Genomic DNA, 61,783 nt, shown 5'->3' on the forward strand with positions numbered 1-61,783 from the left:
ACTTGTATTTTTGCTGAAACAGCATCAAACATGCAAGCACCCGACACCACACACACAGACAGCCTAAGAGCCGCACAGAGTCCGTTGAAGTAAGTTGAGTCATCCGAGATGATGCCAGCAACCCTCAAGATTTTTTTTTGTTAGCCCTGGGATTCAAAATCATCTACCCTTCAGTTACTGGCCCACCGCTATAAGCCCAAAGCTTCTTTCAGTAATATGCTACTCAATACAACTGTGACACAGCAAAAGAAAAAAGGAGCACCCCTTCTATCTATCACTCTTGATCAATGTTCCCTCTAAGCTAAGCAGAAGAAATATCAGCCAGTGCAGAGAAGCACAAAATTGAACTTTTCCCCTTTAGTTAACATTGTCAACGTTTCGCTCTACTGTGGCAACGGTGCTCGAATCAATGCAATATTAACCACTTTCAATGTAACATACAAAAACAAAATGAACTATGCAAGAATTAATATGCAAAACTACCAGTGCAAGAGATTTGCTTGTAGGCATAGCGCATCAGAGTAAGATTCTATTGCATTGACAGGCATGACTCACGCCAGTCGTCGACACAGACCGGTGCGCCATAAGCAATCAGAGCTGCAGTAGGCCTATATGCAAATAGACATGGCCATATATGGATCTGTGCCATTCACTTTGAACTGGACTGTGTTTACAGCATGAGTGGTCACAAGTAGATGCGCTTGTTTTCAGATCAAAGCGAGAGCTACGTGTAGCCACCTGTGCACATTTGTTCATATTCTTTGCTAGTTAGTGAGTAATTATCCCAGTTATAGCTAACTTCTAGTTAACAATGGGGGATTGGTTGCTTCATATAAGAGCACAAAATGTGCATTTCTAGCCATCTGAAGAGCTAGTCAGTTAAAGAGCTTTTTTAAATTTCTTAAAAGGGCCCGTGTTCTATTTTAAGACGGTCTTGAATAAGTTAAGTAGCCTATAGGCAGAGGGTAGCATTATTTGTCTGATTCTCTGTAATAAGGGTATTGGAATAATAATGCATTTTATTTTGTAAAGTGGTTTCTTGCATCAAACGACAACATTTTCAGTCACCTTGTCTGAAGGACATGTGGATAAACAGGTTAATGTCACTCCCTGCATGTTATTTTCTCATGGAATGTAGGCCTACATTGAACCCCACACATTTGCTGCTGCTGAATGATAGAATAGCTTTTTCCATGTTAAAATATTATGGGATGCATTTTATCCACTGTTTTTGATGGTAGGCCTACGTTATCAAATAGCCACAGTAGCCAACTTGACCATTTCAAACTGTAACTTATAGCGGGTACAGCCTCAGTGTTCACAGTAAAAGCGCACTAGAAGTTGCACCGAATTTTCACAACTAAAGTTTGTGCTCAGCAGACCTGAAATTTGCTCATTACTGAAAAAGATTAGAGGGAACATTGCTCGATGTTCAGAAACATGACAGCCAAGTAGCTAAGACTAAAGCACAATGACCTCTAACCTGTTTGAAGAGAGCATAGATTTTCAGCTTGGCCTCATTGCCAGGGTCTTCCTTCAGCGTGCCCATCTGACTCTTGGCATGATTGAATTGCTCCACCGTCGCCCCCATCATAGAACCAGTCATGTGCAGCTTCAGAGTGGGAAAGTGTGTGACTTGGACTGCCCTGAAGAGATGATTTCAGGTCAAATTAGTGACATAAGTGGTACGGTTTCAAAAACAATTACTGACTGCCACAAAGACTAAATAATATTATAAGCCAAAATTGTTCAATTAAATAGCCAAGCACGAATGAACTGAACTTGGCTGAGGGCATTAAACTAGATCCAAACACCTACAGTGGCCTTTATAAATAATTAGTGGTATTACAGTGCCTTGCGAAAGTATTTCGGCCCCCTTGAACTTTGCGACCTTTTGCCACATTTCAGGCTTCAAACATAAAGATATAAAACTGTATTTTTTTGTGAAGAATCAACAACAAGTGGGACACAATCATGAAGTGGAACGATATTTCAAACTTTTTTAACAAATCAAAAACTGAAAAATTGGGCGTGCAAAATTATTCAGCCCCTTTACTTTCAGTGCAGCAAACTCTCTCGAGAAGTTCAGTGAGGATCTCTGAATGATCCAATGTTGACCTAAATGACTAATGATGATAAATACAATCCACCTGTGTGTAATCAAGTCTCCGTATAAATGCACCTGCACTGTGATAGTCTCAGAGGTCCGTTAAAAGCGCAGAGAGCATCATGAAGAACAAGGAACACACCAGGCAGGTCCGAGATACTGTTGTGAAGAAGTTTAAAGCCGGATTTGGATACAAAAAGATTTCCCAAGCTTTAAACATCACAAGGAGCACTGTGCAAGCGATAATATTGAAATGGAAGGCGTATCAGACCACTGCAAATCTACCAAGACCTGGCCGTCCCTCTAAACTTTCAGCTCATACAAGTAGAAGACTGATCACAGATGCAGCCAAGAGGCCCATGATCACTCTGGATGAACTGCAGAGAACTACAGCTGAGGTGGGAGACTCTGTCCATAGGACAACAATCAGTCGTATATTGCACAAATCTGGCCTTTATGGAAGAGTGGCAAGAAGAAAGCCATTTCTTAAAGATATCCATAAAAAGTGTTGTTTAAAGTTTGCCACAAGCCACCTGGGAGACACACCAAACATGTGGAAGAAGGTGCTCTGGTCAGATGAAACCAAAATTGAACTTTTTGGCAACAATGCAAAACGTTATGTTTGGCGTAAAAGCAACACAGCGCATCACCCTGAACACACCATCCCCACTGTCAAACACGGTGGTGGCAGCATCATGGTTTGGGCCTGCTTTTCTTCAGCAGGGACAGGGAAGATGGTTAAAATTGATGGGAAGATGGATGGAGCCAAATACAGGACCATTCTGGAAGAAAACCTGATGGAGTCTGCAAAAGACCTGAGACTGGGATGGAGATTTGTCTTCCAACAAGACAATGATCCAAAACATAAAGCAAAATCTACAATGGAATGGTTCAAAAATAAACATATCCAGGTGTTAGAATGTCAAAGTCCAGACCTGAATCCAATCGAGAATTTGTGGAAAGAACTGAAAACTGCTGTTCACAAATGCCCTCCATCCAACCTCACTGAGCTCGAGCTGTTTTGCAAGGAGGAATGGGAAAAAATGTCAGTCTCTCGATGTGCAAAACTGATAGAGACATACCCCAAGCGACTTACAGCTGTAATCTCAGCAAAAGGTGGCGCTACAAAGTATTAACTTAAGGGGGCTGAATAATTTTGCACGCCCAATTTTTCAGTTTTTGATTTGTTAAAAAAGTTTGAAATATCCAATAAATGTCGTTCCACTTCATGATTGTGTCCCACTTGTTGTTGATTCTTCACAAAAAAATACAGTTTTATATCTTTATGTTTGAAGCCTGAAATGTGGCAAAAGGTCGCAAAGTTCAAGGGGGCCGAATACTTTCGCAAGGCACTGTACATATGAGCAGGATCAGGACGAAAGATAATGTACTGGGAGTTACAGTACAGTTTGTGATACAATGTAGTGACAGCATTGGATGGGTCATCAAGAATGAGTTGTGACCTTTCCTCTGTTTTTTATTCATGGTAGCTAGTTAGACCTTAGAGTGAGTCTTTGGATAGACACGGAACCTAGCTCCGTCTGGATGTGGGGCCAAGGGCATAGCTAGCTGTTGAACGGCTAACTGAGTAACTAGCCTTTCAACAACCAGCTATGCCCTTTGCCCCACATCCTAGCAACAGGTCATCGTGTAAGTGTTTTTCGTGGTAGCTGATACGTTGGAATGTTAGGTCATGAACATCCTGTTTTTATATTGTCATTTGCTGCTGTAACTGAAGTCGACTGTCGTATTTTGGACGTAAAAACGGCAGAATTGCAGAATAACTGCAGTTATTCTGCACTCTGACTGCAATCTTTTTTTCGTCAGGGATACGGAAGCACTCCAGAACAGCTGAGCGATAGCTAACTTGAGCTAACCTAGCAAGCTAAACTTAATTCCAAGCAAGACAGACAGCCCTAGCTCGTTCAGAACATGACACCCTTTAAATACAGGCAGAGTTTTAACAGACTCTCGTGCCAACCAGCCAAAACTGCATGGTGAAGATACAATAATAACTATTCGCAATGACGATTCGGCTACTGTTATAACGGTAGCTAAACTAACTAGCTCCCGTCATACAGGACAGCTAAACTAAAAATCTACTTAAATTAGCCGGGCTAATTTACTGTTACTAGGTGTATGGTTTGACCTCAAATCCGTGCAACATAGGCTACATTGCAAGTGAGGGGATTCTTTATAGGTAATCTTACCTGACAAATCGCCACGGAGAAATTTTGCGTAAAGCCACAGCCATGACAGTTTGGTAATTTCAGTCCAAAATACAATAACTTGGATGTTCAAGACAATCCAGCGAAATGAATTAGCTGTTTACAATATTGAACCCTCCCCTTGACCTTCGTTGTCCTTCACCATTGGCTAAGGCATTTGCACCACCCTTTCCATGAAGGGTGCGTTCCAGGCTGTTGTCGTGTTGCTCAGGTGATGACCGTGGGGACTGGGGAGCCTTGCGCAAATCGTTCCCCACGGAGTTATATACAGTACCAGTCAAAGGTTTGGACACAACTACTCATTCAAGGGTTTTTCTTTATTTGTACTATTTTATACATTTTAGAATAATAGTGATGACATCAAAACAATGAAATAACACATATGGAATCACGTAGTACCCAAAAAACCATTAAACAAATTCTTCAAAGTAGCCACCCTTCGCCTTGATGACAGCTTTGCACACTCTTGGCATTCTCTCAACCAGCTTCACCTGGAATGCTTTTCCAACAGTCTTGAAGGAGTTCCCACATATGCTGAGATCTTGTTGGCTGCTTGTCCTTCACTCTGCGGTCCAACTCACCCAAACCATCTCAATTGGGTTGAGGTTGGGTGATTGTGGAGGCCAGGTCACCTGATGCAGCACTCCATCACTCTCCTTCTTGGTCAAATAGCCCTTACACAGCCTGGAGGTGTGTGGTTCATTGTCTTGTTGAAAAACAAATGATAGTCCCACTAAGCGCAAACCATTGCTGTGGTAACATGCTGGTTAAGAGTTCCTTGAATTCAAAATAAATCCCTGACAGTGTTAACAGCAATGCAACCCCACATCATCACACATCCTACTCCATGCTTCATGTTGGGAACCACACATGCAGACTTATCAGACCAAAGGACAAATTTCCACCAGTCTAATGTCCATTGCTCATATTTCTTGGCCCAACCAAGTCTCTTCTTATTATTGGTGTCATTTAGCAATGGTTTCTTTGCAGCAGTTCGACTATGAAGGCTTGATTCACGCAGTCTACCCTGAACAGTTGATGTTAAAATGGGTCTGTTACTTGAACTCTGTGAAGCATTTATTTGGGCAGCAATTTCTATAAGGCTAATATAGCCTTTTGCCTATGTCCCACCAGACTTCGCATTGGCTCCCCCTCCGGTCCAGCTCAGGCGTTCGGCATCGCCGGCCTTCTGGCTGCTGCCGAACCTACTGCTGGCAAACGTCCTTGACTCATCAACCCTGGACGTGTCTCGTCATCATTACACACACCTGGTTCCAATCCCCACTCTATCACTGTGTATATACTCCCTCTGCCATTTGTCTTTGTCGGTAATTGTAAATGTTACTTGTTTTCCTGAGAGGAATATCACCTACTATTGACTGAGTACTTTATATTTGTCACTTTGGGTTCGCCCTGTGCCCTTTTGTTTATGAAGATATAAACTCAGCAATAATAGAAACGTCCTCTCACTGTCAACTGCGTACATTTTCAGAAAACTTAACATGTTTAAATATTGGCATGAACATACAAGATTCAACAACTGAGACATGAACTGGACAAGGTCCACAAACATGTGACTAACAGAAATGGAAAAATGTGTCCCTGAACAAAGGGGGTGGTCAAAATCAAAATTAACAGTCAGTATCTGGTGTGGCCACCAGCTGCATTAAGTACTGCAGTGCATCTCCTCCTCATGGACTGCACCAGATTTGCCAGTTCTTGCTGTCAAATGTTACCCCACTCTTCCACCAAGGTACCTGCAAGTTCCCAGACATTTCTGGGGGGAATGGGCCTAGCCCTCACCCTCCGATCCAACAGGTCCCAGACGTGCTCAATGGGATTGCGATCCAGGCTCTCCGCTGGCCATGGCAGAACACTGACATTACTGTCTAGCAGGAAATCACGCACAGAATGAGCAGTATGGCTGGTGGCATTGTCATGTCAGGATGAGCCTACAGGAAGGGTACCACATGAGGGAGGAGGATGTCTTCCCTGTAACGCACACTGGCCTGTCATGCCAGGGTAGCCTCCGAGACGGGCAAGGTGGCCTTGGTGATCTCAGTGCTGACAGGCCGGGCTCTGGAGTGGGCGCACGCCATCTGGGAGAGGAATGGACCAGAAGTGCAGTCCTATGAGCGCTTCACCCAACTCTTCCGTGCCGTCTTCGACCACCCTACAGAGGGCCGAGAGGGAGGTGAGCGTCTCCTGCGTCTATGCCAGGGGTCCAGGACAGCGTCGGAGTACTCTCTGTATTTCCGGAAGGTGACTGTGTCAAATGGCTGGAACGACCAGTCCCTGTTGACGGTTTTCTGCAGCGGGCTACAGGCTAATGTCCAGACCGAGCTGGCCTGTCGCGATGAGAACCTCATGCTGGACAAGCTATTCGCCATGGCCATCAGCCTGGAAATCTCCTGCCTGCCTGTCATCCCAGGAATTCGGGTCTCTCCCAGGAACCTCCGCGATACTGAGCCCATGGAGGAAGGCACGATGCACCTTCCCCCTGAGGAACTTAAACGCTGCCGTCAACAGGGTCTCTGCTCCTACTGTGGGGAGTCGGACCACCCCACACCTGGCCCAGGAGGAAAACCAAGCAAGGAAGCGAAAGGCAGAGGAGTCCTCCTGCACCTTCCCAGGTAGGCGTGGATGTGCATTGCTCCTCTCTGTCCACCCAGCCCGTCCTCCTCCCTATCACCTTCCCTGACTATCCTGGCCACCCACTGAGTCCTGCCCTAGTGCACTCAGGTGCTGCAGGCAACTTCCTAGACTGGTCAGTGGCCTTATCATTACGCATTCCTCTAGTCCCTTTATAACCCCCTATCCCAGTCCTTGCCCTAGACAACCGTCCCCTAGGAACAGGACTGGTGCGCCAGACCACAATTCTCATTTCCCTCAGTTACTCACAACAACCATGAACACATAAATTTCCTCATCTTAGACTCTCCTGCACACCCCGTAGTTGTAGGTTTCCCCTGGCTACAGTTGCATAGCCCCAGCATATTGTGGACAGAGAGGAGGTCGTTGGGTTGGTCGCAGGAGTATGAAGGGAGGCGTCTCTCGGTGTCATGGAGACCTACATCCAGGAGGTGGCTGGCCCAAGGATTCATCCATCCGTCCACCTCTCTGGCCACCTCCAGCTTCTTTTTTGTGAAGGAGGGAGGTCTTCGCCCCTGTATCGATTACCAGACTCGGAATAAGGCTACTGTTAAATTCAGTTATCCCCTGTCTCTCATACCCACTGTGATCAAACAAATACACGGTGCTAAGTACTTTACTAAATTGGATTTACGCAGTCCCTACAACCTGGTGCGCATCAGAGAGGGGGCTGAATGGAATATCGCCTTCAGCACCGGGCACTACGAATACAGGGTAATGCCCTACGGCCTGACAAATGCACCCTCTGTTTTTCAATCATTCATTAATGAGGTGTTGAGAGACATGTTGGGTCACTATGTAGTGGTGTGCACAGACAACATCTTGGTGTACTCCACTACACACAAGCAACATGTCTCTCATGTCAGGTTCGTTTTGAGAGGCTGATAGGGAATCAACTGTACGCCAATGCGGAGAAGTGCCTTTTCTTTCAGCAGGCTGTCTCCTTCCTGGGCTATTGGATATCCACTGCTGGTGTTGGAGAGCAGGGTCTATGTAGTACGGTCGTGTTCTATTTCATCCAACATCAAGGCGGTGCAGGGCTTCCTTGGTTTTGCCAACTATTTCTGTCATTTCATTAGGGGTTTCAGCACAGTGGTGGCTCCTCTCACCTCCCTCCTGAAGGAAGGTCCTCAACAGCTGCGCTGGACTGGGAAGGCCAACAAAGCATTCTGTGCACTCAAGGAATGTTTTACTAACAAACCTGTTTTGGCTCGCCCTGACCCGTCTCTGCCCTTCATCGTGGAGGTGGACGCCTCTGGGGTTGGAGTAGGGGCTGTTCTCCCCCAATGCACTGGATCGCCGCCTAAACTCCATCCATGGGCCTTCTATTTATGGAAGCTGTCTCCCACGGAACGGAATTACGACGTGGGGGTTCGTGAGTTGTGGACCGTCAAGAAGGCTCTGAAAGCATGGGGACACTGGCTGGAGGGTGCTAAACACCAATTCATTGTCTGGACGGACCACAGGAACTTGGAGGGGGCACCCCTTGGAGGGGCACACCACCATCCTTGTCATTGTGGACTGGTTTAACAAAGCCTGCCGTTTGATTCCACTGCCTGGTCTCCCTACGGCCCTGTAGACCATGGAGGTTCTCTTCTCTCACATCCTCCGGCACTACGGGATCCTGGAGGACATTGTGTCTGACCGTGGTCCTCAGTTCACCTCCCGTGTCTGGAAGACCTTTCATTGAACGACTGGGGGTCGCTGTCAGCCTCACCTCTGAGTACTGTCCCCAATCAAATGGGCAGGTGGAAAGGGTAAATCAGGAACTGCGGAGGTACCTTTGTAGTTACTGTCAGAACCGGTCTGGGGAGTGGGCTACATTTCTGCCTTGGGCAGAATACCCACAAAACTTCCTTCATCACTCCTCCACTAACCTCACACCCTTTCATCCATCGTGTTCTTCGCAATCAGCTGGCACTGGCACCCTGGCACCGGAGTCAGATCGAGACTCCTGCTGTGGACAGTTGGTTCGGGCACGCCCAGGAGGAATGGAACACTGTGCACACCCATCTCCAGTGCGTCGTCCTCCGACAGAAGGCGCAGGATGATTGTCACCGCAGTGTGGCCCCGGTCTTTCACAGGGTTTGGCTTTGTTTGAAGGACCTGACCCTCCGCCAGCACTGCCAAAAGCTGAGTCCACGATTTGTGGGGCAGTTCAAAGTCCTGAGGAGAGTCAATGAGGTGATGTACAGATTATAGTTCCCCGTCAATTACCGTATCTCACCCTCATTTCATGTATATCTCACCCTCATTTCATGTATATCTCCTCAGGCCGGTGGCAGCTGGTCCCTTGGCTAGTGCTGGACCCCACAACGCACCTCCCCCTCCCTTGGATGTCAAGGGGGCGTCTTTTAGACTCACTGCGTCGTGGGGGACTTCTCCAGTACCTGGTCGACTGGGAGGCGTGCGGTCCCGAAGAGCTGTGCTGGGTTCCGGTGCGGGACATCCTGGATCATTCTCTCATTCGGGACTTCCACAGGCATCGACCCGTATCGCGTTGCCGGGGCGGTCCCCAAGGTTGGCGGCTCCCCGCTGCTGGAGCATCGCCCCAGGGGGGGGTACTGTCCCACCAGCCTTCGCTTTTGTTCCCCCTCCGGTCCAGCTCAGGCGTTCGCCGTTGCCGGCCTTCTAGCTACTGGCAAACGCCCTTCACTCATCTACCCCGGAATTGTCTCATTATTACACACACCTGGTTCCAATCCCCACTCTCACTGTATATAACAGCTAGTTTTCCCTTTTGCCTTCCCCATGCAGACCCTGCCAGACAGTCCTAGCAATGTTCCTGCTTGAGAAATTGATATTTGCTAAGACGTTTACCATTTTAATTAAACAATCACAGTAAGGCTAATTGTTACCTAGACATTTTTAAATATTGAGATAAACATCTGTTCTGCCAACCACATTCTGTTAAAGGTCCCCAAAGCACACACATCCCTGGGTCACTCCTCTTTTCAGTTTGCTTCAGCTAACGACTGGAACGAGCTGCAACAAACACTCAAACTGGACAGTTTTATCTCTTCATTCAAAGACTCAATCATGGATACTCTTACTGACAGTTGTGGCTGCTTTGCTTGATGTATTGTTGTCTTTACCTTCTTGCCCTTTGTGTTGTTGTCTGTGCCCAATAATGTTTGTACCATGTTTTGTGCTGCTTCCATGTTGTTGACATGTTGTGTTGCTACCATGCTGTGTTGTCCTGTGTTGCTATGTTGTCATCTTAGGTCTATCTTTATGTAGTGTTGTGTTGTCTCTCTTGTTGTGATGTGTATTTTGTCCTATATTTTTAATCCCAGCTCCCTTCCCCGAAGGAGGCCATTTGCCTTTTGGTAGGCCGTCATTGTAAATAAGAATGTGTTCTTAACTGAGTTGCCTAGTTAAATAAAGGTTAAATAAATCAAAATGACAGTGCTCTACAGTAAAGCCATTCTACTGCCAGTGTTTGGCTATGGAGATTGCATGGCTGTGTGCTCGATGTTATATACTTGTCAGCAACTGGTGTGGCAGAAATAGCCGAATCCACTAATTTGAAGAGGTGTCCACATACTTTTGTGTATATAAAGTGTAGTTTCAGCCACTTGCGAATTTAACTAAAATAGGCCTGCAAACGATATTGGTGTGTCTGAGCCCTTACAGGCACTACATGGTCAATCTGCTGTCTGTATTGGCTGTGCAGCATTTACGGTGTTACTGCCTCTGCAGAGCAGTACAGAGCCTTTGTCAAGGCGGTGAGTTTTTGTTTATACAGGACCTCCCGCCCCCACCTAAGGTGAACAAATCATGTCAATGAGGAGCCCTCTGCATTGTTACAACATTTGAGAGTCACACAGCAATGAGGTATGGCGCTAAATGTGGCCCCTGGAGACTTTGAAATTGTGTTACATTTTCCATATGGCGCCTCTGACCACATTTTTCAGATGAACCATACATTGTCTCTTAGCCTTGGTAAGACAACGGGTAATGCATTAAGCGCAAGCTGGGTGCCAGCTTTTTATTGATTCTAGGACAAGGTCTACCTGTATTTTTTTTGGGGGGGGGGGGTCATTTATTATTACGATGATGGGACAACTTCTGGCACATGGTGTTGCTTTTGTCACTAACAAGCGACCAATCGCGTGAGGGGCAACCTTCTAAAAAGGCATCACTATTATTGTTGATCACCTGACGTAGTAGGCGTAAAGTGAACCCTCGGTTATTCGCTTCCGTTGGCAGGGCCAGTGACCACCGGTCGGACACAGGCGGGCAAGAGCCGGGAATAGCGCGACAACTTTCTTTTCTCATCTAGCCCAATTGATTTTCGATAGTCTTGCGAAAACAAGGATTGCACTTGATTTTAAACAATGGCTTCACTGTCTATCCATTCAAGTGTGGATTACGCTAAAACCCTTCTCCCGGACTTTTGGGTGAGGTAAGGATAAACTACCCAGGTGTTATTTAATTTTCCAGCATTATAGGTAGCCTATTTAGAGCTCCACCTACTAGCAGGGGAGAACCGGGACGAAAGTAACTTTTTTTTTTGTCTCCTAATTACCCTGATCGATAGAAGTAGCGACTCCATATTTTATGAAAAACGGCTCAGTCTATGTGTCCTCTACATTAGCAACTGTAATTTCATTTTCTAGGGTAAATTAAATATACATTGAACAGACCTATGCGAAGTTACTTCTAACTGCCGGCGGGCGAGAATAACACAGCATTGTTACAGAAGTAAAAGCTGTCGAAGTGCATGCTGTTTTATATCAATATCGGTCTTATGTCCGGTTTGTAATGCCCGTTAGTTCATACACTTGTTTAAAGTATCAGCCATAATTTCATGTTTCAATTGGTATGATTTTGCTATAGGTTTGACATCAACATTTTTAAGCAGTGAAAAAGAATCAACGTCAATGTTTAGCAAACAATATTGCATTGCAATATTAATGACAATTGGAACACCGCTATATTAACCATTTTCTCATCTCACTTTAATGGGAATGTAGTAGGATTTGTTTTTCACAATTTTCAATGCAGTGACTTACATTTTTTGTGTACTTGCGTTGCTCAAAACCACTTAACTTGGTGTAACATGGTCAGACTGGGCTGTTTTATTTTGGGGGGTCGCAGGGAGTTCATCCTCCTATAGGAATGTGCTGATTTCAGTGCTTAATTTTAGCTTCTGTGTTATCTGAAAAAAATGTTTTACTTTCGTCCCAGCTCTTCCCCCATATCCTACTGCATTTAAGCCACCAAACATTTGAAAATACTATTCTGAATCATCTGAAGACGCACCTGTGAAGCGTAGCCTACATAATTAGGATTTGCCAATTAGTTATGTCCCCGTGCGAGACAGACCAGCCTTCTTCCAGACAGCATAATAAATTTTTTAATAGACACGACTGAACTGCAACTATCGTTTAAGAGCAAAACCGAACTCCACATTGTTGCAAACCAGTTTACTCAAAACAATCGGCGTAATGAATATACCCCTGTTGAACGCGCAACAGGGTCATGACTAATTGTCAAATCCTAATTATATAGCCTACGCTTCACAGGTGCTTCTTTAGATCATGCAGAATAGTATTTTCAAAGTTGAAAGTTCAGATGTGTTATGTAGAGCAAACATGCCTATCGGACATGTAGAACAAGGAATCATGTCCACCCTAGTCATGGCATTTCCACAGCTGAGTGTGGCCCTGCTCCAAATTAGTAAGACTTTTTTTTAAATGGCCATTTTAAAACTCTTAAACTCAAACATCTGAACTTGAATAAAATGATGGTAATATAGGCTGAAAGCAAAATATGTCAAGTAGTGTTAATACTTCTGTGATTTCACTAATGCCTGTGGGTGTGCCCTTTGTCATACATTTCCACAGAGGTCTACCTCCCCTCTCCCCTCATTGGCAGTGTAATGATGTTACAATATGATAGGACTGAAGTTTTTTTAAATTAACGGATATTGTCAATAGTTATGTGATTAGGCATGAAACTCAATTCTTGATCAGCTGACACTGGGAGAACAACCTGTTCAGACTTAACAGCTCTAAAGCCTTGTTCACACTGGCAGTTTGAAGTGACAAAAAATCTGTTTCTTTGCATGTTTGAATCTGTTCTTTTTTTCCTACTTTCTGAACATCCAAAAAGCACACGGGATTGGATATTACAAGCCACATTTCAAACCACGTTTTGTAGGTGCTTTGAAATCCGATGCAAATCTGGTTGCTGGCCATATGATTTATTTGCCCTCAAGTGGTTTTTAGACTTATTTGGCATATCTTACTTGCTAGCGACTATGTGGAAGCTCCTTAGGGGAGGACCATCCTCAGGGAATTTCATACATTTGAATTGTATGTTTAAAGTTATGCTTTTTAGATAAAACTATACTAAATATAATCACGTCACCAAATAACTGATTAAAACACTATTTTGCAAAGGTCTATAGTAGCTTCAACAGCCCTCAGTAGGGTAGCACCATGGTGTAGCTGGAGGACAGCTAGCTGCTGTCCTCCTCTGGGTACATTGACTTCAATACAAAACCTAGAAGGCTCATGGTTCTCACCACTTTCCATAGACTTGCACAGTAATTATGACAGGTTAGAGAACATCCTCTGAAGTTCAGAGCTCTTGCAGCATGAACTGACATTTTGTCCCTCCATTTGAAGGATCAGAGAATGAATCTAGTACTGAAAGCATAAGCTACAGCTAGCTAGCACTGCAGTGCATAATGTGGTGAGTAGTTGACTCAAAGAGAAATAAAATAGTTAAACAGTTGTATTTCTTCTGAAATTAAGGAGAAACAATATTTTTTTTAAATTTATTTGTTTCACTTACTTAGTGAAAGCAAGTTTAGCTTACTGAAACAACATGCAATAGTTGGCTATGACTTTCCAAGTTAAATTGGTAATACCAAACTCTTTGTCACTGTGCCTGCCGGTGTAACAGCAGTGACTGACTACACTGACTGTACCCCTGATGACGCGTGCAGTAACAGTGTATCTTAATTCCAATGATTCTGTTAAAACATTTCTCAAATGGAAAAAACAGGGATAAACATACCTGAATTTGGCCAATAGAAACTAATTTGCAACTGTTGAACTAATGATTACGCCCTACATCAGCTAGCTGCAGGCAAGAGTGTGCAAGGCGGTGTTGAATGTCACTGTCTGTCCATGTGTCACTCAAATTTGTCTCTCGACCTGTGCACCTACTTTGTAAACTTTCATTCATAGGGTTGGTTGTAGAAACCTCATGATGGGTATAGGGGAAAGTTTGAGTGTCTTGTAGCCTAACTATCGCTGTTACATTGAACTGGATGAATGTAATACAAATGAGTCATCCAATATGCTGTAATAGAAATAAGGCCATACTCATGAGAGAAATTGTCCTCCCTCATATTAAACGTCACTGACCGCCACTGGTTGACATTTTGACAAGAACATATGATAGGATACCTAACTTGTTAATTGTTTACAAACAAATTAGTGAATGTGCTAGAAATTGAGACACCTGAGAAACCTAACTAGCTAGTTGACTGCTGTGGCTAGCCAAAAAGGACTTGTATTGAAAGTTGGATCATTTTATCTTTAAAAAATATTATAAAAAAAATGTAAAGCCTCAAAAAGGATACATTTTAAAAGTTTTTCTTACACTATAATTTTGAACATTCAAAGCGACTGGGAAATGTCCATGGCAGCCATTGTCACCTTAGCTTGCTACATAACTTCTTTGGTGGTGCTCCTGCTTCCTATCACTAATCAGCCTACACCACTGCACACACACCTGTCATTATTATGAGAAATAGCATGGACATGTCAGCAAATGATTGTTCTCTGAACACACACACACACACACACAATTTTGTCACTTGTAACTTGCTGTTTGGACAGTCATTATTCCAAAACAGATTTGATCAACTAGGCCTGCAGTGTGAACAAGGCTTAAATAAATTAGAAGTTAAATCATATTCATATAAACTAGTTTTCTTTTAAAGTTCAATTTCAGTTCTGCACAACTGTCTGTCAATTTGTTGACCAGCAATGAGGCTAAGTCGAGTTGCAATGTGACTCGAGTCCACACCTCTGATATTTAGACTTAGGGTTGCCACCTGTTAGTTAAAATACAGCACAGTTCCGTATTTTACTGAAATAATAAATGTTTTTGAAATGATAGTTTCCGGATTTGACCATATTAATGACCAAAGGCTCACGTGTGTTTTTATTATAATTAAGTCTGATTTGATAGAGCAGTCTGACTGAGTGGTGGTAGGCAGCAGCAGGCTCATAAGCATTCATTCAAACTGCACTTTCCTGCGTTTGCCACCAGCTCTTCACTGTGCTGCAAGTATTGCATTGTTTATGACTTCAGCCTAATCTCAGGAGTTGATAGGCTTGGCAATACTATAGTGTCTATAAGAACATCCAATAGTCAAAGGTGTAGGAAATACAAATGGTAGAGAGAAACAACCAAAAACTTCTTAACTGGGAATATTGAAGACTCATGTTAAAAGGAACCACCAGCTTTCATATTTTCTGAGCAAGGAACTCAAATGTTAGTTTTCTTACATGACACTTTTTTTTGCTTCTCCGAAAGTGTTTTTGCATTATTTAAACCAAATTGAACATGTGTCATTATTTATTTGAGACTAAATTGATTTGATGTATTAGTGTTCATTCAGTATTGTTGTAATTGTTTAATATATATATCGGTATTGGCTTTTTTTGGTCCTCCTATAATCGGTATCGGCGTTGAAAAATCATAAATCTGTCGACCTCTAATACTTATTCTGCTAAAACCTGATGATCCTAATGCAACATTTGAGATGCTGTCTCCTCGTTGCGGAGATGTGGTAAAACAAGAAGGTAGACAGTACGTCTCTAAGAAGTCCAGCAGGTAGTATCACTCCACACTAAGAAGCGAGGCACAAAACGGTCAGTCTTAACTGAAGACATTACCTGTCCTGAACACAAATTGTGCTCTACTGAACACGACCTTGAACTAAGCTAGTTTTCCTTTTTTTTGTCATTTTTGCTTCTATACTGACAGGTCAGTGTCAACTATCCAAACAACAATCTCACGCCGGATCCTTCCCCCACCCCAGCCCCGTCCCTTCAGGCTCTGTACCCAGAGCCGAAGGCAGAGGAAAGGGTTAATGGCCGCCTCCCTGGATGACCTCCTAGACCAGGTAAATGCATACTCCTGGGCTACGTTCAGCAGGACAACGTTGTGGAGCGTTCAGATACAAATATATTTCGCAGAACAAACATACCTCTGACAAGTAAAATAAGAAATCACTTAGCTCTCAAGATGACTGCACCAACAGGAAGTCACCCTGGATAGGAGTGTGTGCTAAAGTGTCTAACTAAAATAGAAATGACATCCAGAGCTGAATACATTCATATCTACAACGTTTGCATACTGTTTGTGCCGCTGCGGTATTCACAATGGTTTCATTCAACATGTCAGTCTTTAAAGTATTCAGAGAGCCATTCCATGGGGACAGAAAATCAGTCTCTCCAACACTTACATCAACCTCACCAAATAATTGGTGTAAGATTTTTTAATTATTTTTTAAGTAATGTCTAATTAGAGGAGGAATGTGAGGTAGAACTTCCTGCTAATGAGATGTCATCAAGGATCGGTTACATTACCTTGTGAAGTTAATATACACAAAATTGCAAGCACTGCTACTAGACAGGCAACTCTGTAACCAAATGTTAAATAAAATATGACCATTTCAACACATTTAATACACTCCTGGTTTACTGACCCTGTTAAGGTGACGCTGCTTGTTGCAATTGTTGAGTAACTTCACCCGAGAGACTTGGGGTCCGGAGTGCAGTGGAGTGAAATGTTCAGGGAATCATATGCAAGACATTTCTATCGGCAGAATGTTTTGCCCTCCTGAACGCAACCCAGTCTCATGTTGTGCAAATGACCTACAGTATGTGATTCACAAATGGATATATAAACTCAGCAACAACAAAAAAAACGTTCTGTCAACTGCTTTTATTTTAAGCAAACTATTAAAATATTTGAATGACAATAAGATTCAACAACTGAGACATAAACTGAACAGGTTCCACAGACATGATTCCCTGCAATGATGACGAGCTCAGTCTGATGATGCTGTGGCACACTGCCCCAGACCATGATGGACCCTCCACCTCCAAACTGCTCCCGCTCCAGAGTACAGGCCTCGGTGTACCGCTCATTCCTCCGACGATAAATGCAAATCCGACCATCACCCCTGGTGAGACAAAACTGTGACTCGTCAGTGAAGAGCACTTTTTGCCAATCCTGTCTGGTCCAGCGACGGTGGGTTTGTGCCCATGGGTGATGTTGTTGCCGGTGATGTCTGGTCAGGACCTGCCTTACAACAGGCCTACAAGCCCTCTTAGCCTATTGCGGACAGTCTGAGCACTGATGGAGGGATTGTGCGTTCCTGGTGTACCTCGGGCAGCTGTTGCCATCCTGTACCTGTCCTGCAGATGTGATGTTCGGATGTACCGATCCTGTGCATGTGGTGTTACACGTGGTCTGCCACAGCGAGGAAGATCAGCTTTCTGTTTTGTATCCCTGTAGCGCTGTATAAAGCGTCTCGCAGTACGGATATTGCAATTTAATGCCCTGGCCACATCTGCGGTCCTCATTTCTCCTTGCCTAAGGCACGTTCACGCAGATGAGCAGGGACCTTGGGCATCTTTCTTTTGTGTTTTTCAGTGTCAGTAGGAAGGCTTTTTTAGTGTCGTAAGTTTTCATAACTGTGACCTTAATTGCCTACAGTCTGTAAGCTGTTATTGTTTTAACGACTTCCACAGGTGCATGTTCATTAATTGTTTATGGTTTATTGTTTCCCACGCTTGTTCAGGGTTTAAACCCTTCACAATGAAGATCTGTGAGGTTATTTAGATTTTTTTTTTATGCATTCCCTTTTGAAAGACTGGGTGCTGAAAAAGGTACATTACTTTTTTTTTTTGTATGGTTGATCTTCCAAGGATGGTCACCTGGCATGTCATCTGTGAAAGTGAAGTTCTCCACAAACACAATATTAAAATTGTTGATTGAACAAAATCGTTGTTGCCTACTTTTAGCATAATTTTTTGGGGGGGAAAATGAAAAATAAAACCATTTGAAAATCTCATAAGTGTGTGCTATGACACTGGTCCTACCCAGACAGCAAGTGCCTTCCTGTTGACATGCCAGTTCCTCATCCTGGTGCTAGAGGAAGATGGGACAGTGGTGGACTCTGAGGCCTTCTTCCAGTCACTGCCAGCCAATACTCCAGTCATGGTCCTGCAGAAGGGAGAGATGTGGACTCGGGTACGTATACATACATATACATACATACATACATGCATGCATACATGCATGCATGCATACATACATACATACATACATACATACAGTTGAAGTCAGAAGTTTACATACACCTTAGCCAAATGCATTAACTGAGTTAAAAAAAAATCCAAGTTAGGATCTCCACTTTATTTTACGAATGTGAAATTCCAGAATAATAGTATAGTGATTTATTTAGGCTTTTCTTTCATCACATTCCCACTGGGTCAGAAGTTTACATATACTCAATTAGTATTTGGTAGCATTGCTTTTACATTTTTTTCACTTGGTTCAAATGTTTCCGGTAGCTTTCTAAAAGCTTCCCACAATAAATTGGGTACATTTTGGCCCATTCCTCCTGACAGAGATTTTGCAACTGAGTCAGGTTTGTAGGCCTCCTTGCTTGCACATGCTTTTCCAGTTCTGCCCACAAGTTTTCTATGGGATTGAGGTCAGGGCTTTCTTGTCCTTAAGCCATTTTGCGACAACTTTGGAAGTATGCTTGGGGTCATTGTCCATTTGGAAGACCCATTTGCGACCAAGCTTTAACTTCCTGACTGATGTCTTGAGATGTTGCTTCAATATATCCACATTTTCCTTCCTCACAAAGCCATCTAGTTTGAAGTGCACCAGTCCCTCCTGCAGCAAAGCACCTCCACAACATGCTGTCACCCCTGTGCTTCACATTTGGGATGTTGTTCTTTGGCTTGCAAGCCTCCCTTTTTCCTCCAAACATAACGATGGGCGTTATGGCCAAACGGTTCTATTTTTGTTTCATCAGACTGGAGAACATTTATCCGAAAGTACAATATTTGTCCCCATGTGCAGTTGCAAACGACGGTCTGACTTTTGTATGTCGGTTTTGGAGCAGAGGCTTCTTCCTTGCTGAGTGGCTTATGTCGATATAGGACTCGTTTTACTGTGGATATAGATACTTTTGTACCTGTTTCCTCCAGCATCTTCATAAGGTCCTTTGCTGTTCTGGGATTGATCTGCACTTTTCTCATCAAAGTACATTAATCTCTAGGAGACAGAACGCGTCTCCTTCCTGAGCGGTGTGACGGCTGTGTGGTCCCATTGTGTTTATACTTGCATACTATTGTTTGTACAGATGAATGTGGTACCGTCAGGCGTTTGGAAATTGCTCCTAAAGGTGAACCAGACTTGTGGAGGTCTACAACTTTCTTTGAGGTCTTGGCTGATTTCTTTTGTTTTTTCCCATGATGTCAAGCAAAGAGGCACTGAGTTTGTACCTGTGTACATCCACAGGTACACCTCAGGCTAATTGAGATCATTTATCAGAAGCTTCTAAAGCATGACATTTTCTGGAATTTAAGGTATTTAAAGGCATTCAATTTGGTGTATGTTAACTTCTGACCCACTGGCATTGTGATACAGTGAATTATAATTGAATTAATGTCTGTAAACAATTGTTGGAAAAATGACTTGTTATGCACAAAGTAGATTTGCCAAAACTATAGTTTGTTAACAAGAAGTGTGCGGAGTGGTTAAACTAGTTTTAATGACTCCAACCTAAGTGTATGTAAACTTCTGACTTCAACTGTACATGCGTACATTCAGGTCCATAAGTATTTGGACAGTGACACAATTTGCATAATTTTGTCTCTATACGCCAGAGCAATGGATTTGAAAAGAAACAATCAAGATGTGCTTTAAGTGACTCATCTTTAGTTTAAGGGGTTTGTCAATTACTGTATTAACCATGTAGGAATTACAACCACATTTATACATAGCCCCTGAAATTTAGGGGCTCAAAATGTAATTGGACAAACTAACAATCATACATTTAAATTGAGTTTTAATACTTGGTTCTAAATCCTTTGACGTCAATGACTACCTGAACTCTGGAACCTATAGACATCACCAGATGCTGGGTTTCTTCCCCGGTGATGCTATGCCAGGCCTTTATTGCAGCGGTCTTCAGTTCCTGTTTGTTCTTGGGGCGATTTGCCTTCAGCAAGTGAAATTCATGCTCAATTGGATTCACGTCAGGTAATTGACTTGGCCATTGCAGAACATTGCACTTCTTTGCCTTAAAGTTTTGGGTTGCTTTCGCAGTATGCTTCGGGTCATTGTGCAGCTGCACTGTGATGAGCCGTCCAATGAGTTGTGAAGCATTCTCTGAATCTGAGCAGATATAGCCATGAACACTTCAGAATTCACCCTGCTGCTTTTGTCAACAGTCACATCAATAAATACAGGGAACCAGCTCCATTGGTAGCCATACATGCCCACGCCATAACACTGCCTCCACCATGCTTCACAGATAAGGTGGGAAGCTTCGGATCATGAGCAGTTCCTACCCTTCTCTTCCATTCATTTATCTTTGTCTCATCTGTCCATAGGATTTTCCAGAACTGTACAGGCTTTGCCAAAAAAACATCTTAATCTCTAATCTGGCCATCCTGTTTTTTTGAGGATAACCAATGGTTTACAGCTTGTGGTAAACTCCCTGTATTTATTCTGGTGAAGTCTTCTCTGGTTGTTGACTTTGACACAGATACACCTACGTCCTTGAGGGTGTTCTCGATCTGGCCAACTGTTGTGACGGTTTTTCTTCAACCATCCACCACAGTTGTTTTCTGTGGTCTTCTGAGCCGTTTGGTTTTCCTGAGCTCACCAATGTGGTCTTTCTTTTTAAGAATGTACCAAATAGTTAATTTGGCCACACCTAATGTTTTTGCTATTTCTGATTGGTTTGTTTTAATTATTTTTTTTGCCTAATGATGGCTTGCTTCACTGACAGTGACCGTTCTTTGGACTTCATATTGAGGGTTGACAGCAACAGATTCCAAATGCCACACTTGAAATCAACTCTTGACCTTTTATCTGCTCAGTTGTAAATTAACTAATGAGGGAATAACACACACCTGGCCATGGAACAGCTGAGCAGCCAATTGTCCAATTACTTTTGGTCTGTTAAAAAGGCAATAATTCCTACACTGTTCACCTGATTTGGATGTAAATACCCTCAAATTAAACCTGAGTCATGTTCATTATTTCATGTCGACTACAATATGCTGTTGTAGACTGCTAAAATAACAATGTCCAAATATTTATCGACCTGACTGTACATGCACACTGAAGTTAACTTTTGTGCTAGGCATACTGTTTCCTTGGGAAAGCATTTAAAGATCACTATCTGCTGCAAGTTCATATCACATGAGGGCTGGCCGTGTCGTACTTCTGTTGTAGGACTGACTTTAACCATTTTTGGATGTCACATTTTCCCAATTGTGGAAACTTGCTGTATTATCACACACCACAAGAGGGCCACACTTTCACATCAAACCAGGGATCTCCAAGTAGCTGTCTGGAACCAGAGTTCCCTGGTTTGATGTGAAAGTGTGGCCCTCTTGTTTTTAGAAATGTTTACAAATGAAAAGCTGAAATGTCTTGATTTAATAAGTATTCAACCCTTTTGTTATGGCAAGCCTAAATAAATTCAGGAGTGAATGAATGTGCTTAATAAGTTGCATGGACTCAGTGTGCAATAATGGTGTTTAACATGTACTCCACACACAATTATCTGTAAGGTCCCTCAGTTGAGCAGTCAATCTCAAGCACAGATGCAACTACAAAGACCAGGAAGGTTTTCCAATGGTTCACAAAAGTGCAGCTATTGGTAGATGAAGAGGGGGGAAATAATTTTTAAAAAATGAGACATTGAATATCCGTTTGAGGATGGTGCAGTTGTTAATTACACTTTGGATGGTGCCTCAGTACACCGTCACTACAAAGATACAGGCGTTCTTCCAAACGCAGTTGCTGGATTTCACCATGAGGCCAATGGTGACTTTAAAACAGTTGCAAAGTTTAAAGGCTGTAATAGGGGAGAACTGAGGATGGCTCAACGTCGTAGTTAATCCACAATACTAACCTAATTGAGAGTGAAAAGGAAGCCTGTACAGAATAAAATATTCCAAAACATGCATGCTGTTTGCAATAAGGCACTAAAATAATACTGCAAACAAATTAACTTTTTGTCCTGAATACAAAGGTGTTTTGTTTGGGGCAAATACAATCACTGAGTTCCACTCCATTTTTTTTTTCTAGCATGGTGGTGGCTGCATCATGTTATGGATATGCTTGTCATTGACAAGACTAGGTCTGAATTAGAGCTAAGTACAGTCAAAATCCTAGAGAAACTTGGTTCGGTCTTTCCAACAGACACTAGGAGACAAATTCACCGTTCAGCAAGACCATTACCTAAAACGCAAGGCTAAATATACACTGAACAAAAAATATAAACGCAACATGTGAAGTGTTGGTCACAAGTTTCATGAGCTGAAAAAAAAGATTCTGGAAATGTAAAATTCTCTACCCTAAGCTGACTCCAATGTTTTAGAACTTCAGTATCTTCAACCGGCCTCGCAACCGCATAACGTGTGTGTGGACGAGTGGTTTGCTGATGTTAACGTTGTGAACACGTTGTAACCCATGGTGGGGTTATGGTATGGGCGGAGTTACAGTTTTGACTTAAATTGTCTTAAATCTATGGCAATTGAAAATGGCTGTCTAGAAATGATCAACAACCAACATGAACAAGCTTTATTCTAAAAGAATAATTGGCAAATATTGTACAATCCAGGTGTGCAAAGCTCTGAGACTTACCCAGAAAGACTCACAGCTGTAATCTCTGGCTAAAGTGATCTCTTAACTCTGGGGGTTGAGTAATTTATCTAATTTTTATTTTTGGATCTTTCAGTGTATTTTGTGTGATTGTTGACACAATTACACCTTCTTAATCCCACTTTGTAAAATAACCAATTTTGGAAAAAGTCGGTGTGAATACTTTCTGAAATCACTGTCTAAATCATGCCTTGATTAGAGGGAAGAATGAACCAGAAGTGTAACTCAGCTAGCTTGCCAGATTTTAATAGTCCTGTCTTAGACTGACCTTTGTCCATTCTTGTACAGGTCCTCCCAAGTTCCAGCCAGCCCGATAGAAATGGAATCGGTAAATTGAGTTTTGACCTGTACAAGTTGAACCCCAAGGACTTCATCGGGTGTCTAACCATCAAAGCGACTCTTTATGAAATCTACACACTGTCGTACGACGTTCAATGCACCAGGGCCAAGGGTATCTTGAAGTGAGTACACTACTACCACACCATCTCTCAAGGGGACATTATTGGGGGCTGTGTGGGGGGTTTAAAATGTCAGGTGAAGTACACTGATTTACAGTACCAGTCAAAAGTTTGGACATCTACTCATTCAATGATTTTTTCTTTAAAAAAAAAAAAGATGAAAGACCACATGGAATCATGTCGTTGCCAAAAGTGTTAAAAAAATGGCACTCAACCAGCTGCACCTGGAATGCTTTTCCAACAGTCTTGAAGGAGATCCCACATGCTGAGCACTTGTTAGCTCCTTTTCCTTCACTCTGCGGTCCAAACCATCTCAATTGGGTTGAGGTCGGGTGATTGCAGAGGCCAGATCATCTGTCATTTCTCTGCTTATTTGAGCTGTTTTTGCCATAATATGGACTTGGTCTTTTACCAAATAAGACTATATTCTGTACACCACCCCTACCTTGTCACAACACAACTGATTGAATCAAATGCATTAAGAAGGAAAGAAATTAAACAAATTAACTTTCTGGAATTAACACGCACACCTGTTTATTGAAATGCATTCCAGGTGACTACCTCATGAAGCTGGTTGAGAAAATGTCAGTGCAAAGCTGTCAAGGCAAAGAATGGCTACTTTGAAGAATCTGAAATATAAAATTGTTTTGATTTAACACTTAGTTACTACATGATTCCATGTGTTTCATAGTTTTGATGTCATCACTATTGTTCTACAATGTAGAAAATGGCAAAAATAAAAACATTGAATGAGGTTTCAAATCTTTTGACTGGTACTATACATTTTTATAGGCACTAGTCAAAATGTCAAATATTTTGGCAGAGAAATATTCAGTCGGCAGGTCATTGTGTTTTTGTTCATTCCTTCCCACTGGGCACAGACGTCAGTTAAACATCTAGTTCTGATTTACATTTAATGGCGTTGGGAACTAATGGGAATTCAAAGTGAAACCAACAAGAAATTGATCCATGTCATTGGACTAAAGTAAAAAAATATTTAAATTCCTTTGCCAGTTTTCCATGTTGATTCAACGTCATCAGATGGTACAATTGTTTAAATGACAGAATAAACATTGTTTCTATATCAGTTTGTGTCCAGTGGGTTGGCTGCAAGGATATCTGAAGATTCCAGTTGTTTTTTTAACATGAACAAGTTGGGGCTTACAAATGGGTCTTCACTGAACAAGTTCTGAGACAACAGAATATGTGCTTTGACTGTTTTTAGGAAGTTTTCAGCTCTGCCTTTTCGCATTCTCTTTAGAGCTCTTCTGCGTTGTCTGACGTCTGTGGCGAGAGTGGCGGGGCAGCTGCTTCTGTGTGGTTCCTCGTACATACTGCAGTACATTGGGGACGATGACTACTAGGACGTGACCAAAGTTCCAAAGCCCCGTTGGAGCTCTTTAAAGTGAACCAGGTGAAATGTGTCCAGGGCCTCCTGAATGCCATTTGTCTCACTAAGTAACTGGGAAAATTCCTTCGTGAGATGCGTGTAGGCCTTGTTACCGGCTGGTTTCGTTGAGCCATTGCAAATGTATGTAAAACAATGTTGATGCACATCAAATAAAAGCACTGCCCTGCTGGAGGAGGACATAAATACAATATTCACATTTTTACTATGGGCAACACATACTGACTTGCATGCATCTCTAGTTGGGATGATGTGATTTTTAAAGTCATTAAAAAAACAATCTGGTTGGCCACTGTAGCAAAATATCAATGTTCTTAAACTATCCCTTAATCTGGATTGCCCCATTTGTGTCGTATGTTTTTAAAGAGAAATGAATGCCTGAAAAGTCGCTTGAATTGACGTGGTGACTGTTTTGAGTGATTGCTATTCTGATGGGGAAATGGAATCTACTAGCATGAATCTCAAGTATTTCCTCTCCATGCATCTTCTCAAATTGCATTGGAGATCACCTCAGATCTTGTCCTCCAATGAGTTTAAGTTGTGAGGAATCAGGTAAAGACTTTCTGGCCCAACGCTAGGTAGCCTAGGTTCGAATAGCTGACTCTGGAAAAATATGTTATTGTGCCCTTGAGCAAGGCCCCAATTGTGCCTGTAAGTCACTCTGGATAAGAGCATCTGCTAAATGACTAAAATGGGGTTTACTCCAGGACCAATTGAAAGCCCAACTGTCTGGGACTGTGCATTGTCTAAGTACAAAAACACTCGATTTGGAAGCACTCAAACTAAAATGTCACTGAATATTTGCCCTGTCTGTCAATCTATAAATAAAGGTTTTTGTAAAAAGTCTCATCTGACTTGATGCAAGCTATTAGTTTGTCAATGATTGTATATTCTGTGGGTGATGTCAAATACATGGACATTGGGGCCCCTACGCTTCAGTCAGAGCCTGGCTGCAGTCATTTTGCAGACTGCCATGATTTCCTTTGTCGGCCATAAGCTATTTAAATCCATTTGAGCTGTGTGATGGGTGGTCAGAAATGGTACAGTACATTATCACTAATTCTGCTGGGTAACCACAGTGAATTTTACATATCCTTCACCAGAGCAATAGACACATTTCTGTGAACAGGCATTTAAAATCTTTCAGACTACTTGTGGACACTTCCCAATACATGACTGATCAATCCTGTTTGTTCTACATGGTACTATTCTATCTGTATATTGTTGCACCCTCCTGAACCAAGGGCCTTAGTTCCTAAATGGGCAGTCCAAAGTTAGCAGTGTGAAAGCCACACTTCTGATATCCTCAATTGGGTAATTTGATCCTTTTAGTCTTGACACTTGCAGTAATGTCATCTATTCATGGTCAGCAGTCAGGGGAATTAAGGGTAGTAGGCTACATTCTGGGTTGTGTTTATAAGGGGACACCGTACCAAATGGCATAAAATGGACAGACTACAAATACCTGTCAAAGACTAGCTTGTTGAGTCCTATGAATACAACCCATCTAGTCCCCCTGTTTCAGTCTGGTGTGCGTGACTCCCCACCTGGATTTAGTGTTACAAAATTTGAAAATGTGGTTTTTTATATAACATTTGGATAAAAGTTTATTCAGAGCTATAAAAATGTATATCATTCACTGCATTTGAGGAACAGTGGGAATGTAACTCTGCTTTGAAAGTTGATAAACCTGTAAACTCATTGAGAAAATGGCCTTTTGAATCTTTTGGTATCTAGAGAAGAGCTCTGTCTACACCCATAATGGCATTGTTCACACCCTCTTAAGCTTTAGCCCCACCATCTCATTTCACTCTCTGCACGTTCAGAGCGCACACTTGGCGCGATTTGTTTAACTCTGGATAACAAACAGCCTACCAGCTCTGCTGGAAATTTCATTATGCTTTTTTGTTGACGTTTACTAACACTAACATATTCAACGGGTGTTGTACACTTTAGCTTAAGACCAAGGTAAACAATGTGTAAGATCCACACGTAATGTTAGCTAACGAGCTGGCCAGCTAAAGTTAGTTAAACCACAATGAACATAACGACCTGATTTGGCACTACTACCCTGCATGAATCTGCTGGGAGCATACCAACCAGGTTAGATGTTAGCTTGCTAGGCTCTACAGTGCCTTGCGAAAGTATTCGGCCCCCTTGAACTTTGCGACCTTTTGCCACATTTCAGGCTTCAAACATAAAGATATAAAACTGTATTTTTTTTGAAGAATCAACAAGTGGGACACAATCATGAAGTGGAACGACATTTATTGGATATTTCAAACTTTTTTAACAAATCAAAAACTGAAAAATTGGGCGTGCAAAATTATTCAGCCCCCTGAAGTTAATACTTTGTAGCGCCACCTTTTGCTGCGATTACAGCTGTAAGTCGCTTGGGGTATGTCTCTCTCAGTTTTGCACAACGAGAGACTGAACATTTTTCCCATTCCTCCTTGCAAAACAGCTCGAGCTCAGTGAGGTTGGATGGAGAGCATTTGTGAACAGCAGTTTTCAGTTCTTTCCACAGATTCTTGATTGGATTCAGGTCTGGACTTTGACTTGGCCATTCAAACACCTGGATATGTTTATTTTTGAACCATTCCATTGTAGATTTTGCTTTGTTTTGGATCATTGTCTTGTTGGAAGAGAAATCTCCGTCCCAGTCTCAGGTCTTTTGCAGACTCCATCAGGTTTTCTTCCAGAATGGTCCTGTATTTGGCTCCATCCATCTTCCCATCAATTTTAACCATCTTCCCTGTCCCTGCTGAAGAAAAGCAGGCCCAAACCATGATTCTGCCACCACCATGTTTGACAGTGGGGATGGTGTTCAGGGTGATGAACTGTGTTGCTTTTACGCCAAACATAACGTTTTGCATTGTTGCCAAAAAGTTCAATTTTGGTTTCATCTGACCAGAGCACCTTCTTCCACATGTTTGGTGTGTCTCCCAGGTGGCTTGTGGCAAACTTTAAACAACACTTTTTATGGATATCTTTAAGAAATGGCTTTCTTCTCGCCACTCTTCCATAAATGCCAGATTTGTGCAATATACGACTGATTGTTGTCCTATGGACAGAGTCTCCCACCTCGGCTGTAGAGCTCTGCAGTTCATCCAGAATGATCATGGGCCTCTTGGCTGCATCTCTGATCAGTCTTCTTGTATGAGCTGAAAGTTTAGAGGGACGGCCAGGTCTTGGTAGATTTGCAGTGGTCTGATACTCCTTCCATTTCAATATTATCGCTTGCACAGTGCTCCTTGGGATGTTTAAAGCTTGGGAAATCTTTTTGTATCCAAATCCGGCTTTAAACTTCTTCACAACAGTATCTCGGACCTGCCTGGTGTGTTACTTGTTCTTCATGACGTATTCATCTCTGCGCTTTTAACGGACCTCTGAGACTATCACAGTGTAGGTGCATTTATATGGAGACTTGATTACACACAGGTGGATTGTATTTATCATCATTAGTCATTTAGGTCAACATTGGATCATTCAGAGATCCTCACTGAACTTCTGGAGAGAGTTTGCTGCACTGAAAGTAAAGGGGCTGAATAATTTTGCACACCCAATTTTTCAGTTTTTGATTTGTTAAAGTTTGAAATATCCAATAAATGTCATTCCACTTCATGATTGTGTCGCACTTGACGTTGATTCTTCACAAAAAAATACAGTTTTATATCTTTATGTTTGAAGCCTGAAATGTGGCAAAAGGTCGCAAAGTTCAAGGGGGCCGAATACTTTCGCAAGGCACTGTAACTAGCAAAGCAAATGGCTCTGGGATAAGAATAATAATGTCATACACGTTAGCTAACAGTACACTTTAGCTTGAAATGAAACTACTTTCTGTCAATTAGAATGTGTATCTGAAAATGTAGCTAGCTCTACTATCTTACCCGTATACAACATCATGCATGATGGACACGTTTCCCTGTCACAGATGCCCTTAGTTTGAAGATGTAATCCATAGACGGGTGTTTTCAAATCAGTTTGTCACGTGCGCTGAATACAACAGGTGAGTGAAATGCTTACTTACAGGCTCAAACCAATGGTGTGGGGGGAAAAAAAGTGTGTGTGTAGGTAAGTAAAGAAATAAAACCGTAAAAAGACATTTGAAAAAAAGAGTAGCAAGGCTATATACAGACAGACACCTGTTAGTCAGTCTTATTGAGGTGGGGGGGTGGCACACAATGCAAATAGTCCGGGTAACCATTTAATTTTTTCCTTCCTCCGTCTCAAAATGCAGCTTCACTACACATCAAAAAAAGCTGTGTTTGACAGGATTACCAACGCAAACTGACCACCTATTTGGCAGACCAATCCACACTCCTCTCTCGACATGTCCAGACCACTCATTATCTCAGCCAATCATGGCTAGTGGGATGGAAGCAACCTTTTTCTGTGGCTTAACCAACAAGGATCGTAATTTAACCATTTTATTCGTATTTACAGATGGCATCCAAGTTTGTTATTAAGGCACATGAAAGTTCCAGAGTTGTGACTTGCGACATACACCTAGTTTCCTGAAACGCTTCACATGTGCAACATGTACTTCCTTTGTGTGATGGGTTTCTTGTCACACCCTGTAAGGTACATCCATTGTACCTTTTTGCAGTTTGTACCTTTTTAGGTGGCAAATATTAACTTAACTCCCTTACACTTCACCATCCCACTTCTGACAACAACGTAGCAAATTCAGAGGGTAGCCCCAACTGGGATTTGAACCTGGCTCCAGCAACTGTCAAGCCAACACCTTAACCATTACACCAAGAGGTCTGTACTTGACTAAGTTGCTCAGTGTTGGGTTAAGCTCGCTACAAAATTACATAAGTCTATATAAAGATTTCAGAACTGTCAGCAGACATGCTCAAACTTGCAATATAACAGTAGACCACTTAAACTGGTACAACACTTCAATTCACGGGTGGCCAAAAATAACTGAACCATGCCCTCAATAATTATACCTTTTATATTCAAAATATTGGGTACAAAAATGTACAATTACTAGATTAGCCGCACATGTACCCTAAAATGTACCAAACAGTACCATGTTAGATCATATGTGTACCTCCTGAAGGTATATTATGTGTATTTTGATATTTTTGTACCCAAGTGAACTCATAATGAATGAGTGTAGTGAGCTCAACTTTAACTTTAACACTTGAAATGGTGCAACACCTAAAGCAAATACAGCCTCGGCTACTCTAATTATCACAATTGAATTGATACATTATTTCAACAAACTAAGCCTGATAATATACTTCTCTTGTGAGAAGGGAGATGGGATGGAAGATAACGGTTTACTATTTTATTGCACAGCTGGGGTGTCATTCACTTGTCCAGCCTTCTGGGCGTGGAAGTTCGGCAGAGGTGAACAGGAATTTAGCCCGCCTGCTAATCAGTTGAGTTTACCAGGCTGCATACACACTCCAGCCGCCAAGACACCTTTGCACACAGACAGAATGAGAGAAATAGTTCACATACAAGCCGGACAATGTGGGAATCAGATTGGCACCAAGGCAAGTAGAGACCATTGAACTGAATTACTTTTTCATTAAGAATTACTTTTTTATTTGAATTAACACCTTGCATGTTTTGTGTAGAAAAACAATTTCTTAACTTTATTATGCCACGGATTTTGTACAATATTTTTTGTTACTGCCGCCAATGTTTTTTCAATGGGAATCATCCGTTGCCAGATGAATGACAACGGATGACGAATGATCGGAATGTCTTTTAAATCCGAAAATACCGTGTGTGGCATTAGCCCGACTTTTTAGAAGCTGATGTGACAAATTGTAGGCCAGTGTTGTATAGCATATGACCCCATGCTTTGGGTCATAGGCTGCGACTTTGCCTTTTGAAAATGTAAATTGCCATCGCTTAATTACAAATCTATTTAGCCTATAATAAACTTCATAACGGTCCCTAGCGTTCAGCCATGGAGTGCTATGAAATTCGCGCTGTGCGAGTCTATCAATTTCAGCAGCTGAGTGTGCTTCAGTCATCAAATGAGACCGAAGGATGCACAATGTCCAATCGTTTTTTCATGATGCCTTGTTAACTTTAGGATATTTAACTGTAACCTATTCCTCACGTTGATATCTCGACAGTTTTGGGAAGTTATCAGCGATGAACACGGCATCGATCCGGCAGGAAACTATGTGGGTAACTCATCGCTTCAAATCGACAGGATTAATGTGTACTACAACGAAGCGTCCGGTAAGTGTGTCTGTGGTAGAATGAGTCATCATGCTTCCAAGTTGTTCTCAATTGTTAAAGGCATAGAACATGTAACATAAGCGCACTCATGGCCTGCTACAGGGTCCTTACTTCTGGTGCTTTGATAAATTGCCATAACCCTTTTGCCACCTTTTGCTGCAACCTGAACTCAGTGGTAGACGTAACAGTAAATTAAATCCGGAACACTCCAATTAAACTGAACAAAAATAAACGCAGCATGCATCAATTTCAAAAATGCTATGAGTTACAGTTAATATAATGAAATTAGTAAATGGAAATGAATTCATTATGTCATAATCCATGTATTTCACATGACTGGGAATACAGATATGCATCTGGTCAAAGATACCTTTAACAAAAAGGTAGGGCTGTGGATCGGAAAACCAGTCCACATCTGGTGTGACCACCATTTTCCTCGTGCAGCGTGACACATCTCTTTCGCATAGAGTTGATTAGGCTGTTGATTGTGGCCTGTGGAATGTTGTCCCACTCTTCAATGGCAGTGCGAAGTTTCTGGATATTGGCGGGAACTGGAACACTCTGTCGTACACGTCGATCTAGAGCATCCCAAACATGCTCAATGGGTGACATATCGGGTGAGAATGCAGGCCATGGAAGAACTGTGACATTTTCAGCTTCCAGGAATTGTGTACAGATCCTTGAAACATGGGGCCGTGCATTATCACGCTGAAACTTAAGGGTGACGAGGAGGAATAGCACGACAATGGGGGGATTCTAACAATGAAATTATTTTAAGATGGTCATACTATGGATCATTTAGCTATTGAATTAAGGACTTCTTTAGGTACCAAAAAATATATATGAACAAATGATTTGATATAATATTGAATTTAGCCTTTTACTACTATAGCCCAGAGAAATGCATTGAATAACACATTAATGAATGGCAAAAACAAAAATCATAAGAAACAAGCTTGAAGTGTCTGTCCTATATCTAGGAGATATAAGAAAGCTCTGGAAATATACTGTGCATTCAAAAGTGTTCAGACCCTTTGACTTTTCCACATTTTCTTACATTACAGTCTTATTCTAAAATTGATTAAATAAATGTTTCCCCTGGGTCAAACGTTTCGGGTAGCCTTCCACAAGCTTCCCACAGTAAGTTGGGTGAATTTTGGCCCTTCTTCCTGACAGGGCTGGTGTAACTGAGTCAGGTTTGTAGGCCTTCTTGCTCACACACACTTTTTCTATAGGATTGATGTCAGGATTTTGAGGGCCACTCCAATACCTTGACTTTGTTGTCCTTAAGCCATTTTGCCACAACTTTGGAAGTATGCTTGGGGTCAGTGTCCATTTGGAAGACCCATTTGCAACCAAGCTTTAACTTCCTGACTGATGTCTTGAGATGTTGCTTAAATATATCCACATAATTGTCCACCTCATGATGACATCTATTTTGTGAAGTGCACCAGTCCCTCCTACAGCAAAGCACCCCCACAACATGATGCTGCCACCCCTGCGCTTCACGGTTGGGATCGTGTTCTTCGGCTTCCAAGCCTCCCCCTTATTCCTCCAAACGTAACGATGGTCATTATGGCCAAACAGTTCTATTTTTTTAATCGGACCAGAGGACATTCCAAAAAGTACAATATTTGTCCCCGTGTGCAGTTGCAAACGGTAGTCTGTCTTTTTTTATGGTGGTTTTGGAGCAGTGGCTTCTTAATTGCTGAGCAGCTTTTCAGGTTATGTCGATATAGGACTCATTTTACTGTGGATATAGATACTTTTGTACCTGTTTCCTCCATCTTTACAAGGTCCTTTACTGTTGTTCTGAGATTGATTTGCACTTTTCGCACCAAAGTACGTTCATCTCTAGGAGACAGAACGCGTCTCCTTCCTGAGCGTTATGACTGCTGTGTGATCCCATGGTGTTTATACTTGGGTGCTATTGTTTGTACAGATGAACTTGGTACCTTCAGGTGTGTGGAAATTGCTCCCAAGGATGATCCAGACTTGTGGAGGTCTACAATTTTTTCCTGAGGTCTTGGCTGATTTCTTTTGATTTTCCCATGATGTCAAGCAAAGAGGCACTGGGTTTGAAGGTAGGCCTTGAAATACATCCACAGGTACACCTCCAATTGACTCAATTGAGTCATCGGAAGCTTCTAAAGCCATGACATAATTTTCTGGAATTTTACAAGCTGTTTAAAGGAACAGTCAACTTAGTGTATGTAAACTTCTGACCCACAGGAATTGTGATACAGTGAGTTATAAGTGAAATAATCTGTCTGTAAACAATTGTTGGAAAATTACTTGTGTCATGCACAAAGTAGATGTCCTAACTGACTTGCCAAAACTATAGTTTGTATTAAGGTCACGGTTATGAAAACTTAGGACACTAAAGAGGCCTTTCTACTAACTCGGAAAAACACCAAAAGAAAGATGCCCAGGGTCCCTGCTCATCTGTGTGAAGGCAGGGATGAAGACTGCAGATACGGCCAGGGCAATAAATTGTAATGTCCGTACTGTGAGACGCCTTAGACAGCGCTACAGGGAGACAGGACGGACAGCAGATCATCCTCGCAGTGGCAGACCACGTGTAACAACACCTGCATAGGATCGGTACATCCGAACATCACACCTGCGGCACAGGTACAGGATGGCAACAACCACTGCCCGAGTTACACCAGGAACGCACAATCCCTTCATCAGTACCCATACTGTCCACAATAGGCTGAGAGAGGCTGGACTGAGAGCTTGTAGGCCTGTTGTAGGGCAGATCCTCACCAGACATCGCCTATGGGCACAAACCCACCGTCGCTGGCCCAGACATGACTGGCAAAAAGTGCTCTTCACTGACGAGTCGCAGTTTTGTCTCACCAGGGGTGATGATCGGATTCGCATTTATCGTCGAAGGAATGAGCGTTACACCGAGGCCTGTACTCTGGAGCGGGATCGATTTGGAGGTGGAGGGTCCGTCATGGTCTGGGGCTGTGTGTCACAGCATCATCGAACTGAGCTTGTTGTCATTGCAGGCAATCTTGTCATTGCAATCCGATAGCCTGACAAACACCACTCTAGCTCTACTACAGCGAAGACATCCTCCTCCCTCGTGGTACCCATCCTCCAGGTTCATCCTGACATTACCCTCCAGCATGACAATGCCACCAGCCATACTGCTCGTTCTGTGGGTGATTTCCTGCAAGACAGGAATGTCTGTGTTCTGCATGGCCAGCGAAGAGTCCGGATCTCAATCCCATTGAGCATGTCTGGGACCTGTTTGATCGGAGGGTGAGGGCTAGGGACATTCCCCCCCCCCCCAAAAAAAAATGTCCGGGAACTTGCAGGTGACTTGGTGGAAGAGTGGGGTAACATCTCACAGCAAGAACTGGCAAATCTGGTACAGTCCATGAGGAGGAGATGCACTGCAGTACTTAATGCAGCGGGTGACCACACCAGATACTAACTGTTATTTTGAACCCCCCCCCCCCCCTTTGTTCATGGACACATTATTCAATTTCTGTTAGTCACATGTCAGTGGAGCTTGTCCAGTTTATCTCAGTTGTTGAATCTTATGTTCATACAAATATTTACACATGTTAAGTTTGCTGAAAATTAACGCAGTTGACAGTGAGTTGCTTCTTTTTTTGCTGGGATATTTATTTAACCCATTTTTTGGGTAGTTCCAAAACGACCTTCATTCTTCCATATTTTTTGGGGGACCTTTCGACAACTCACGTGACACTTATGGGGGTCGTAAAGCGTAACTGAGAACACCATCGTGTTTGTGAGAATCTCCCTTTGACATTAGGGGAGATTAGTGTGCAGCCCAAACTTTTCGGACGTTACAAACAGAAGTTGGCACATCGTCAGACGAGTCAACTGACGCCTGTGGGGGTCGTTGAGCAAAACCGTTCGGACGCTACAGAGGTTTTCGTGAGAAGTCCGATTTTTGGGACGGCCGATAGCCTGACAAACACCACTCTAGCTCTACTACCTTTCACCGCAGATGCGGAAGTGCGATATAGGCGGATGCGGTGGATTGAGATGCATCCAATGCAAAAATCTATCGCTTTTTTTTTAATGTTGCTTAGATAGTAACAATGTTAAGTATAGTCTATGAGACCAGGCTGTTGTATATAGCATGATGTGAATACATTATTTCTGACGCATCTATGTACACCTTTTGTATTCATTCAGCCTTTAAAGTTAGTGTTAGTTAGGACTGAAATATTCAGTGTGAGGGAAAGATGGCAGGCCGCATTGAAAAGGGAAATGTTATCAGGTTGTTGGCAATTCCTTAAGGCCTAAAATAAGGAATGTGTTTTAGGTAATAGGTTATAGGCATACCTGACAAAGTCTTGCTTGTGAAACAGACTACAGTAGAATACCATGCATTCAGATACATTTGAAATGTATTCCAATCTGTATAGGTGTTTGGTTGTCTTTTTTCTAGCACACAAGTATGTCCCCAGAGCAATCCTTGTGGACCTGGAACCGGGGACCATGGACAGTGTCCGGTCGGGGTCTTTTGGACAGCTATTCAGACCTGACAACTTTATCTTCGGTAAGTGGACACTGTAACACTTTACTTAAAGTCAACAGCTAAATAATGCATTGTTATTAGGTATTATATGCATCTTGTCTCTATGTAGCAAACACATTTTTTCCCCCTACTGATTCAAAATGGCTGTTTTTAGGTATGTGTACCATTTAAGTGTTTTCATTGTTTCTTCAATATCAAGGACACACAGCATGAGGTGTTGCGGCGGTCACGTGAGGTCTACTGGGCCCAGGTTTTGAAAAACTTTTAATCTGGATCAGAATGATGAGGTTCTGTATTTGTCTTTTTTGCAATCCAGGATCAGATCGTGCTGGCTGTTTTTGAGCCAGTTTTTCAGAACAAAATCGGAAATATCATTCTGATCCAGATACCACAATATCAAGATCACAGAATACGGATTGTCAGTGTTTCGAACAAACCTACACCTTGCCATCTACTGGACAGGTTATGGTACTACTTCTACACTGTCATAGGGAAACAGAGAGGAGTAAACTACACAAATAAAGGTACCTGAGATAGAAATAAAACATAAATTAGTCTGCATATCACTTACAAGTAAGTACATACATTTATGTGATACTTCTCAATATAACAACTGACCACATACATAAACTGCTGTCAATTTAACCCAATTAGCCTTTGGTTTTAAAATGTAATACTGTTTTTTTTAGCCTTTCCTTAGTTTCATTGCAATGTCTTGGTTGTAGTGCTTTTAACCTTTCTAAATACAACCTGAATCCAGCCATCCAGTGGGATCAAGATAATCCTGATTTTCGGCATCAAAACTATCCTAATCACCTTTGAAAAACGCAAAAAAACGACATTTAATCCTGATTAAAGGTCAAATTGGATTACAAAATCCAAATCCACACCTGCAGGATCAGAATCCATATTTTTAGTTTTGATAAACCCAATTAAACCTGACGTTTAATCCTGTCTGATTGTCTAAATCCGATAACTTTTGAAAACTGGGCCCTGGGGATCAGAATTGATCAAGTTTATAACACAAAGCCCCTGAAAGCTCCCTAGATGAGCCATGGCATCAAGATGTTTTGGTTCTGAACAGTGCTCTCAAAATGGATGGCAGGTTGTTTTTTAGGAGGGTATTTACTTTAGTTGCACGTTTTCACACATCTCTAATTGGTAATGATAGGGAAATCATTCAATGATTTGATAGCAGCATATACAGACTGTTTAAGCTTACTTGAATGGGCAATATGTGAGGTGAATATGTGAGGCTGTTAAAATGGGATCCTCTACAGACATAACAACTGATTGTCAATCTACATCAAGGACTTGCGTGCTATCTTGTGTTGTGCCTAGTACAAACCAAATATATGACATGTGACTCTAAACTACACATGATTGTCATACAAAAACAAAATGGAATTAAGTCATCTACAGTTGTGAATTAAATCGTTCAATCAGCACACAGCATAATCCATATGTTGTCCTAGTCCAGTTGTTTTCATTAGGGCACACAATTGGAAAACGTTTTAAAATGTTCTGCAATTGAGAACAGAAATGAGAGTTTCTCATTGGACAAGTGAAGGAAGTCCCTCACAGACAGTTATCTTCTGTTTGAAGTCCCAGTACAAACATTCCTACCTGGGTTCAAGTGTGGTGGTGCCAGTGGTATTTTTCAGGAGGTGGATATAGTCATTAGGCACCATTAGGCATCAAATGTAAAAACAAATTTAAAAAGCTGAGTGAAACAGGGAGGGACTACCTAGGTTTGTCCAATAAGAAACAGTCATTTAATTTTTTTGAAGTTTTCCATTGCATGACCTAATGAAGACTGGGATGGATTAAGTGGGACGGTCCCAGCAGAAGTTTTCAGGAGATGCATGATACATGGCCTTAGTCATTTACCCTTTCATTAGCAGCTACGGGGAGACAATGGAAAACTATTTGACAGAACATGAAGCTTGTACAAATGCCAGACTCAACCTACATTCTTGCCTAAATGTCTTAGACATTTGTTTATCAACTTTTCAGGGTTTTCACGTGGACTTGAGCCCAATAATCTCACCTCGCACACACCCTGTACTGACCCCACATTTCTCTTGGTTCTAGACTGGATGATAAATGGCTCACAATAAGCTTGTGTTTGGGGTAGTGGGGGGGGGGGGGATTTGGGGTTACTGGAGGGATGGGGTGTAGGATTTAACTGACAAATTTCATCCCTTTTTGCTGTCCTTGCAGGGCAGACGGGTGCGGGGAACAACTGGGCCAAGGGCCACTACACTGAGGGAGCAGAGCTGGTAGACTCTGTGCTGGATGTGGTGAGGAAGGAGTGTGAGCACTGTGACTGTCTCCAGGGCTTCCAGCTCACCCACTCCCTAGGTGGGGGCACGGGCTCAGGCATGGGCACCCTGCTCATCAGCAAGATCCGTGAGGAGTACCCCGACCGCATCATGAACACGTTCAGCGTCATGCCCTCACCCAAGGTGTCTGATACAGTGGTCGAACCGTACAACGCCACGCTCTCTGTGCACCAGCTGGTGGAGAACACGGATGAGACATACTGCATTGACAACGAGGCGCTCTACGACATCTGCTTCCGTACCCTAAAACTGACCACGCCCACTTACGGAGACCTCAACCACCTGGTGTCGGCCACCATGAGCGGTGTGACCACCTCACTGCGCTTCCCTGGCCAGCTCAACGCCGACCTTCGCAAACTGGCCGTCAACATGGTGCCCTTTCCCCGCCTACATTTCTTCATGCCTGGCTTTGCACCACTAACCGCCCGGGGGAGTCAGCAGTATCGCGCCCTGACAGTGCCCGAACTCACTCAGCAAATGTTTGACGCCCGCAACATGATGGCAGCTTGCGACCCGCGCCATGGCCGCTACCTCACCGTGGCCACTGTTTTCCGAGGGCCCATGTCCATGAAGGAGGTGGACGAACAGATGCTGGCCATCCAGAACAAGAACAGCAGCTACTTCGTGGAGTGGATCCCCAACAACGTCAAGGTGGCCGTGTGTGACATTGCACCCCGCGGCCTTAAGATGGCCTCCACATTCATCGGCAACAGCACGGCCATCCAGGAGCTGTTCAAGCGCTTCTCGGAGCAGTTCTCGGCCATGTTCCGCCGCAAGGCCTTCTTGCACTGGTTCACCGGGGAGGGCATGGATGAGATGGAGTTCACAGAGGCCGAGAGCAACATGAACGACCTGGTGTCTGAGTACCAGCAGTACCAGGAGGCCACGGCTAATGACGGGGAAGAGACATTCGACGACGAAGAAGAAGAACTCAATGAGTAAGGATAACGTTGCCTGTTTGTAAAATAATATATATATTTGATTATTATTATTATTATATATATATTTTTTAACATGTGTTTTGATGTGTACTGTTTTATGCCCAGAGGTCTCTGTAGCAGTGGTGGAAATAAAGCCTTTTAAAGGCTTTGAATGTGTTGTTTGTTAAGTTTTCGTCTAGTGCAGTTTTCCATTGTGTGATATGTTGTGTATGGGGTCGTTCCATTTGATTTCGATCACTTTTTGACTGCACCCCTTTTGATTTGAACAAAACTTTCTATACGTATTTGACACTGGTCAGAAAGTAACTTTTTGGACTGGAATGCCAAAACATTTAAGGGAGTTAGTTAGTTTTGCATACCTCACCCTACCGAGAGACATCCATTCCTTCATTTCTGGAAAAGATTAAAGGTTGAGTCTCGTATCGTTTAAAAGCTTACGAGAAAGGTTTGCTAACAACTTAATTTATTTGAACCTAAATTATCAACTAAAAAAATGCACTTATGTTGTAGCTTAGACCCTATTTTTAAACCATCAGAATGTTTTCATGTTGGGTGTAATGTTTTGGTAAATGTACTAAAATGGGAATAACATTTCAACTTTAAAATGGTAGCACAAAGATTATTGGAGGTCACCACATCAGAAAATGTTGTTTTAATCTACAGTGTCAATCTTCCATAGGAAACCTATTGAAATCATAGAAATACAGTTACTAGAATATACATTCCCATTTAAGTTGACATTCAACGGTGGGTTGACCGGCGGTCACCTTTGTAGTTAATCTATCTTTTGAAGTTAATATTTCGATTCAATTTAAATTATGTACCAGCTAAATTGCAGTGGTCTGAAGGGATACTGTATGTCCATTCTAGGATTGCTATTTCTATGATTGAAATTACCCCCTCGGTCTACAAGAGTATGCTGTGTCTTTTACACATTTTTAGATAATTGACATTAAAGATGATAAATAAATAAATAAAAATATAACTCTGTTTGTAAGCTTTTAAATTGTATCAAACTTAACCGTTTAATTGTTCCAGTGATGAAGACATGGATGTCTCATGGTAAATAAAATAAAATAAATCTTATTTACAATGACGGCCTACCCCGCCCAAACCCAGAAGACGCTGGGCCAATTGTGCGCTGCCCTATGGGACTCCAAATCACGGCCGGATGTGAAACAGCCTGGATTCGAACAAGGGACTGTAGTGACTCATCTTGCACTGAGACGTAGTGCCTTAGACCGCTGTGACACTTGGGAGGGTGGGGTATGCAAAACAGGTCAACTTTGAGCACATATATCTCCTAATTGTTTTTACATTCAGGTCCTGAAAGTCACTTTCTGAACACTTCTACTATGGGCAAATATGTATAGAAAGTTTAGTTCAAAAAGTGATTGAAATCAAATGGAACAACTGTATGTACATTTCTCAATTCATGTTGGTCAGTTATGGGCATTATATGTTTGATGGTTGATGTGTGTTGATTAGTACATTGGGAAACTGATTTGCTAAGCTTCTGCTCTAGTCTAGTGCAATGCAAATGGAAGACAAAATATAAATGTCTTGGTGAACTTTTCCTTATTCATCTCTTAATCTTTATTTTACCTTCAACTTTTTGTGTTTTATACCCTTTAGAATACCTTTTAGAATATAACATGTTCCATTGGAAGCCTTAACGGACTTCCTGGATGAATAAAGAACAACACTGGTGTAAATGCTTAGTAGATATAGCTCCAGACACTCTACGGTATGACTGTAATAATGGACAATACAGAGAAGTACACTTCCAATAGCTTGCTAATCGTTCTCCCTCTATTGTGGTTAGAACTTGATTTCCTAGCAGTTCTATTTAGGGAACCAGTCATTGTAAACCCCAAGTGCTTTGTTCATATCCGCCACAGTCATGTCCCACAGCAGACAGGCTTCAACGTTCCTATGGTGGGGGAAAATCCCCCCCTCCTACCCCTAGTTACTCACAACAGCTGCTGAGCAAGGCTTTCTCCATTTAGAACTGTGGAGCTAACAATAGGGGACCTCCAGTCTGCACCAAACTATTTAGAGCTATTCATGGCCTCAATGAGTCTTCTGCCATACACGTACTAGCTAACTGAGTCAGCTTAGTGCTACATTTTGGAAGCATTAAAGTGAGAAACAGATAGCATGTGTGAAAAGGTTTATACCTTTAAAGACAACTTTACTAAATGTCACAATAAAAGCACCGTGCATGCTGTGTGCTTTAGGGAAATGAAGCAAACAGGAAGTGAATCTTTCCCCGTAATATGAACAAGATGAAACATGATCACCATCTGATTTTAAAAGCTCTCTCAGTATATCAGCCCAATAGTGGGTACTTGGCCCTAACACCATTCACAGGTCTGTAAGGTGGAAGCTCCCCCACACTGCTTACACCTACTGTATACAGATCCTCCAGATCTGTTAACATCTTAGTGTTAGGGCCATGGGGAATGGGTAGGAAGTGAATTGGTATTGGCTGTACGTTGACCTGATGTGGTGGTTGGAAGGGCTTGGCGTGGTATGCACAGCTGGTGTCACAAACGATCTTGGCCCGGACAGCTAGCTGGGAAGTCAGCTGCAGAAGTGCTTCATGCCACTCAAATTACATTGGCACTGACCCTGAGAACAACTCCAGTGTGTGTGTGTGTGCGTGTGCGTGTGTGTCTGAATTACTTTATGTATTACATGAGCAGGTTGTTTATTACACTTTGATCTTGATACATGTTAACTGTATCCTGTATCCAACAGGGAATGGAACCTTGAAGCCCAATAGCTTGAAGCCCCCATCTTTGAAGACAATGTTATCTCACTGAGCTAAAGCTAAGGCGTTAGCACTGGAAACAGAAATATCCCGCAATGAAGCTGACAGTGTTTTTACTTTAATAGTGATTGTTTAAGTATTATCAGACACTGTAAGTTTTATCCCTGTAAGGATTCACTGACTCAGAAATTATAAAATGAATCGTTGACAGCAGAACAAATATGCGAGCAAAAGAAAGCCAATTGAACTCTCTATAGAAAGCTGTTCTTGCATTAGAGCCAGAACCAGATACAGTAATGCTAGATTGCAGTATGTCACAACCAACAACCAACCAAGTAGTTTGCTTTAGTAAGTAAGATGTTGCAATTGTCTTCGAGCATTTCGGTTCTGAATAGTATGTGAATCAAAACTCAATAAATGTTTCCATGAAATTGTCAATTTGTTGTGAGTTTGAAGATTGAAAATAACTATAGTTGGTGAAATTGTCGGACACTGTCTTAAAGAGACAGTACTTGCAGCTGTTAAAGACCCAGTGTAACCCTCCCATGTGTCTCTGTAGCCTCACTCTAGCAGAAACCCACTGCCTATTAAGGGAGGACTGTGCTGGCTCTCAGACTGGGTTATGAAAATATTGCCAAATAAGGGGAAGAGTGACTTAGTATATGTATTTAATGGAGATGAATGGAAGGTGCACATTGGTACTGCATAGGGAGATAGAGTATGTGCATGAATGTCACCCTCTGGTGGGTAGATATTGAACAAATAACTAAAGTAGGATAATGATGCTGTTGCTTTTCTGGATGCTTGAGCCAACAAGGGGTATGCTTTTTGCCCTTTAACAAAGGTTATGGCATACACCCACACACACCCACAATTAGATCCTATACAGCCTATGGCAGACTTAGCCTATAGGCTATTAAAGTTTGGTAATCTTGTATAAGACATGTTCTTATAACCAATAAAGGGATGGCGTTTCTTCCCTCAAGATGAGGTATGCTGCTGTTAAAAAATGCGAGTCATTTTAACCAAGTGACAAAGTAGTTTTTTAGTTTTACTTTTTTAAAGATAGACTAAGCGTTCTAACGTTGGCACAAGCAGCACCTCTTTCCTGCCTAAAATGCTTTTGTTCGTAGTGCAGCATTGCTCCTTGTCAGTCTAGCCTGGTCTCATAGACGAGACGTAACATAGTAAAAGTAAATATGATTACTCTATTTAGAAGGATTTTATTGCTTTTAGTATGGTTACATAAGACATATGGTTACCTAGGTTACTTATAACCTGAACTTCTAGCAACCCAAAGGTTGTGAGTTTGAGTCACATAACGGACAACTTTAGCATTTTAGCTAATTGGCAACTTTTCAACTACTTACTACTTTTTATCTACTTTGCAAATACTTAGCATGTTAGCTAACCCTTCCCCTAAACCTTTTAGCTAACCCGTAACATATCATAAGTTTGGCAAATTCATAACATATAATATTAATTGTAATTTTTAACATACACTATATATACAAAAGTATGTGGACATCACTTCAAATTAGTGGATTTGCCTATTTCAGCCACACCTGTTGCTGATAGGTGTATAAAATCGAGCACACAACCATGCGATCTCCATAGACAAACATTGGCAGTAGAATCGCCTTACTGAAGAGCTCAGTAACTTTCAACATGGCACCATCTTGGCATACCACCTTTCCAACAAGTCAGTTTGTCAAATGTATGCCCTGCTAGAGCTGCCCCGGTCAACTGTAAATTCTGTTATTGTGAAGTGGAAACATCTAGGAGCAACAACGGCTCAGCCACGAAGTGGTAGACCACACAAGCTCACAGAATGGGACCGCCGGGTACTGAAGCACGTAGTGCATAAAAAGTGTCTGTCTTCGGTTGTAACACTCACTACTGAGTTCCAAACTGCCTCTGGAAGCAATTTCAGCACAATAACGGTTCGTCGAGAGCTTCATGAGCCTAAGATCACCATGCGCAATGCCAAGCGTTGGCTGGCAGTGGAAACGCGATCTCTAGAGTGATGAATCACGCTTCACCGTCTGGCAGTCCGACAGACGAATCTGGGTTTGGCGGATGCCAGGAGAACGCTACTTGCCCCCAGTTTGGTGGAGGAGGAATAATGACTGGGGCTGTTTTTCATGGTTCGAGCTAGGCCCCTTAGTTCCAATAATGGGAAATCTTAATGCTACAGCATACAATGACATTCTTTTTGTTTATTTTTTTTCATTCATGTTTTTTGTTTTTAGAGGTGTGACTGCATCTAGGGTATTAAGCAAGGTTATATATAGATCCTTGGTTAGGTGGATAACTGGGTAGATGGAGGGAGTCTGGAAGGGAATTTATAGTGCAGCTTTTTATAATCCTTGGTTGGGGTCTGAGCAGATGGGTTAAGTTTCTTACTGGTATGTATTAATTTGTGGATGTCCATCACCCGATGAAACATGCTCCCCCCTTTTGCTGCTATAACAGCCTCCACTCTTCTGGGATGGCTTTCCACTAGATGTTGGAACTTCTGCGGGGACTTGCTTCCATTCAGCCACAGGAGCATAAGTGAGGTCGGGCACTGATGTTGGGCAATTAGGCCTGGCTCACAGTCGACGTTCCAATTCAACCCAAAGGTGTTCGATGGGGTTGAGGTCAGGGTTTTATGCAATTGGCTCTCCACCAAACTGGAAGTGTTAGCTTGGAAAGACAGTACCGTGCAATATCGAAGAGCCCTCACTGCTGCTCAATCAACATTCTTTTCTAACCTAATTGAGGAGAATTAAAAACAATCCAAAATGTGCTTTTGATACATTCACAAAAATAACTAAAAAGCAGCATTCCTCTTCACTTCAGCAGTGATGTATTCATTAACTTCTTAAATGAAAAGATCATGACCATTAGAAAGCAAATTACGGACTCCTCTTTGAATCTGCATATTTTTGTCCTGAGTTTTGTCCTGAGTTGGCACAGAACTGCCAGGACCGAGTACCTTATTTAAGGAAGCAACTGAAAGAGCTATTTCCTGTGCTTGGCCCTCTTATGTTGAACATAATAAATGGCTCCCTGTCCTCCGGATACATACCAAACTCACTAAAAGGGGTAGTCATAAAGCCTGAAAAAGCCAAACCGTGACCCGGAAAATAAATAAAAAACTATTGGCCTATATCGAATCTCCCATTCCAGAAAAAAAACATTGAAAAGCTGTTGTGCAGCAACTCACTGGCTTCCTGAAGACAAATAATGTATACAAAATGTTCCAGTCTGGTTTTAGATCCCATCATAGTACTGAGACTGCATTTGTGAATGTGGTAAGGGACCTTTTAATGGCATCAGACCAGACTGTCCTCGTGCTCCCAAACCTTAGTGCCGCTTTGACACCATCGATCAACACATTCTTTTGGAGAGATTGGAAAGCCTAATTGGTCTACACGGACAGGTTCTTGCCTGGTTTAGATCTTATCTGTCTGAAAGACATCAGTTCTTCTCTGTGGATGGTTTGTCCACTTACACATCAGTTGTATGTTTTGGTGTTTCTCAAGGTTCCGTTTTAGGACCACTGTTGTTGTCACTATATATTTGACCTCTTGGCGATGTCATTCGGAAACACAATCTAAACTTTTCACTGCTATGCGGATGACACACAGCTGTACATTTCGATGAAACATGGTGAAGCCCTAAAATTGCCTAACCTGGAATCCTGTGTTTCAGATATAAGGAAGTAGATGGCAGCAATTTGTTTTATTTTAAACTCGGACTAAACAGAGATAATAGTTCTAGGTCCCAAGAAACAAAGACATCTGCTGTTTGATCTGACAACTAATCTTGATGGCTATACAGTCATCTCAAGTAAAACAGTGAAGGAGGCCTGTGTTAATCTTTTCTGACGAGCATCTTCATAACATTGCAAAAATCTGAAATGTTTTGTCCAAAAATGATGCAGCAAAGCTAATGCATGCTTGTCTGAACCACTAAATAAACTTCAGTTAGTGCTAAACACACTCTCATGGCGCTAATGAGGACCGCGACAGGAAAGGAAGACCCAGAGATACCTCTGCTGCAGAGGAAAAGTTCATTAGTTGATTTATTTATAATTTTTTTATTAATATTTAAAACATACAATATACTTGCAGTGAAGCCGCTCAACAACTACATCACATTAGTCATCTAACAGGCTCCCATCCAGAGCAACACACTGAAGCAACCAGCATCTACACTCTGCTCAAGGGCACGTCGACAGATCTCACATAAGGTCAAAAACGGGGACCTGAACCAGCGATCCATCAGCCACCGGTCCAAGCTCCCAACCGACAGGCCATCATCAGCCCTCCATGATCCCCCACGCAGTTCCCCAAGAGCTAACCCTCAACCATCGGAGACCCCCCCACAGCCCCCCCCCCCCCCCCCGAGAAAATAAGACAAAATAATATTCCATTCCCCACCATAACCAAGAAAATGAACAAAAGAGAAAAAGAGAAAGACAAAGGAAAACAGAAGACAACAATGCAAATGACAAAACACATCAAGGACAACAAAAATCATATCAGCAAGGCATGTAGTGCATGTATGGCACTATTTACATGTGTATGTGCATCTGTGTGCATTTGAATGAGTGTGTGTGTATATGCATGTGTACAAACACCTGCACGGCATCAGCCTCAGGCAAACCGGCATTAGCTGTAAAAACACTGTCCCTCAGTGTCATTCAAACTTACTTTTTGTTATGTTTTATTTTGACAGTATTTTTCATTAGAGTTACCAGCCTCAGAAATTGAATCCCAAATAAATGCTTCACAGAGTTCAAGTAACAGACACCTGTCAACATCAACTGTTCAGAGAAGACTGCGTGAATCAGGCCTTCACAGTAGAATTGCTGCAAAGAATCTAATACTAAAGGACACCAATAAGAAGAAGAGGCTTGCTTGGGCCAAGAAATACAAGCAATGGACAAAAATAAAACAGTCCAAATTTGAGATTTTTGGTTCCAACTACTGTTGGAAAAGCATTCCAGCTGAAGCTGGTTGAGAGAATGCCAAGAGTTTGCAAATCTGTCATCAAGGAAAAGGGTGGCTACTTTGAAGAATCTAAAATATATTTTGATTTGTTAAAAATAAATTGGTTACTACATGATACCATATGTGTTATGTCATGGTTTTGATGTCTTCACTATTATTCTACAATGTAGAAAATAGTCAAATAAAGAAAAACCCTTGAATGAGTAGGTGTCCAAACTTTTGACTGGTACTGTATGTACGTTTGAACATCTTGAAGAACGATCTGGCCTTAATGTCCATGCACATTTATAATCTCCACCCAGCACAGCCAGAAGAGGACTGGCTACCCATCAGAGCCTGGTTCCTCTCTAGGTTTCTTCCTAGGTTCCTAACTTTCTAGGGAGTTTTTCCTAGCTATCGTGCTTCTACATCTGCATTGCTTGCTGTTTTAGGCTGTGTTTCTGTATAAGCACTTTGTGACATCTGATGATGTAAAAAGAGCTTTATAAATACATTTGATTTCAGTTGCTTTTATACTAAATAGAGTGTCTCGGATTGAGAATAGGTTGGTCAGCAATGCACTGAAGAGCTACTACAGCGCTCTGTAGCGCACATCCATTCCACCGAGGCAGCTGAACCCTACATGAACCGGCAGGAACTGGCTCATTGGTTGATGCAATCCAACGCCTGAGAAGAGGAACATGAGCATGGAGATGAACGCAATGAAAGATTTGAGTTCCAGACCAACTAGGTAAAATGCCTGTGCAGTTGGCCCTCCCTGGCATGCTGTCAGCCTCACTGGACAACTTTAGCGATCTCTGTTTTTCTACAGTAAAAAGACTCCATTACAGCAGTTGTTTAGCAGTCAACCTATTTCCTGTAGTCTCAAAATTATTAAAGTTAAAGATTTCTACTTCAAATGGAGCACACTTGGTTAATAATATGTATTAAATCATATGAAATAATGTTATTAAAATAAGTTGAATCACCTGCATAAGTATACCTGGATGCACATGTATCAACTTTGAAATATTCTTTGTTTTTGGCTAATGGCTAGGCTAATGTTGCTTCTAGCACCTAGCATGGCACTTGGTAGTAGCCTGCAATTCACACCTCCCATGTAGATAGCGATAATTAGCATAACTGTCAGTGCTCCTCTTTCCCGCCCAAAATTACTTTGTTCATTGAGCAGCTTTGCTGATCAAGCCAGTAGGTGGAAACCAACTTCAGCGCTGCAATTCATTGCCATTTTGCCGACGTAGGCGATGACTCTACTTCCGTTGGTGGCAAAAATGTCCTTAACCGCTGGGACACTTTTGGGGGGGCTATGAACCTAGTGTGAACCGGCAGAGTTCTGTCATGGAAATTCTAAAGAATCAGGAGAGACTTGGATAATTCTTCAAGCAATCGTACTTTAATATTGATTAATTAGTACAATAATGGAGCTGGTCAACGAACCAGCCATAGGTGATTCGTTGAGAGCCCCACAATACAGGAAATGCAGAGGTCTTATATATTGGACCTAAAAATGCTTAGTCATGGCTGGTTCCACCTTTCCCCGGCAGATCAGGGAAACAGAAGCTACCTTGTTTTCTTCTTGTGGCTATGTGTATCGGGTCATAGCGCACAAACAAGTGATAATGTTAGTTCCGTTACTCCTCTCTGTTCAAGCCAGCCTCTATTCTTTTCATATCTCCACACAGCTGTGCCCTTGGAAGAAAGTAACATGATGGACTGAAAAACTGTGGTCACTCTCAAGAGGCTCTTTGTCTTGACCGTGTGACTAAGTTGAACAAAGGTGTCTTACTTAGGGTGTTCCTACTTCAGTGGTGTGTTGCTTAAGGCACTAGTATATGTGGACTTAGAGGCATCAGCTTAGGGAGCCTGCAGACCTCTGGGGAGGCAGTGGCTGTACTGCTTATAGGACTCTCGGGATCACTTGTCAGCTAACCAAAGACTGGTATTGACTCGAACCTGGCACTAGTGATTCTAGTATAGATCCTTGTTGGGTGTGTGCGCACTAGCATGTAGTAAGAACAGACGCCAAGGCAACCAAGGATCATGATAGCAGTCAAAATACTGTCAGGCATTGTCTACGAGTGGGTGACGGACCAGTCTTTGGACTTATCATCAGCAGGGTTGATTACCAGGCCATCATTAAGTAGACTATGATTAACGACCATCGGTCCCTCATAAAAAATGTGGTCTTTTATTTCAGTGTCCAGTTTGTCCCCGTGGAGATGGTACATAGCTAGGTCGCCTATGTGGACAATTTCTCCCTCTTGCACACTAACAAAGACAGTCTGGTTAGGAATGCTAATTTCAGTGTTTGAGGTCATGAAAGTCATAAGTCATGGCAGTGGATGTGAATGGTGTGTTAACAAGCCACTTGTCTTCTACTAACTCCACCTGAGTGGTGGACACATCATCCCTAGTTGTCAGCCTTGCATGGCAGCGCTCATCGCTGGCTAGGGGTTTAAAGATGTTCGGTGTTGTTCCTAACAAATGGTTCGCTAGGGCAAAAGTAATGAACGTCTTTAGTTCTAGTTCACTCATAGATTGTTTGTCAGATATAAGTCTGGCCTTTCCTCCTGGAAAGCTACAAGCAGGGATGTGTTGATTTTCACGTGTGTTGTCTTGACAGAACCATATGTTGAGTACGGTTTTTAACCTGTAGATATTCTCTACATCAATGACAAAGAGTGTGAGCAGCAATCCCTCATTCTTACCAGCTGTACATGGGCATAATCATGATTCATGACCTCTACCAATTGTCCTATTGAATGGATAGTTCTATTAATGAGAGTAACATGCATGTTACTCAGAATAGTGCCTTGGAGTGTCTTTCCTACATGTTGTAACCTAAGTGACTGGGCTTTAATCTGCTGTTGGATCAGGGGCATCTCATCTGTTAGTTCTCTAACATAATGTTTGAGTGGCCAAACAGACGGCGTTGACGGCAGTGGTACCTAAAGAGAGTAGTGACCCTAAAGCTCTTGCTACTGAGAGTAAGGCTCCAATGAATCGCTTCTGCCGTCTGGGCTCTGGTAATCCTTGGAGAATTTTTGGAGTTGGGCCAACATGTGAGCAGTGTCTAGCTGGGCGTGCTTAACTACCTGGCCGATCCAATCAGACCCGGAACCAACTCGGGTGTGCACTGGGGGGGAATGCGTTCACGGTATATGTTCACAGAGTCCAGGCAGACATACACTCTCTAGAGATTAGTCGACAACTGTGTACTCTACAGTTGGTCGTTAATAGTCCTGGATCGTTGCGCAGGATGATAACCGCTGGGGGTCTGCTAGTTAGTACATCTGGTTGGTTTGATTCGACAATGGCACAGAGTGCCAGGATCAACCAGAGCAATCCCATCCTAATCTGGATTGACCTCCCGGGATAAGATACACCATTGCATTGTAAGGGTTCTTTGTGAAGGTTTGGAAGGTTGGAACTGGCAACAGATTAAGCATCCCTGTACGTGCTGTGTCACATCCTGTTCCATGTGTGGCCAGTGGCCCACTTGTTGCAAGACTTCAGACGTAGCCTTGACCCCCTATGGCCTTCCGCAAGGCTCATCGTGGGCATGGGCTATCATCACCCCCCTTTGTGTCTTTGGGACCACACATCTGTGAGTGGTGTTGGTGGACCGGGACACAAGCCAATAGGTTATGCCCAACTTTGGGGTGGAACAAGTGTGTGAGCAGGGCCCCATGTTCATGGGAATCATAGTTTTATTGAGGCCACCATCTAGGAGCGATACTCATCAACTGGCAATGGGTCCAGAGCACACAAGAAAGCCTCCTTTTTGTTCAGGGGATGGGTGGAGTGCCATGATTTCTCGTCCGCAATAAGGGATGCTGGAGTGACTGAGTGGCCAAGAGGGAAATCCTTTGTGTCTGGCTCGGTGTCATGGGGTGGTTGAGTAGCTGAAATCGGCTCTTCACTGTGGAGTACAGTGTTGCACCAAGTGTCTTGGGAAGGTGGTAAGGCCAGGGGAGCAGCTGTGGTCACTTGTCCACACTTGGTTCTTGCTCCAGTCTATCAAAAGGACCAAGCAATCTATTAAGTCTGACCCAATTAGCAGTGGCTCGGTTTCAAGGCTGGGAACGTACACAGGGTGAACAAGGGCCACTTTCTGAAAGGTTAGTTTTAGGAGAATTGTGAGAGGTGAAGTTGTTTGTGTGAAACCTCAAAGTTTAGTGGCACATCGTTCCAATTTTAACTCACGTTTAGCCGGGTTGACGATCCTTTTAAGGTCACCCAATAATGTCAGAGAATTAGGGAAATGGTAGAACCAGAATTGATCAGAGCTTCACAGGTAAGGCCTCTTAGAGTTGTTTTTACTTGTCATCTCCCCAACAAAGTGGAGAGGGGGTGTTTCATAGGGTTACGGCTCGTCATTAGTTTTTGTTTTGATGGTTAAAACAGACGTGCTTATTTCAGGGTCTGGAAGTCACATGGTTGGATTTTGAGTGGAAGCGGGAGCAGACCTATTAATGTTATACTGATATTCCACACCTAATGATAGCGATTTGTTTTCCCTGTTTAGCTGTTCACGTCTTTTCATCTCTTTGAGCAATTCTTCCGCAGAGGCCGTGCTCAGCATTGCATTCCCATTCCATGTTTTGTTACCTTTTTGGTCTGACCCTTTGTCTGACTGATTAGCAACATGTGTTTTATTAGGTTGGCTGTCATACAACCTATTTTGCACGTACCGGTCGTTATTTTTACGCCTATCATGATAGGTGGGGGAGTTGGAACTATTGCGTTGTGGTTGGTAGTCAGGTTGATAATTTTGGGGGGTGGCCGCATTCCCTGTCTGTCGTGTGGGTGGCAGCGGATACAGAGGAGGAGAAGGTAGGTCCTCCGAAAGTTTCGTTTTCCTCCATTTTTGCTCAGCTGCCCGCTTCCCTGTTTTGTAAGCTTGAAATGAGTCACTCATCCACGGGCTGGAGTAGAGGGCTGTAGTAGAGGGCTGGAGTAGAGGGCTAGAGTAGAGGGCTGGAGTAGAGGGCCGAGCCTGCGGGAGGAAAGGAGACAGTGAGAGTTATGGGAGGAAAGGAGACAGTGAGAGTTATAGGATGCGGAAAGGGAGGAGAGTAGGGTCCAAGTGGCAGAATCAGGGGACAAGAGGGAAAATGATTTAACAGAAGGGAGAGATTATAGGAAGGAAGAGGAGAGAGTAGTAGGAGAGAGAGTGAACATTGCGACGGCGCATGGCAATCTGGGTAGGGCTGAGTGGCTAGAGTTGGAGGAAACGAAGACAGAAAAGGAAACAAAGCAATGATCAGAGTGTATGAATACATTCAATAAAAAAAAATTTTTTTTTTTTTTTTTTTCACCTTTATTTAACCAGGTAGGCTAGTTGAGAACAAGTTCTCATTTGCAACTGCGACCTGGCCAAGATAAAGCATAGCAGTGTGAGCATACAACAAAGAGTTACACATGGAGTAAACAATTAACAAGTCAATAACACAGTAGAAAACGAAGGGGGGGTCTATATACAATGTGTGCAAAAGGCATGTGGAGGTAGGCAAATAATTACAATTTTGCAGATTAACACTGGAGTGATAAAAGATCAGATGGTCATGTACAGGTAGAGATATTGGTGTGCAGAAGAGCAGAAAAGTAAATAAATAGAAACAGTACGGGGATGAGGTGGGTGAAAAGGGTGGGCTATTTACCAATAGACTATGTACAGCTGCAGCGATCGGTTAGCTGCTCAGATAGCTGATGTTTGAAGTTGGTGAGGGAGATAAAAGTCTCCAACTTCAGCGATTTTTGCAATTCGTTCCAGTCACAGGCAGCAGAGTACTGGAACGAAAGGCGGCCAAATGAGGTGTTGGCTTTAGGGATGATCAGTGAGATACACCTGCTGGAGCGCGTGCTACGGATGGGTGTTGCCATCGTGACCAGTGAGCTGAGATAAGGCGGAGCTTTACCTAGCATAGACTTGTAGATGACCTGGAGCCAGTGGGTCTGGCGACGAATATGTAGCGAGGGCCAGCCGACTAGAGCATACAAGTCGCAGTGGTGGGTAGTATAAGGTGCTTTAGTGACAAAACGGATGGCACTGTGATAGACTGCATCCAGTTTTCTGAGTAGAGTGTTGGAAGCCATTTTGTAGATGACATCGCCGAAGTCGAGGATCGGTAGGATAGTCAGTTTTACTAGGGTAAGCTTGGCGGCTTGAGTGAAGGAGGCTTTGTTGCGGAATAGAAAGCCGACTCTTGATTTGATTTTCGATTGGAGATGTTTGATATGAGTCTGGAAGGAGAGTTTGCAGTCTAGCCAGACACCTAGGTACTTATAGACGTCCACATATTCTAGGTCGGAACCATCCAGGGTGGTGATGCTAGTCGGGCATGCAGGTGCAGGCAGCGACCGGTTGAAAAGCATGCATTTGGTCTTACTAGCGTTTAAGAGCAGTTGGAGGCCACGGAAGGAGTGTTGTATGGCATTGAAGCTTGTTTGGAGGTTAGATAGCACAGTGTCCAAAGACGGGCCGAAAGTATATAGAATGGTGTCGTCTGCGTAGAGGTGGATCTGGGAACCGCCCGCAGCAAGAGCAACATCATTGATATACACAGAGAAAAGAGTCGGCCCGAGAATTGAACCCTGTGGCACCCCCATAGAGACTGCCAGAGGACCGGACAGCATGCCCTCCGATTTGACACACTGAACTCTGTCTGCAAAGTAATTGGTGAACCAGGCAAGGCAGTCATCCGAAAAACCGAGGCTACTGAGTCTGCCGATAAGAATATGGTGATTGACAGAGTCGAAAGCCTTGGCGAGGTCGATGAAGACGGCTGCACAGTACTGTCTTTTATCGATGGCGGTTATGATGTCGTTTAGTACCTTGAGTGTGGCTGAGGTGCACCCATGACCGGCTCGGAAACCAGATTGCACAGCGGAGAAGGTACGGTGGGATTCGAGATGGTCAGTGACCTGTTTGTTGACTTGGCTTTCGAAGACCTTAGATAGGCAGGGCAGGATGGATATAGGTCTGTAACAGTTTGGGTCCAGGGTGTCTCCCCCTTTGAAGAGGGGGATGACTGCGGCAGCTTTCCAATCCTTGGGGATCTCAGACGAGATGAAAGAGAGGTTGAACAGGCTGGTAATAGGGGTTGCGACAATGGTGGCAGATAGTTTCAGAAATAGAGGGTCCAGATTGTCAAGCCCAGCTGATTTGTACGGGTCCAGGTTTTGCAGCTCTTTCAGAACATCTGCTATCTGGATTTGGGTAAAGGAGAACCTGGAGAGGCTTGGGCGAGGAGCTGCGGGGGGGGCGGAGCTGTTGGCCGAGGTTGAAGTAGCCAGGCGGAAGGCATGGCCAGCCGTTGAGAAATGCTTATTGAAGTTTTCGATAATCATGGATTTATCAGTGGTGACCGTGTTACCTAGCCTCATTGCAGTGGGCAGCTGGGAGGAGGTGCTCTTGTTCTCCATGGACTTCACAGTGTCCCAGAACTTTTTGGAGTTGGAGCTACAGGATGCAAACTTCTGCCTGAAGAAGCTGGCCTTAGCTTTCCTGACTGACTGCGTGTATTGGTTCCGGACTTCCCTGAACAGTTGCATATCACGGGGACTATTCGATGCTATTGCAGTCCGCCACAGGATGTTTTTGTGCTGGTCGAGGGCAGTCAGGTCTGGGGTGAACCAAGGGCTGTATCTGTTCTTAGTTCTGCATTTTTTGAACGGAGCATGCTTATCTAAAATGGTGAGGAAGTTACTTTTAAAGAATGACCAGGCATCCTCAACTGACGGGATGAGGTCAATGTCCTTCCAGGATACCCGGGCCAGGTCGATTAGAAAGGCCTGCTCACAGAAGTGTTTTAGGGAGCGCTTGACAGTGTTGAGGGGTGGTCGTTTGACTGCGGCTCCGTAGCGGATACAGGCAATGAGGCAGTGATCGCTGAGATCCTGGTTGAAGACAGCGGAGGTGTATTTGGAGGGCCAGTTGGTCAGGATGACGTCTATGAGGGTGCCCTTGTTTACAGAGTTAGGGTTGTACCTGGTGGGTTCCTTGATGATTTGTGTGAGATTGAGGGCATCTAGCTTAGATTGTAGGACTGGCGGGGTGTTAAGCATATCCCAGTTTAGGTCACCTAACAGAACAAACTCTGAAGCTAGATGGGGGGCGATCAATTCACAAATGGTGTCCAGGGCACAGCTGGGAGCTGAGGGGGGTCGGTAGCAGGCGGCAACCGTGAGAGACTTATTTCTGGAGAGAGTAATTTTCAAAATTAGTAGTTCGAACTGTTTGGGTATGGACCTGGAAAGTATGACATTACTTTGCAGGCCATCTCTGCAGTAAACTGCAACTCCTCCCCCTTTGGCGGTTCTATCTTGACGGAAGATGTTATAGTTGGGTATGGAAATCTCTGAATTTTTGGTGGCCTTCCTGAGCCAGGATTCAGACACAGCAAGGACATCAGGGTTAGCAGAGTGTGCTAAAGCAGTGAGTAAGACAAACTTAGGGAGGAGGCTTCTGATGTTGACATGCATGAAACCAAGGCTTTTTCGAACACAGAAGTCAACAAATGAGGGTGCCTGGGGACATGCAGGGCCTGGGTTTACCTCCACATCACCCGCGGAACAGAGAAGGAGTAGTATGAGGGTGCGGCTAAAGGCTATCAAAACTGGTCGCCTAGAGCGTTGGGGACAGAGAATAAGAGGAGCAGGTTTCTGGGCATGGTAGAATATATTCAGGGCATAATGCGCAGACAGGGGTATGGTGGGGTGCGGGTACAGCGGAGGTAAGCCCAGGCACTGGGTGATGATGAGAGAGGTTGTATCTCTGGACATGCTGGTAGTAATGGGTGAGGTCACCGCATGTGTGGGAGGTGGGACAAAGGAGTTATCAGGGGTATGAAGAGTGGAACTAGGGGCTCCATTGTGAACTAAAACAATGATAACTAACCTGAACAACAGTATACAAGGCATATTGACATTTGAGAGAGACATATAGCGAGGCATACAGTAATCACAGGTGTTGAATTGGGAAAGCTAGCTAAAACAGTAGGTGAGACAACAGCTAATCAGCTAGCACAACAACAGCAGGTAAAATGGCGTAGACTAGGCAACGGGGCCAACAGATAAAACAAACAAGCAGAATGGAGTACCGTGATTTATGGACAGTCCAGCGTGCATCAGCTATGTAGCCAAGAGATCAGTGTCCAGGGGGCAGCGGTGGATGGGGAAGGGAAGCTGGACTGGCGAGTGTTATCCAGGTTAAAAAAACGAACAATGACTAAATAGCTTGTAGCTAGTTAGCTGGTTAGCTTCTGGAGGTTCTTGAGTGTGTTCTAAAAATAAATAAAAAAATGTGCACGTATATATTTTTTTAAAGTCAATTGACGAGTATGAATATTCTGCTGTGCATCAAAAATACACATGCAGATTGTCACGACTTCCGCCAAAGTCGGCTCCCCTCCTTGTTCGGGCGGTGTTCGGCGGTCGACGTCACCGGCCTTCTAGCCATCACCGTTCCATTTGTTTTGTCTTGTTCCCTGCACACCTGTTTACATTCCCTAATCAACTGCATATATATATTCCCCATGTCTTTGTGTGGGATTGTTTTGTTACGTGTTTTGTATTGACGCGCCTAGCTGGTTTTTCCCCGGGTACTATGTTTCAACCCGGAGTATGTTTAATTGTTAAACAGTTTTGCTTATTTGTGACTTTGTCGAGCTTTGCACTTTTGCCTTTGGCTGGAGGTTTGTTGGACACTGTTGTTTGCTTCTGCCGAATAAAGTGTGCACCTGATCACAACTCTCTGCTCTCCTTCACCTGACTTCAACACCATACGCTGACAGATTTAGAATCTGCACATGCTCAGAGTTCTGTCACATTACTAAGAGATTTGTTTGCTTGGAAAAAAGTTTTGTACGTTTGTAGAAAGAGATTTGCAAGTAACATTTTTATTTGCGCTCTGGGGCAGGACCTTTTACTCCTGACCAATCAGTTCCCTCTGCCAAAACCACAGCCGCCTAACCATTGGCTGGATTGTTTCATCAATCAAATCTCAGGATGTAGCTACCCACATGAGCAAGAGAGGATGAGGTAAATAAAAACAAGATTCAGTGCGGCTTGGCGGGGTCGAGTTTTGGAGGACGCACGGCTCTCGACCATTGCCTCTCCCAAATCTGTACGGGAGTTGCAGCGATGGGACAAGACCGTAACTACCAATTGGGTATCACGAAATTGGGGAGAGAAAGTGTATATATATATTTCATACTCATAAATGGAATAGTTCTGAAATTATACCTGCCGATGTTCAAATGTCAAGAAAACAAGTTTGAGACCTTATTTTCCACCATAATTTGCAAATAAATTCATTAAAATTCCTTCAATCAGATTTTCTGGATTTTTTTTTTTCATTTTGTCTGTCATAGTTGAAGTGTACCTATGATGAAAATTACAGGCCTCTCTCATCTTTTTAAGTGGGAGAACTTGCACAATTGGTGGCTGACGAAATACTTTTTTGCCCCACTGTATCTGATATTGGTGGAAAGCCTACATTCTTGTTAATCTAACTGCACTGTCCAATTAACAGTAGCTATTACAGTGAAAGAAAACCATGTCATTGTTTGAGGAGAGTGCATAGTTTTTAACATAAAAAGTTATTAATAAACAAATTAGGCACATTTGGGCAGTCTTGATAGAGCATTTTGTACAGAAATGCAATGGTTCTGTCACGACTTCTACCGAAGGTAACTCCTCTCCCTGTTCGGGCGGCGCTCGGCGCTCGGCGTCGCCGGTCTACTAGCCGCTACCGATCCCTTTTTCTTTTTCTGGTTGTTTTGTCGGTGTTCCTTTTCACACCTGGTTTTCATTGCTTTGATTTCTGTGGGTATATAGGGCACCTGTTACCTGCCGTAATTCGTGCAGGATTAGACTTGTGTGCATTGCGCTCGATTGTATTTGATGTTTGTTGTTTTTTCGCTATTACGCACGTGTATGTAAAGTGTCGGAACTGTGTTTGTTCCTCCGTGCGTTTGCACGAGTTTTCTGATTATTCGAGAGCGTAGTTTTGGGGTTTTGGTCTGTGCCGTTTTTGTATTGCTGGACTCTTATTAAACACGCTTCTCAGACATCCCTGCTCTCTCCTGCGCCTGACTCCTACACCTCTCACCAAGACGCATGTTATCACAGGTTCATTGGATCACACTAAAACTTTGCACATACACTGTTTCCATCTAGTAGCCAATATCTAAATTGTACCTGGGCTGGAATAATACATTATTTTACTTACTTACTTACTGACTTTATTGTCCCCATGGGGAAATTATGTTGCAGTGTCATGTACATGTTTAAAGTGGCATTTAAATGCAAAACAAAATTGACAATACATTTTTCATAACAGTTACATACCAATAAAACATACTTTTTTTGAAGACTAGTCTGCTGGCCTTACTGAGTCGATAGGAACATTAGCCCGAGCCATTTAGGAGGGATCACACCTGGCACAGATGATTGTCTAGTTCTGTTTTTCCTGCTGAGGGGTGCCCTATACCTGCACCCAGAGGGGAGGAGTTCAAAGTCCAGGTACAGGGGGTGGCTTGGGTCTAAAAATGATTTTGTGAGCCTTGCGGAGGGCCCTGACTTTAAAGATCTCATCCAGGCATGTCTGTTTGACTCCAAGTATATTGCTTGCTGTGGTGATAATCCTTCTCAGCATATTTCTCTGGCTGACAGTGGCATTGCCAAACCAACAAACAATACAAAAAGTTAAAATACTCTCAATGAAAGATTTGTAAAACAGAGTCAATATAGTACATTAAAAGATCCCAGCTTTTTGAGAAAGTACAGTCTCTGTTGGCTCTTTTTGTAGATCAGGTCTGTACATTTACTCCACTGAAGCTTATTGTCCAAGAGGACACCCTGGTATTTTCTTATTCCTCTACAATCTCTATATTCTGACCTCTGATAGATGTTTCAGAGGTAAGTGTTGTACACTTCCTGAAGTCTATGCACATTTCTTTGGTCTTGTTGGTATTGAGGACCAAGTGTGATTCCTCACACCACTCTACAAAGTCATCTAGGACCGGGCCATGATGTTCCTCATCATCATGCAACAGGCTGATCAAGGCAGTGTCATCAGCGAACTTAACGAGGTGTCTGTCACGATGGGAACTAGTACAACTATTAGTGTACAAGATGTACAGGAGTGGGAACAAAACACATCCCTGAGGAGAGCCTATGTTGCTATTGCGTATGTCTGACACGTGAGGACCTATTTTGACTCACTGTGAGCGTTGGCTCAGGAAGTCCAACAGCCACAAAACCAGCCCCCCATCTAAGGAGAAGTTCCGAATGCATCTCTGTGCCAGAATGAATGTAAGGCTGGATTGTGTTGAAGGCAGAAGAAAAATCAACAAACAGAACCCTAACATGGGATTTGGCACCCTCTAGATGTCTATAGACCATGTTAAGAGGGTAAGAATGGCATCATCAACTCCTCTGAGAGGCTGACAGGCAAACTGAAATGGGTCGAGAAGCTTCTGGGTGACGCTGAGAATATGACTTTTCACAAGTTTCTCAAGGCATTTCATTACTAAGGATGTCAAGGTGACAGAGCGGAAGTGATTCAGCACAGAGGGATTAGATGCTATAGGAATTGGTATAATTATTGAGTTTTTCCACAATACTGGCATGTGCTGCTGGTGTTGCTATTTTTCCTAGTGTGACATTTCACATGCTGGTGGTATGTGAGCAGGACTTTGTGCAAGGTACAGTTGTTAAAATCCCCTAAAATAAATGTGGGTGCGTCGGGGGAGATGGATTCCAGTTTCTGTGTTTGATTATAAATCATCTCTGATGCCTTTGTTATATTAGCTTTCGGGTTGAATGTACACAGCGGTAATAAACAATTGGGGGAACTCACGGGGCAGAGAGTAGGGTCGCAGTGACACCGAAAGCAGTTCAATGTCGGGGGAACAGAGTCTCTCTCTTACCAGGATCGATTTACACCACTGGTCCCTGACAAGCAAGACCCCCCCACCCCACTCGCAGACAATCAGGGATTAGATGGGCCAATGGGATATCCATCGTGTTTGTGTTTGAGTTGCATTGTAGTAAGAACTCCCTGCTGTATTGGAATCCGCTGCCAGCAGCGTTTTCATAATTTAGTGAGTTTGTAGCGGGTATGTACACGATCAACAAGATCAGTCCAACACCCCACCACTGTGAATCCATGGTTGGCAGATTGTTTTTAAACTAAGTGTACAAATTAAAAACATAAAAGAACGCCACACCAAACACCACGCCACACCAAACGTCATGACACACACTGCAGGATGCAACAGAGCCTGTATATCCCCCCAATCAGAGCTGATGGCCTTTCTCTTGCATTTCAAAGATGATGGTACAAAAACAATACAATAAAAAAATGTTTTATCTTTTACCAGATCTAATGTGTTATGTTCTCCTACATTCCAGTCACATTTCCACAAACTTCAAAGTGTTTCCTTTCGAACGGTACCAAGAAAATGCATATCCTTGCTTCAGGGCAATGACATTCAAGGCAAACATGATTTTTTTTAATAAGTGTCCAATCCTTAAGAGGTTTTAAGTCTTTCACACATCATGATACAAGCTTGCAAAATTAAATGACACGCTTGCGAATAATACTTGCAACCACGAATCTCAACGTGTGACCACGAAATTCTCAATACAAACATAGTTCTGTCATCGCTATAATCCCATACACTAATTGCCTAGCAGAGGTGAAAAGCACACCTCCAGGTATTAATTGCTGATAGCCTAGGAGAGGTGAAACCACTCCCCCTCCAATACAGCCACTGATGACCAAAAAACGTCACAAATTGCCCGTCAAGTCAGCCGTTCACACACCAAGTAGGCTACTGGGAAGAAAGGCAGCACTTAAAGTAGATGGCCCTAGCTAGCAAAAAGAAAGTGCTGAACCACAACAGATAAAGACAAAAGTTGTACTTATCACTCCTGGGGATATCAGGAGTCCTCTAGCTATAGAATGAAGCACACAGCTATAGAATGACACATACCATCACTGGACATAGTCATATATAACATGTAATAGCATAACACAACAGATTAGATCAACTGGATTTGACACTCTCACTCATGGTTTCACACAAAAAAGCTGGAAACAAACCACATCCCCAAATTCAAATTCTTCGCATTTTTTTTTTCTCTAAATATTGCGCTGACGCCACTACATTTTTAATGATCACAAAAAGTTGAAAGAACCCTTTCTTGAATTGCAAAGAACCATTGATGGGCTCAAAGGGTTCTTTGGGTCAGTATGGTTCCACATGGAACCATCACCTTTCACAAAGAACCCTTGAGGAACCGTTTTTTGGGGGGGGTGTGTACACCACATCAGGAATTTATGCTTGAAAGACACTTGAATGTTTTATGTTTATCTAAATTTTAAAGCTTCACAAAATAGACAGGGTTTAGTCAGACGCACGTGTTAGCGAATGTTACCATGCAATTTTTTGGAAAGAGCAAGATATCAAGACCCTAAATGAAGATGTACTGTATGAATGAATACAGGACCCTCTCATGTTAACCTATCATAGTTACATGTACCTACGATCAGTAGATGGCGCCGTTATACAGCTTCGAGAAGGTGATACGCTGTGCTATTAGAATTCTGGAAAAGCCTATGTATACTTATAGCCTTGGGAAAGTTATAATCAAGTGATCAACTTATTCACCACGATGGCAAGTGGGTACAAGTTCCCAACAAAGAGACTGAATGGTGTGAAAATATAAATGCATATTCGGTGTGTCACTCTGATCAAGCATATTCCATACGAACAATGAATTGCCCCGTCAATACATACATTCCTTTGCATAACTCAAGATAATGTGAAATCCCTCCCATTGTTACACTTGAGTGTAATTAGATATGTATTGTAGTTTTGACTCTTTCTTTCTTTGATTTTATGAGATTTGTACGTTTCAAGGTTAGATGTAATAGGGTATAACCCCATTTAAAGGACAGTGGGGCAAAAAAATGATTTAGTCAGCCACCAATTATGCAAGTTCTCCCACTTAAAATGATGAGAGAGGCCTGTAATATTCATCATAGGTACACTTCAACTACGACAGACAAAATGAGGGGAAAAAATCCAGAAAATCACATTGTAGGATATTTAATGAATTTATTTTCGAATTATGTAATTTGG

General features: G+C 42.8%; 3 protein-coding genes across 3 annotated transcripts in view; 2 read left to right on the top strand and 1 right to left on the bottom strand.

The window, feature by feature from the left end:
• LOC109875878 (enoyl-CoA delta isomerase 2, mitochondrial-like) overlaps positions 1-4,543 on the bottom strand; it is a 17,291-nt gene extending 12,748 nt beyond the window's left edge. The window contains exons 1-2 of the mRNA XM_020468316.2: positions 4,318-4,543; positions 1,484-1,646 (exon numbers count right to left, since the gene is read on the bottom strand). Coding sequence (XP_020323905.1) covers positions 1,484-1,646; positions 4,318-4,361 — 207 coding nt within the window. The 5' untranslated portion in view covers positions 4,362-4,543. The remainder of the gene's footprint in view (positions 1-1,483; positions 1,647-4,317) is intronic.
• A 6,603-nt stretch (positions 4,544-11,146) lies between these two features.
• Positions 11,147-25,670, top strand: cidea (cell death inducing DFFA like effector a). The gene is made up of 5 exons (XM_020468315.2): positions 11,147-11,395; positions 16,006-16,144; positions 18,136-18,282; positions 23,239-23,411; positions 24,670-25,670. Exons 1-5 carry the CDS (start codon positions 11,328-11,330, stop codon positions 24,770-24,772), a joined length of 630 nt encoding a protein of 209 aa, XP_020323904.1. The 5' UTR covers positions 11,147-11,327; the 3' UTR covers positions 24,773-25,670.
• Positions 25,671-30,183: 4,513 nt separating this feature from the next.
• Positions 30,184-42,060, top strand: tubb6 (tubulin, beta 6 class V). The gene is made up of 5 exons (XM_031835953.1): positions 30,184-30,329; positions 30,924-31,032; positions 35,471-35,581; positions 37,784-38,843; positions 41,610-42,060. The coding sequence occupies exons 1-5, from the start codon at positions 30,273-30,275 to the stop codon at positions 41,632-41,634; spliced, it is 1,362 nt and encodes a 453-aa protein (XP_031691813.1). The 5' UTR covers positions 30,184-30,272; the 3' UTR covers positions 41,635-42,060.
• The last annotated feature ends 19,723 nt before the right edge of the window (positions 42,061-61,783 follow it).

This window comes from Oncorhynchus kisutch, linkage group LG11 (genome assembly GCF_002021735.2).
Source record: "Oncorhynchus kisutch isolate 150728-3 linkage group LG11, Okis_V2, whole genome shotgun sequence".
Classification (NCBI taxonomy): domain Eukaryota; kingdom Metazoa; phylum Chordata; class Actinopteri; order Salmoniformes; family Salmonidae; genus Oncorhynchus; species Oncorhynchus kisutch.

Coding starts and splice junctions, on each gene's coding strand:
- cidea (XM_020468315.2), top strand. CDS start 11,328: ATGGCTTCACTGTCTATCCATTCAAGTGTGGATTACGCTAAAACCCTT. Junction 11,396..16,005: donor CTCCCGGACTTTTGGGTGAG/GTAAGGATAAAC, acceptor CTATACTGACAG/GTCAGTGTCAACTATCCAAA. Junction 23,412..24,669: donor AGGGCCAAGGGTATCTTGAA/GTGAGTACACTA, acceptor CATTCTCTTTAG/AGCTCTTCTGCGTTGTCTGA.
- tubb6 (XM_031835953.1), top strand. CDS start 30,273: ATGAGAGAAATAGTTCACATACAAGCCGGACAATGTGGGAATCAGATT. Junction 35,582..37,783: donor ACCTGACAACTTTATCTTCG/GTAAGTGGACAC, acceptor CTGTCCTTGCAG/GGCAGACGGGTGCGGGGAAC. Junction 38,844..41,609: donor GAAGAAGAAGAACTCAATGA/GTAAGGATAACG, acceptor TGTATCCAACAG/GGAATGGAACCTTGAAGCCC.